The sequence below is a fragment of the Emys orbicularis genome, chromosome 5, assembly GCF_028017835.1.
Source record: "Emys orbicularis isolate rEmyOrb1 chromosome 5, rEmyOrb1.hap1, whole genome shotgun sequence".
Taxonomy (NCBI): Eukaryota; Metazoa; Chordata; order Testudines; family Emydidae; genus Emys; species Emys orbicularis.
Window position 1 is genome coordinate 48,290,947 of NC_088687.1, and position 72,089 is coordinate 48,363,035.

Consider the following 72,089-nt stretch of genomic DNA (forward strand, 5'->3'; position numbering starts at 1 on the left):
GGCTTACAATTTATGATTAAAACTCTACTATCTACACAATATACATAGACATAAAATGTAAAAACTTAAATATCTTAGAAACAGTAGCCAATCAGTTGTTTTAATTGTCATATTTGAATTCAGCACATCAAAATACATAATAAATAGCACATTTTATCTCTGAAGCAGACGACTTCTCAAAAATTGTAGACCAGTGCTATAAGTTTCTGTATGAATGGAAGAAAGTAGAATGTATACACGGCCTCCAAGAGAGAATATTCTGTCAAAAAAAGACTGATTATTATTTGTACTAAGGCCCCTTTATTTCCACCAATTTTATGGGCCCTTCACATTGTCAAAGCAGTGTAAGGGGGCCTTAGCATAAATAAGAATCAGGCCAAGGTCAAGAGGTAATGTGATATGAGGACTGGCTCATTGTTGGGATTCCTTTGAGATCTCTTCCACTCAGGTCCCCAAGAATGCAGTTGAACTCCAGTCTCATCACTCAGGTTCCTTTATTTGGCATACAGCAAAGCTATACTGAGTTGTTTAGACTCAATCATAGGGGGTGGATTAAGGGTGTACCACACATCCAAAGTTACACAGTAAATCTCCTCCTTTATATACACTTACACATTAAATTACACTTACTATACATTACATTACACATTTTGGGATTGGTCTGGTCATTTTGTAGGAACCAATCCCTGTACAGTATGCACAGTCCTTGCACAATTTACTCTTTACCTCATCCTATGTTTCAGGCCTATTTTGTCCATTGTTCTCTTGTCCATTATAAATGGTTTACAGGATGTTTCCCTTTATTTTTGCTAGTACGGACATTCTGCTTCCAGCCTGCTGATCCATTTACCTCCCTAATCCTGTCTCCCAAGAAATGAGGCCTCACCCATTTCCAATTACTCATGTTAAATCAGGCCTACTCTCATGTCAGGTTAATCTTCAGTGTTTTTCAGCTATTTATAAAATTGTTCAGATGTTTTTATTTTTTGCGCTTGGATAACAAACATAGTAAGTATTGAGTTCTGTGAGAGTGACTGGGAATAGGGAGGATGCTTGTTTTTATAAGCCATTCTCAATACAAAATAGACTGTTTAAGATAAGTAGAGTTCCTTTTCAGCTAAAGAGGCACCAGTTTCTGTAGGTCTTCATATTCCTCTGAGGTGAACCTGTTCTTTAACAATACAAGCCGTGCCGAGTCTTGTTAGCATAGACTCCCATGATAATATTTCTTTATCTTGATAAAGTGAAAGAATATGTAGCATAATAAGTCACTCAGCAACCAGGTTAACTTAATATTTTATTAAGACAGGGGCCATTAAACTGTAGCTGTAGTTAGATAAAACAAAATTCAATGTTAACTATATCAGGATTTCTCTGACACTATTCCCACATTACTTTACAAGTTCTCTTCCTAATACTTAAGAAATATTTCTCCCAAGTGTCACTATGATCTCCTTCTTATGTCTTGTGCAAGAATTGACCATGCCATGCACAATTCTGCTGAACTACAAGCAAAGAATTTATATACTGAGAAGCTTTAATCATCTACAACAGTTCAAATAATCCAATATTAAAACACATTTATGCATGAGCAACTAATAACTAATAATTGAAAGAAATTACATGCAACTCTCGAAACCATTTCTTAATTGTAACTCATTAAAATAAATTACGGTATATTATCTCAATTATAATGCTGAAAATAGAATTTAACAGCAGTTGTTCTGTCACTTTACCTTCCATTTTAGTTTTCATGGCAGATCTATTTTGAAAATAATTTGTCCTAATCAGATGTCGCTATGTATTACCAGCTATTTATTACACTTCCTTACAAGAATATGCTCGGAGAGGTGTTGGGTTAAGCATTAAAACTTTCACTCATTAAGGCTAATTGAATGATATGGGCCAAAGAATGGCAGAGAGTAGTTGCTGTAGCTAAACAACATATGAAACTATAGACAATTATAATTACAGAGCAATCCACCTTTATAGTTATACGATAGACTATGCTGTATCAATTCAGGGTTAGTATTAAAAAACGGATTGAAACTAAATACAATACAAATAGCAAATGTCTTAACTGTAATTTTCACATCTTGAGTTCCCTTTATTCAGTTCACATTGCTTTTGTCATTACACTTTAAACACCAGTATTAGGTACTGTGCTGAATTTTCTAAATACTAGGAATTGCATTAATACAGTATGTGGAAATTGTGCCTTGATCATGAAATCATCTGTTAAACATATAGGCACCGAACCCACAATATATTAATCAACTCTGATTGCTTTTAGTGGGAATTGAGGCCAAAAGAGGGACATCTAACCAAATCTAGATACTGAGCACCAGCTACTTCACTGAAGTTAAAGGTGCTGGCAAGTGCTTAGCACATCTCAGGATCTGGCTTATAAAATAGGACTAGTTATTTGCCTGAATTCATGGAATTAATCCACAATTAATTACGGTATAAAATAAGTCCTGGTGCTCTTGGAATTTCAGTTACAATACACCAGATAGTTTCCCTTTGTTACTATACTTCTACCTTTAAGTGCCAGTGCTCTAACCACAATATGAAAAACGACATGTTTATGTTAAATCTGAGATTAATATAGTTTATATTTCATTTATGGTGACTTTTTCTTTCCTTTCAAGAATGACTTTTAACTTGTTTCCTATCTTATTTCATTTCTCATTTTTATACCAGAGCCCCAAAAGATTAATATAAATAATACTATATTACAAATGTACATGTGACTGCCTATTTTTCAAGCTTGTTGTTTCTACCCCAGGTTTTGATGAGTCAGCGAAGTCCACTGTGAAATTTTTTTTTATTCTTACGATTAATTACAAATGTAGTGCTATTTTATATACATTATATGGATTTCTCATTACAGTGTCTCGACATAATCATTTGACATAGAAAATCATCAGAAGTCTTGCGGTTATGGAGAGGAAGAATCAGGAATAATTTATATTTGATAAGCACTTATCTGAGGCTTTAGGACTGCTGCAATTTCTATAAAATTGGGGTAATGGCTGTAGATAGAGCCTCATAGATAAACTCCATCTGTTGGGCTGCTCTAAGTTGGAGTTGAGTGAGGATTGCTGTACTTTGCTCTACTCTGCCATGCTCTCTCTTCTCCACCAGTCTAACTCCTCCCTAACACATTAGAGAATCTTGCCCATAGAGTATAAAGTATCCATGGTTAGGGGATAAGGGATGAAGTGCCTTTCTATGAGCATGCCAGCTTGAGTTTTTTAATCTTTCTGTGCACCCTCTCTTCATTTGTAAAATGGAGAAATACAATGTATATCTTTACAGGTTACTGTGGGACAAAATTAACTAACGTTTGCAAAGGTTTTTCAGATCCCCAAATGTAAGATAAACAGTGCTGTTTCAATCCATTTAAAGTGAATGGAAAGACTGCCAATGATTTCAGTGGCATTTGGATAAGGCCCATGAAACCTAAAAGTTACAAAGTAAATTCTATTCTTAGTGTCACTATTGTAAACTGGAATCTGTCTCTTGTATTGCTTCTGCTTTCTCTGGGGAAGTGCTGTACTACAAAACCTTAACAAGTATTTTTTGTAAGTTGAACTTTAGGGACTTTGTCTTTTGTGGTACAGTATCTCTATCTCTCTGCTTCTTTTATGGTTTCTCTGGGGGGTTACTACAAAAGGAAGAAAAAAACTTTATATCAGGGACTCTGTCATTTTTGTTATCTCTCTCCATTGTGCTATTTTATAGAATAACAATAAAAAGTAGATAAAAAAAGCCGGTGCCATTGGATGAACTCTCTCAATCTCTGTTTCACTTGTGTTTTCTTGAGAAGAAATGCCAAGGAGTTATTTACTTTAAAAGTTATTCAATTTTGTTTTAGTGACGTTCAGTAAAGATTGTTGGGACTGATAGTGGAAACCAGGGAAGAATATGGAGAAGTACTGGGAAGAAAGAGAAAGGAGGGCTAATGAAGATAAGAGTGGGGGGGAGTAAGAGATAGATGAGACTAATAGAAGTCTCTACTATTGTGTGTGTGTGTGTGTATATATATATGTATATATATAATTATGTGAAAAACTATCAAACCCTATGTTAAAAGAACATTACATTTGCAAAGTTGAGCACTCAAAAGTTAGGAAATTAAGATTGCTTGGGGAACCTCAATTCACCCTCCTTGTGTGTATGCATTACGATACAGTCTTTATTATATAATTGTATACTATTTTTTCTGCAAGACCACTACCTCATTTTGTGCGCAGGACAGGATGAAGCTCACTAACTGGCTACTTGTTCAATATTGTATTATCCCCTTCATTCAGTGTGTGATTCCAGGCTTTATTCACTGCATACTAGGGCTGGTCAGAAATGTTTCATATGAATGATTTTCCAATGAAAAATACCCTTTTCTTTGGGTATTTTCATGGCAAATTTTCCATTTTCCATGGCAAAAATTTATGTTTTACTGAAAAATTTCAGTTTTCCATTGGGAAAATTGAGATGATGTCTCCTATTCACTTGGAAGACTCTTGTGAAATTGAAAGTCAGACAGTATTATTAACTTCCTCAAAGCTTTTTTATGACACTCATAACTGTAGCTTCTGGGTGCTTCATAAACATCAATGAATTTATCTTCACAACATGTGTGAGGTAAGATAGTATTATCCCCATTGTATGGATGAGAATCTGAGACAGAATGATACAATTGTCAAGTATCCGCTAATTCTGGATGCCCATCTTGATATACCTAGCATTTTATAACACTTTCATGCATTTAGTGTGCAACTCCCATTGACTTCAGTTACACTTGTGAGTAATCAGCACTTCTGCAAATCAGGCCCCAGGTCTCTCAAATTGGATAGCCACAAAATGAGGAAACACATGGCTACCTGTGAAAAGTTTGATTTAAGTGACTTGCCCAGCATCCCATAGTTGTCAGAGGTAGGGATAAAATCTAATTTCCCAGGGAAGTATTCAACTACCTTATAACCAAGACATCACCTTTCTTTTCCTGCAGTCACCAGCCTGATTCACTCCACCCCTTCCAACTTTTGCAACAAATAAAGACAGAAGCCTTATTCACTACACAACCCTGATTGATTCCTTAAGCATCACAAATCCATTGCAATGAATGAGGCAGGGCTCCAGTGGAAAAAATAGAATGTGATCATGTAATTAAAGGCAGTGTCATGATGTATATGCACAACAGGCTAAATTATGTTTGCACGGGCAAGCTTAATTCTGGCATTTCCTAATATTTGAGTACTTGATTGTTTCTGTCTTAATGCTCTTTTAGTGTAATGTTTTTGCTTATAGTTCCTAATTAAACAAAACAAAAAACAAAACAAAACTGAAAAACTGAAATTCGACCAGGTGGAGCCATATTGATCTTCACCAGCAGGGTTGGAACCTTTAAATCCACAGTCCTCTGCTACTTGAGATAATGAGGTAAGCGGTAGCAGTAGTGGGCTGTTAATACTATCTTATTAAGACACATTTTGCCAGTTGGCTTCACAGCTATCTGCTGACAGTAGAGGAAACATAGGATTTAGGAATCGGGGGTTCAATTCCAGTTTTGGAAGGGGAGTGTTCTCTTTAGTGGTTACAGACTCTTCTTCCCCATTTCCCACAGTCTACCATTTTCTGCCTCTATCCCTAGCATGTCCCTCCCTCCCTTCTCCCCTCTGTCCTGGGCTCCTGTGCTTATATTCCCCAACAGCCTATCCCTTCCCCCCACCCATTCTCTCATTGCCTCCAGTCTGTATCCATAGTACAAGTGCATCAGCTCTTGGCCCTCCCCCTCCGACAACTTTCTTCTGACATAGGGAATGTAACAGGTGCATGAAGGGACATTTTGGAGGGTAGGTTGGAAACAGAGCATGGACATAAGTCTCCTCCTTACTTCTCTGTACCAGCTATCTGGTGAGAGCATCTGAAGGTCTGCCATTCTCCCTCCTGCAGTGCGTATGTATATAAGTGTTGTGGGTTGGGGATCAGGAAGTGCCCACTCACCAAACCAACCAGCACAGCTGTGCTGTAGGGGAAAGTAACCTATCCCAGGTACAGACTTACGCAGATTACTTATCCTCCCATCCTCCCAGTGAGCAGGACGGGACTCAGGAAGCAATCTATAGCTCAGTGTCCCAATCTGATTCCCAGTTTGTTCCTCGGCATTGCTCCTTATTCAGGAGATGTGGCAAAGCAACAGTTTATCTTATAATCCTTTTTGTCCTGATATCTAGTAGACATGCAGTTTGTCATATTCTATTGTAGATTATTTTTGCTTCTTGAAAATATCCATTCTTGAAATATTTTTGTTACTGTCTACAGGTATTGATTAAATGAAAATCATTGGCTAAATTAACACTTTCCTTGTTCCAAACATAGATGCTAGGACTTTCTAGGTCTACTGAACTGGAACGTAGTCTTGGTAGTTTCTATTGATCCAGCCCTATTCTCCAGGAGTGAGATCACTAGTGTTTTTATCTGGGACTTCATCTGATCTGATAATTATCATTGTGTTTTTAATCCACAATTGTGGTGTATGGTATGTCATGATCTTGAATGGTGTGGGTGGCTCATGAAATGGATTAGCCCACTTCAGAATTCTGGTACCCAGTCACATACTCTCACCCATGACTTATTTACACGCTCTGCTCAAACTGTCCTGTCCTTTTTAGCTGCTGTCATTCTAGGTTAGGATGGAGGCACAATGGTGGGGCTGAGTAGGGAAGCTCACAAAGCTGCTGCCTGTTCTGTGAATAAGAAAATGATTCCAGTCCTCAGTGCTGCTAACACAATACTTGTCATTCATTGAAATACACCATTTAAATAAATACAGGCTTTTAGCCCAGTAGACATTACCAAAATAAATAAATAGACTCACAGCCACAGGGAAAATAGAGCTCCTCTCTGCTCATGGTGTCACACCAATTGAGATGCTGGTGAAATCAGACTGCATGCATAGGTCCCCACTCTTCCCCCCTGCCACCAGAATAGGCCTCATAATAATAAAACCAAATGCACAAATCATTTTTCTTACCTCTAGGATTATTTTTAAATACAACATTATGTCAACAAGGTATCTTCTGGTTAAATATCATCAGGAAATAATAAGGAAAATATTAGTTTTTGCACATCCCTGCCTATAATGCTTGTCTCTCCCTTGAAACAGACAATCCTACACTCCCAGAGTTTATTGAAAGTTAAAGTGACTTTGTCCACTACATCCGGGCTATGTCTGACCTGAACAAATTTAATTTCAAAGAAAAGATTTGCATTGGTTCCTACAGAAATAAATCACAAACCTGGCTGTTCAGTGGTCTCTCATGTTGTGCCTTTCTTGGAATTAAAGAGGAGAAAGGGGGCAGGTCTCTTGCTGTTTGGTTCATCATTGTTACAGGAACTTCTGTTTTTTTTTTTAAACAACTGAAACATTGGTTAAGATAGAAAAGTTCCAATCCTGACTGGGTGGGATGGTTGTGGAGAGGGGGGCTCCTGTTCTCTCTCTCTCTCTGTCTCTTTACCTACCCTGATAGAAACTCGCCTTTTATCAATTTATTTATTTTTTTGGTTGATTATCCCGTGTGAGTGGGATGGAGAAAATAGAGTGAGTTCTACCAAGCAGACTTAAAAACAATGCAAAGAGTATCAGAGCAGGAGCACTATCAAACTCCCACTGAGGGATATGCGGTGCACTCCCTAATTCACAAGTGCTGTGTGAGGGTGCAGTTGCTCCCATATTGTTATTGTCTAAGAATTCAGTGCTCCGTGAGCCTGATGCAAAAAATCTTTCTATTGACTTCCATGATCTTTGGAGTAGGCTTCTTAATCTCAAATTCAGAGTCACCCTTTACTTAGGATGGATCTTGTCTTTATCCAGCATTGTTCATGAGGCTGAAGGACATCTGTGTCATTAGTTCCCTAAAACAGGGATTTGCAGACCAATCTACTATTTGTAGTGGGGTATGTAGTTAATTGCATTTCCATTTCTGCAAGGACAGCCTTTTCAGTCACAATGCATATCTGTGACTGGAGTGGATTGTTATTCTGTGTCATAGTTGATGACTGTGGTGCCATCTGGAGCTGGGAGTGAGTGTGACTTTACATGACTGAGATTAACCATTCTTTCTCCCTATTTAGGAATGGTGAAATTCTTGTTGACATAGTACAATGGCTTCTGCTCATCAGCTCCTATGTATTTTCCATAGGCCGAAGGGTGTATCTTGTGTTTGCCTTTTTCTGCAGTTTTCACTGCATTTGTCCCAGCATGCTTCTGTGTATAATAGTCTAAAAATCCTAGCCTATTCTCCATAATTGATGATTTGAAAAGACTGTTTCCAAGAACTCATTCTCTTTTTAAGCTCTTTTTTTTAAGAGGGAGAGAAGCAGGGAAGAGAAATTGTTAGTCTCAGAGGATAGGACAAGAAGCAATGGGCTTAAATTGCAGCAAGGGCAGTTTAGGTTGGACATTAGGAAAAAATTCCTGTCAGGGTGGTTAAACACTGGACTAAATTGCCTAGGGAGATTGTGGAATCTTCATCATTGGAGATTTTTAATAGTAGGTTGGACAAACACCTGTCAGGAATGCTCTAGATAATACTTAGTCCCGACTTGAGTGCAGGGGCTGAACTAGAAGACCTCTTGAGGTCCCTTCCAGTCCTTTGATTCTAAGCATTTAAAAATAAATACAAAATCCTTTCTAATTTTTTTAGATATAGGCTTTACTATGACTATGATCATTGCAGGGTCTGAGAACAAATCTTAATACTCAGCTGGTAGTAAATTTATCCTCGAAAAATTCCTATGAAAGAGGGGAGTATTGTTATCTGCATTTTACATATGGTGACCTGAGGCACAGAGAGATTCAGTAGCTTGTCCAAGGCATAGTGCAGACCCTGTACTAGCTCTTTTTTCCTCCAGTACAAAGTTATCTAAACTTCTCAGTTTCCAACAATAATAGTTTTTTCAACGAAGTTTTAAAGTGCAATTCTATTCTACAAAGTGTCTGTAAAAATGGCATTGTGGGGTTCTATCTTTATTTTGTCTCAGTGATTCCAGATCAAATCTGATCAGTTTATAGGTAAAGAAAAAAAAAATCTAACTAGCAGCCTTATAAATTCAACTTAGAACCAGAAAGTCAATCTGGGTTCTTTTCTAGGTCATACATGAACAATAAGAGCATCATAAATTAACAAGATTATATATGGTTCTGTCTACAGTAGAGACCTTACTGCGGCACAGCTGTGCCAATGCAGCTGAACTGCTATAAGATGTCTCGTGTAGCCGCTGTATGCCGACAGGAGCGAGCTCTCCTGTTGACACAATTAAACCACCCCCAACGAGCGGCAGTAGCTTTGTTGGCAGGAGAAGCTCGCCCACTGACATAGCACTGTGCAAACTACCACTTATGCTGGTGAAACGTATGTCGCTCAGAAGGGTGTTTGTTTCACACCGCTGAGCAACATATGTTTTGCCGACATAAGTGGTAGTATAGACATGGCCTCTGGCTTACATATGATCAAAAGACCATCTCACTCTCCCACAGCTGTGGTGCTAAAAAATATAAACTAGTAACACCTTTAGTCAAAATAAGCAGGTGTGACATAAAATACACAAAAAGTATAGATCTATTCAATGAGAAAGTGTCATTTTTACATAGTGCTTTTGAGAATGGAACTGTGCTTTAAAGCCTCCCAACCTCTAGAATATCAATGGGAGCAGCAGCAGTAGAAAACTTTTTTCTCAATTTACTCTCAGCAGTTAAGCTTTGAGGTTCCTTCAGTTTAGTTCACCCAGTTACTTCTATGAGGTCCTGTCAAGGCTGTATCCCCACTTTGAACTTTAGGGTACAAGTGTGGGGGCCTGCATGAGGACTTCTAAGCTTAACTACCAGCTTAGTTCTGGTCCGCTGCCACCATTCCCTTCCCTGGGAAGCTTTTAGAAACTTTTCACCAATTTCCTGGTGAATACAGATCCAAACTCCTTGGATCTTAAACAAGGAGAAATTGACCCTTCCCCCCTCCTTCCTTTCACCAACTCCTGGTGAATACAGATCCAAACCCCCTTGGATCTTAAAGCAAGGAGAATCAATCAGGTTCTTAAAAATAAGGCTTTTAATTAAAGTAAAAGGTAAAAATCATCTCTGTAAAATCAGTATGGAAAATAACTTTACAGGGTAATCAAACTTAAAGAGCTCAGAGGACCCCCCTCTGTCTTAGGTTCAAAATACAGCAAACAAAGATAAACACTCTAGTAAAAGGTACATTTACAAGTTGAGAAAACAAAGTAAAACTAAGACGCCTTGCCTGGCTTTTTACTTACAAGTTTGAAATATGAGAGACTTGTTTAGAAAGATGGGGAGAACCTGGATTGATGTCTGGTCCCTCTCAGTCCCAAGAGCAAACAACCCCTTAAAACAAAGAGCACACACAAAAGCCTTCCCCCCCCCCCAAGATTTGAAAGTATCTTGTCCCCTTATTGGCCCTTTGGGTCAGGTGTCAGCCAGGTTACCGGAGCTTCTTAACCCTTTACAGGTAAAAGGATTTTGGAGTCTCTGGCCAGGAGGGATTTTAGTACTGTACACAGGAGAGCTGTTACCCTTCCCTTTATAGTTATGACAGGTCCTAATGCACTAAACTACTATAATAATACTCAAACAAATTTATTGACTGGGTGCCTATACAAACTGACATCTAGATAGTACAGAGATAAGCACATTTCATGTCTAAGATATCGATTGATGCTCTAGGTGACAGATAAAAACAACATGCAGTGCCAGAACTTACAATTAAAATTCTGTCAGAAACTAAAATCAGTTTCACATGGGCAAAACATTTTCCCTAAGCTTCATTGGATTACTTCTAAAGTTTTCATGAAGTCTCTTTATGTCAGAAGATTCTTTGTAATACAAAGTATTGCTGGCTATGCGACCTTTTCTTCCACACAACAAGTGATGCCATTCTACTGACTGAGATCATGCGTAAAAACATCTCCACATGATCTCTGTAAAACGGAAGGTAGTATTTCCAAGGTATTTTTGTTTCAGTGATTTTCCATTAAGCTTTCATTTGACACCATGGTGGAATCTCTCTCTTCAGATCATTTGCTGGTGGTAGCAAATTGAAGACAAATCTGTTTACCTGAAATACAAATATTGCCAAATAAAAGAATGGCTATGTAATTATCAGTAAATTTTCAAAGGAAAATTGTGAACCACTCAAATTAATTTATTTGGCCTTATAAATCCAGAAAGAGAAATGAGATGGTTTATCTGTAGAATAGTGTCATCCAATAGATGGCAGTATAATCTTTATTATAAAACTCTTTTTCAGTAAATACAGAAACAATTCAGGTGAATTTCAGTTTCTGTCTGTCAGCTGCCTGAAAAAATGTGACTTTTTGTTTTAAAAAGTGGCATTATAGGAAAACATAGAAGAGTGAGTCATTTCCTAATGGGACTTTTGTCACTTCTACTTAATACAATCACAGTTTTGTTCCTTGGAACTGTTGTTATTCTCACTAATCAGGCTTAAAATGTACAGCTTGAACGGTTCCAAATGATCATTGATTTTTGACTATATAAGACTTTATTTCCGTTTATTGAACCAAAGAGTAGAAAGTGCACATCTCTACAGTTTAAAAAACTTAGAGTTAAAAATATACACTATTGAAGCTAATGTACAGCTATAAATAATTCATTTTCTGAGAAAAAGAAAAGACCATTACTTTTATAGGGAAAGCTGGTTCTAAATGTACCATTGTTGCCTTCATGTACTTTTATGAATGACGATAGACAGATCTGCAGATGAAATCTGAATCTCTGACAGAAGCTATTTTAAAAACAGAGAAGATAAATCTGCAATACTCTTTAACTCTTGACTTGAAGCAAAGAAGGCCACTAGAAATATGAACTATTAAAGATGCTAGATCAACTCCATATCTCAACAATTTTAAATCTCTGATAACAAAACTAGTGATTGGAGTATTTATTTTTAATACATTTTGGAAAATGAATATTATATGACTTGTCTTCGATTTCTGTAGTTAAGGAATTTTACTTTGTAAGCTGCACAAACTCTAATCTCCAGCCCTCCACACACCCCTCTAGCTCCAGATTCATCCTTACTAACTTTAGGGCTGGGAGAGAAAATATCAGTTCTCTCAAAATCAAAATGTTTACTTTGGGGAAAATTCATGTCAGGACAGGAGACTCTCTCAGTCTCCCCCCCCCCCACACACACCCTTTAAAAGAGAGGGGAGATGTCCCAACACCCGTTTCCTGACCTTCATTTGTGTTTGCAGATCATCTTCAATCTATACCCAGTGGTGGGGATTGTATAAACACCAAACCCATTTGGTTGGGGACCTCACTTTCCTATGTAAATTATTCAATTTTCCCCAACCCATTCTTATACTTAGGATAATGAAAAGGGGGTGCAGATGCAGGGACATAGAAAGGTGGGAGGAAGGGGAAGAAGACAGACATTATCAGAGGCCAGAAAAGACAGCAACATTCAAGAAGGCAATAACCAACAGGCTCTGAAATAGCCTCAGGCATAGCAGCAGCATTTGTGTTAGGAGGATATGGAGAAGAGAAATTTAACCCACTCAAACATAAAAGTTCCCCTTCTCCCCTGACCTCATGTTATGGAATGTGGGACAGCAGGCAGCACCAACATATTCAGAATAGGCCTGAGGTGCAGTCTAAGGTAGGGTTTCTCCACTATCATAAGGCACAGGTTACTCATTCTCTCCCTATAAGATGCATAACATGGCTTAAAAAAAAATCTTCTCCTACACCTACTTAACAAAGGGTTAAACTAGCTGTCCAGCATGAGAAATACCTGTACCACCATATCACCCCCCCCACCATCACATGCCTCCAGATCCATGTATATTTAATTTCTATTGTCACATCTTTACTTCTCCAGTGAACCAATTCTGATGCCATCAAACTCAGTCAACTCCCACAAAACCAAACAAGCTTGGCCTCCATCAATTTTTCCTTAGAATCATTAGGAAAATGTTTTTTTCCCATTGAAAATTCTGACAAAAATTAAATAATTTCCACAGAATTTTGTGTCTTTTGGATGAAATAGACAGATAGACAGATCTGCAGATGAAATCTGAATCTCTGACAGAAGCTATTTTAAAAACAGAGAAGATAAATCTGCAATACTCTTTAACTCTTGACTTGAAGCAAAGAAGGCCACTAGAAATATGAACTATTAAAGATGCTAGATCAACTCCATATCTCAACAATTTTAAATCTCTGATAACAAAACTAGTGATTGGAGTATTTATTTTTAATACATTTTGGAAAATGAATATTATATGACTTGTCTTCGATTTCTGTAGTTAAGGAATTTTACTTTGTAAGCTGCACAAACTCTAATCTCCAGCCCTCCACACACCCCTCTAGCTCCAGATTCATCCTTACTAACTTTAGGGCTGGGAGAGAAAATATCAGTTCTCTCAAAATCAAAATGTTTACTTTGGGGAAAATTCATGTCAGGACAGGAGACTCTCTCAGTCTCCCCCCCCCACACACACACCCTTTAAAAGAGAGGGGAGATGTCCCAACACCCGTTTCCTGACCTTCATTTGTGTTTGCAGATCATCTTCAATCTATACCCAGTGGTGGGGATTGTATAAACACCAAACCCATTTGGTTGGGGACCTCACTTTCCTATGTAAATTATTCAATTTTCCCCAACCCATTCTTATACTTAGGATAATGAAAAGGGGGTGCAGATGCAGGGACATAGAAAGGTGGGAGGAAGGGGAAGAAGACAGACATTATCAGAGGCCAGAAAAGACAGCAACATTCAAGAAGGCAATAACCAACAGGCTCTGAAATAGCCTCAGGCATAGCAGCAGCATTTGTGTTAGGAGGATATGGAGAAGAGAAATTTAACCCACTCAAACATAAAAGTTCCCCTTCTCCCCTGACCTCATGTTATGGAATGTGGGACAGCAGGCAGCACCAACATATTCAGAATAGGCCTGAGGTGCAGTCTAAGGTAGGGTTTCTCCACTATCATAAGGCACAGGTTACTCATTCTCTCCCTATAAGATGCATAACATGGCTTAAAAAAAAATCTTCTCCTACACCTACTTAACAAAGGGTTAAACTAGCTGTCCAGCATGAGAAATACCTGTACCACCATATCACCCCCCCCACCATCACATGCCTCCAGATCCATGTATATTTAATTTCTATTGTCACATCTTTACTTCTCCAGTGAACCAATTCTGATGCCATCAAACTCAGTCAACTCCCACAAAACCAAACAAGCTTGGCCTCCATCAATTTTTCCTTAGAATCATTAGGAAAATGTTTTTTTCCCATTGAAAATTCTGACAAAAATTAAATAATTTCCACAGAATTTTGTGTCTTTTGGATGAAATATATATATATATAAATTAATCCATAAACCAAAATAATTCAATGCAGAAGTGCCATCACAGTGCTTCCTGGGAATTGTAGTTGAGGTACATCAAGCGTTTCATCCAAAATATTTCACAGGTTAGGCATTTCTTTTGACCCCCCCACCAAAAAATCTAAATTTTCTATGGAAAACAGACACATTTTCAAAAAAAAATGTTTTGTCAATAACCAATTTTTCCATCAAAAACATTTGACAGAAAATTTTTGACCAGCTTTACAACAATTCTCCCTCACTTTAATGCAGGCTGACCTATCTTTTTAGTAGAATCATAGAATATCAGGGTTGGAAGGGACCTCAGGAGGTCATCTAGTCCAACCCCCTGCTCAAAGCAGGACCAATTCCCAACTAAATCATCCCAGCCAGAGCTTTGTCAAGCCGGGCCTTAAAAACCTCCAAGGAAGGAGACTCCACCACCTCCCTAGGTAACGCATTCCAGTGCTTCACCACCCTCCTAGTGAAATAGTGTTTCCTAATATCCAACCTAGACCTCCCCCACTGCAACTTGAGACCATTGCTCCTTGTTCTGTCATCTGCCACCACTGAGAACAGCCGAGCTCCATCCTCTTTGGAACCCCCCCTCAGGTAGTTGAAAGCAGCTATCAAATCCCCCCCTCATTCTTCTCTTCTGCAGACTAAACAATCCCAGTTCCCTCAGCCTCTCCTCATAAGTCATGTGCTCCAGACCCCTAATCATTTTTGTTGCCCTCCGCTGGACTCTTTCCAATTTTTCCACATCCTTCTTGTAGTGTGGGGCCCAAAACTGGACACAGTACTCCAGATGAGGCCTCACCAATGTCGAATAAAGAGGAACGATCACGTCCCTCGATCTGCTGGCAATGCCCCTACTTATACAGCCCAAAATGCCGTTAGCCTTCTTGGCAACAAGAGCACACTGTTGACTCATATCCAGCTTCTTGTCCACTGTGACCCCTAGGTCCTTTTCTGCAGAACTGCTACCTAGCCATTCGGTCCCTAGTCTGTAGCAGTGCATGGGATTCTTCCGTCCTAAGTGCAGGACTCTGCACTTGTCCTTGTTGAACCTCATCAGGTTTTTTTTGGCCCAATCCTCTAATTTGTCTAGGTCCCTCTGTATCCGATCCCTTCCCTCCAGCGTATCTACCACGCCTCCCAGTTTAGCGTCATCTGCAAACTTGCTGAGAGTGCAGTCCACACCATCCTCCAGATCATTAATAAAAATATTAAACAAAACCGGCCCCAGGACCGACCCTTGGGACACTCCGCTCGAAACCGGCTGCCAACTAGACATGGAGCCATTGATCACTACCCGTTGAGCCCGACGATCTAGCCAGCTTTCTATCCACCTTACAGTCCATTCATCCAGCCCATACTTCTTTAACTTGGCGGCAAGAATACTGTGGGAGACCGTATCAAAAGCTTTGCTAAAGTCAAGGAATAACACATCCACTGCTTTCCCCTCATCCACAGAGCCAGTTATCTCATCATAGAAGGCAATTAGGTTAGTCAGGCACGACTTCCCGTTGGTGAATCCATGCCCCCTGTTCCTGATCACTTTCCTCTCCTCTAAGTGTTTCATAATTGATTCCCTGAGGACCTGCTCCATGATTTTTCCAGGGACTGAGGTGAGGCTGACTGGCCCGTAGTTCCCCGGATCCTCCTTCTTCCCTTTTTTAAAGATGGGCACTACATTAGCCTTTTTCCAGTCATCCGGGACTTCCCCCGATCGCCATGAGTTTTCAAAAATAATGGCTAATGGCTCTGCAATCTCATCCGCCAACTACTTTAGCACCCTCGGATGCAGCGCATCCGGCCCCATGGACTTGTGCACGTCCAGTTTTTCTAAATAGTCCCGAACCACTTCTTTCTCCACAGAGGGCTGGTCACCTTCTCCCCCTACTGTGCTGCCCAGTCCAGCAGTCTGGGAGCTGACCTTGTTCGTGAAGACAGAGGCAAAAAAATCATTGAGTACATTAGCTTTTTCCACATCCTCGGTCACTAGGTTGCTTCCCTCATTCAGTAAGGGGCCCACACTTTCCTGGACTTTCTTCTTGTTGCTAACATACCTGAAGAAACCCTTCTTGTTACTCTTAACATCTCTTGCTAGCTGCAACTCCAAGTGTGATTTGGCCTTCCTGATTTCACTCCTGCATGCCTGAGCAATATTTTTATACTCCTCCCTGGTCATTTGTCCAATCTTCCACTTCTTGTAAGCTTCTTTTTTGCGTTTAAGATCAGCAAGGATTTCACTGTTTAGCCAAGCTGGTCGCCTGCCATATTTACTATTCTTTCTACACATCGGGATGGTTTGTTCCTGCAACCGCAATAAGGATTCTTTAAAATACAGCCAGCTCTCCTGGACCCCTTTGCCCTTCATGTTATTCTCGCAGGGGATCCTGCCCATCTGTTCCCTGAGGGAGTCAAAGTCTGCTTTTCTGAAGTCCAGGGTCCGTATTCTGCTGCTCTCCTTTCTTCCTTGTGTCAAGATCCTGAACTCGACCATCTCATGGTCACTGCCTCCCAGGTTCCCATCCACTTTTGCTTCCCCTACTAATTCTTCCCTGTTTGTGAGCAGCAGGTCAAGAAAAGCTCTGCCCCTAGTTGGTTCCTCCAGCACTTGCACCAGGAAATTGTCCCCTACACTTTCCAAAAACTTCCTGGATTGTCTGTGCACCGCTGTATTGCTCTCCCAGCAGATATCAGGATGATTAAAGTCTCCCATGAGAACCAGGGCCTGCGATCTAGCAACTTCTGCTAGTTGCCAGAAGAAAGCCTCGTCCACCTCATCTCCCTGGTCTGGTGGTCTGTGGCAGACTCCGACCATGACATCACCCTTGTTGCTCACACTTCTCAACTTTATCCAGAGACTCTCAGGTTTTTCTACAGTTTCATACTGGAGCTCTGAGCAGTCATACTCCTCTCTTACATACAATGCAACTCCCCCACCTTTTCTGCCCTGCCTGTCCTTCCTGAACAGTTTATATCCATCCAGGACAGTACTCCAGTCCTGTGAGTTATCCCACCAAGTCTCTGTTATTCCAATGACATCATAGTTCCCTGACTGTGCCAGGACTTCCAGTTCTCCCTGCTTGTTTCCCAGGCTTCTTGCATTTGTGTATAGGCACTTAAGATAACTCATCGATCGTCCCTCTTTCTCAGTATGAGACAGGAGTCCTCCCCTCTTGCGCTCTCCTGCTTGTGCTTCCTCCCAGGATCCCATTTCCCCACTTACCTCAGGGCTTTGGTCTCCTTCCCCCGGTGAACCTAGTTTAAAGCCCTCCTCACTAGGTTAGCCAGCCTGCTGGCGAAGATGCTCTTCCCTCTCTTCGTTAGGTGGAGCCCGTCTCTACCTAGCACTCCTCCTTCTTGGAACACCATCCCATGGTCGAAGAATCCAAAGCCTTCTCTCTGACACCACCTGCGTAGCCATTCGTTGACTTCCACAATTCGACGGTCTCTACCAAGGCCTTTTCCTTGCACAGGGAGGATGGACGAGAACACCACTTGCGCCTCAAACTCCTTTATCCTTCTTCCCAGAGTCAAGTAGTCCGCAGTGATCCACTCAAGGTCATTCTTGGCAGTATCATTGGTGCCCACGTGGAGAAGCAGGAAGGGGTAGCGATCCGAGGGCTTGATGAGTCTCAGCAGTCTCTCCATCACATCGTGTATCCTAGCTTCTGGCAAGCAGCAGACCTCTCGGTTTTCCCGGTCGGGGCGGCAGATAGATGACTCAGTCCCCCTGAGGAGGGAGTCCCCGACCACCACCACCCTCCTCCTCCTCCTCTTGGGAGTGGTGGTCGTGGAACCCCCATCCCTAGGACAGTGCATCTTTTGCCTGCCAATCGGTGGAGTCTCCTTCTGCTCCCTTCCCTCAGATGGGTCATCTAGTCCACTCTCCGCATTAGTACCTGTAGAGAGAACATGGAAACGATTGCTCACCTGTATCTCCATTGCTGGTACATGGACGCTCCTCTTTCTCCTTCTGGAGGTCACATGCTGCCAAACTTCTTCACCATCCTTCTGTCCAAGCTGCGCCTGCTCTGAATCTTCAGAACATTGTGTCCGTAGAAGCATCTCCTGACGTCTGTCCAGGAAATCTTCATTTTCCCTTATGCAACGCAGAGTCGATACTCGTTTCTCCAGACCTCGAACCTTCTCTTCTAATATGGAGACCAGCTTGCACTTTGTACAGACAAAGTCGCTTCTGTCCTGTGGAAGAAAGACAAACATGGCACAACCTGTGCAGGTTACAACAGCTGATCGCTCACCTTCCTTAAGAGCTTCCTCAACTGTTGCAGGAACTACTCAGAGAGACCTGCAGATGAAAGCCTCAGTGAGCTCTCCCCAGGCAAACTCCCTCTGTTAGCCTCTGCTGTTCGCCGCTCAGCTGGTTCGCTGCTGACTGCCCTTATATACCAGTCAGGCCCACTCACGGCCCACCTGGAACAAAGCACTCCCAATTCACACTTTTCAAACAAACAAACAAGCAAGCAATCAAGCACACGGTCAAACTGACAAACTGTCCCAGCAACAGACACTCAGATACTCACCAACACAGCCCCCCTAATGTAGCACTTAGCGTACCTCCTCTCGGACAGATCCCAGGTCCTGTTGACCTTATCTCTTCAAAATTTAGAATGCCTTTATGGGGTTGTTTTTTCACAGCTTATGTACAGCAAGATTTTAAAGAAGGTCAGCAGTCTGAGAGTTCCCTCCATCTGCTCCCATGTGTACTTCATGCAGGCTTGAAAATAAGCAGAGTGCGATTGACTAGGACCCCACGACCAGATTAAAACCAAGGTGCATAGTCTCAGGACATAGCCTATCCTTTATACTGGAATGTGGCAGAGCTGTTTTGCAATATGTCAATTACTGTCTTGAGTATATCATGCTTAAAGAACTAGTTATTTATGGGTTCAAGGTTAAGCAAGCAATTCTCAAAGTCAGTGAATGAAAGAAAACTTTAGTTTGAAATGTATATAAACTCGCCACCAGAAGAAGAAAAACATAATTTAAGCATATATTTTAAGATTTTTATGTCCTTCTCCCACTGAGATATCTTGACTTTCAACATTTGCACTTTGCAGTAAAACACAGAAAGCCCCATGCACCCATAATTATGGAGACTTGTTAATTACTGAAAACAGTGCATGATTCTGATACAATTAAAACCATGAAATACATTCTGCAGTACAGTTCTGATTTGAATTAGGGAAGCACTTTTCAAAGGGCGGTAATTAAGATGAAAATATAACTTCTTATTGACAAGCTAAATAACACATAAATCAAGCAATAGTTTGCTGACTTATCCAAATGATGTTTTCTATTGTCTTCTTCTTTAAAATGTTTTCTAAAGAATTTTACAAAATATAGTTCCACTTGATGATAATTAAACAACAATGGAATTAGCAAGAAATATCAGTATAATCAAGTAATATATCGTAGAAGTAAAAACTAAATGAAGTACATGAAAAATTGGCTGTAAGAATTAAAATGAATACAAAGAAACGCATACTATTATATACATTAGTTGCGTGGACCTTGAACTCACCTCACTCAAAAAGGTTACAGCAGAAATATAGATGAGCAATGAAAATTATTGGAGGCATAGAAAGACTTCTATGTGAAGAGAAGCTGCAACTACTATTTTGTTTCGAGAAGAAAGCAAAAAGTGGACAGAAGTATAATTTGCCCATGAAGTTGCCATGATTGCAAAGTGGGCATTTGTGTGTACCAGTGGCTAAATATAAACCTGATTGTTTGGAACACCAAGGGGTTGATTCAGCATCACCACTCTGGCCTCAGTTGTCATTGTGGCAGTGTTATAGGGGCATTGCAGGTGTTCAAAGGGCCTGGGGGAGAATTCCTCCAGCAGGAGAGCTGCATAGGGCCAGCAAAAATGGCCATCTGCTGTACTCGCTTGTAAGCTCTTGTACAGGGAAACTGCTGTGGGTTGAATCCTGGGTGGGAAGAGTGTGCTTGTACCACTGAGCATTATGGGAGATTCTGTGCTACCTCATGGCCCTGGGAGGTATGCGGGGTATAACTTACAGTGGAGGCCATTTCAGTCCTCCCTGAATCTGGAGGGCACAAAGATGAAGTAAAGCCAGTTTTGTCAGTCAGTCCCTGGACTGCACCTTCTGAGCTGAGTCTCTTAGGAAACACATTACAGAATGTAACCCTCAGTTTGTACTAACTACTTAGGAGTGTGTACTGCTTTGTATCTAGATTCGAAAATCAGGGTCTTCAAGTGGCTCATTTCTCTTCCCAATCTGTTTAGGGAATGGACAACTAACCATTTCCCCCCATCTCTTCAAGTGGGAGGGGCAGGAAGACAGGCCTGCCTGCTCAGAAGTTTTTAGTGAATTAGTGGGCTTCCTAACTCACTGTTTTGCAGCAATGGAATTTGAAAGTTTCCTATTCCTGATGATGTCACTGTGGGACTAAACCTTGAATTATCAAGTTAAGAGATTACTAGCCACTGTTTCATGAACAAGCAGGAGTTTCTCCAGCCCTGCACTGTAGAAAGATGTGGTGATCAGGAAATATGTGCCTCTGTAGCTATTGAGAACCAAGAATATGAAAATATTGGGCGTTCCAGTCGGAGAAGAGGCAGAAAACCCACTGGTATTCATGGCGAGCTATGTGGCATACTTTCTTCACTGAAGAGGAAAAGGTTGAATTTTATATTGAGGACTACCCCTATTACTTGTCTGTCATGGAAGGTTATCTGGGTAGTGGAAATTACTGTATGGTAGTCCAGAGGTTAGTGAGTACTGCACGTAGAGCTGAGCAAATAGTGGAGTTTCAGTTTGGGGGCAAAATTGAAAAATCTGAGGGGGGGAGGCACACAGAAAGTCTAATCTGAAAGGAAAACAATTTTTTTTTTCATTGAACCAAAAAACCCCCCTCATTTTAACCCTGTTTTTTCAGTTACTTTTGAATCAAAGAAAATGTTTCAGTTGACACAAAACATTTTTCCCCCCAGTTTGGCTGTTTGGGGTGTTTTTCACATATTATTTTTAAATAGGCCAAAGTTGAAATGCTGTTTTGAATCAAGTCAAAACAAAATGCTTAGAAATGAAACAGTTGAAACAGATGAAACAAAATGTTTCAACTCTTTCAATTCCCCCCCCCCCCACAATCAAAGCTATTCATTGAATTAAACCTGAATTTGGCAAACAGCTTTGGGCCCCGAAAAATGCATTTTTGGGGATAAAACAATTTATTGAAAAATTTTTGTCCAGCTCTAATTTCAAGTCTCTCCTGCCAGAAGCTATGCCTTATTTTTCAATAGAACAAGGTTTAGAGACATGTTAAGTCATTTGAATCAGTGCACCACACTCTCTAGCTTCTGCCTGTATATCAGAGCTAGAAAAGAAAGTAAACTGGCACATCAGACCCTTAGAGTGACTCCTGATGTATATCTGAAAAAGTCTGCAACTTTTTTTGAGGACCCTTTAACTGAGGCACAAAAAGTAGTAAAGTAGTAACTGCCTATCTCAAACTATGCCTCCTGAGAATTTTTTTCTTCCATTGAGTGTTTCATAAATTCACCCATGCTCATCTCTGTTCTTGGAATGTGATGCCATCCTCATTCACATTCTCATACTGAACTCCCTTTCCCAAACCCCTTAAGATGTCTCTACCTCCGATGATAATCTATTACAAACTGTAAAAAATCCAAGACAATCTGTACTAGGTTCTGACTGGCTAATTTAATCAAACCTTGTATTCCAGTTCAGAATGCACTGCTCTTCCCTGCACTTTAAAGTGTCTCAGACTTCAAGACAGCCACTGGTGTAACTGAGAGTGCCAGATTTGATGAGACCCTCAGGTAAGGTGTGAAGCTGGTATGGTATCAAGAAGAGAGAATTAATATTTATCAAAATATTTTCCCTCTCTCCTTACACCCAGCTCAAAAGATGTTTGGTTTAATGTGAGATTTCTGAACTGATTGGATCAGTCTTAGTATTCATTCTAAAATCCAGCTCACATTGCTCAAACTGGTGCAGGCATTTCTTTTCTTAACAAAATAAAAGAACATTATTTTTAGGTGCCTGAAGTGCTGGCTGGCTGACTCACAAACCAACCCATATAATCAACTTCAGAACTTAATAACATTGTTCAAGCGGATAGGGATACAGGCAGCAAGATTAAAAAGAAGCATATGCATGTAACAGCTCTCTTCAACTTTGCAATCAGACAGGTAATTATTATTTCACAGGATGCCACAGTCCAGCAATTATAAAATTTAAATATTAATTTTAGAAGTTGTAATTAGAGCAACCGGAATAGTTCTGTTCAAAATAGTCCCAAAAATAACGTAGCAGGCTGTTAATAGCAATTTACCTGGTTGAGGAACAGATAGGCATTTAATTGGTAATGGAAAATACAGTTTGTCTCTATTTTGCATTGTAAATGTAAAAATAATTCAGTCTTTTTGGGGAAATTGTTCCTGCTTCAGATTACTGGAATAACAGGCTATCAGCAGACTCAGGGAAAAATGAGGTTCAATCGGTGAACATAAACATGTGATTTACATTTATTTATACCTGAGCTGTGTCTACTTTATTTATAAATGCTATGTAAATACAGTGAGGTATATAAACATCATCAGTTTCCTGATGTATGTAAACAATATAATCTGTTTATTTTGCTTGTTAATGTAAGTCTGATTTTAACCCAAGGTTACCTTCATTCACCAAGGGGCAAATCCCACAGGTGTCTGCATGAAGTTCAAAGGCAGCAAAAGGTTCTGTGTGGTGGGTTGCACTCACTGGTCATCTGGTTGCAGTGCTGCCACTCCCTTCAGCTACCAACTCCCCCTGCAGGCTGTCACCTGCCTCTGTGGGTCTTCTGTGACAGCCCTCTGACCATGTCACATAGTCCAAAACCCCTTCCAGGGTATAAGAAATATAGAAACAGTTCCTTGTCCTTCAGGGCCAATTATAAACAAAAATTGCTTCTTACCCTTTCTGGGTTAAATTCCCTCTTCGGGATTGAATTAGCAGTGGTCCTCCATAGCTCTTGCTTCAGATTGTGACCAGTACTAAGCCCTGTCCCAGCCTGGTTCCTCTGGCTGTAGCCTAGTGAGCATCCCTTCTCACTCCTTTAGTTCCAGCTAGGAAAAGACTTGGTCCTTTTATTTCAACCTTCTGGCCCTTGATTGGCTGTTAGTCCCCACCCCTTCAGGCTGCTGAAAGACCAAATTTCACTAGTTTCCAAAACGGCTGCTCTTTTCTTTATAAGATAACTGTTTCCTGGGTTGGGGTGCAGCAGAGCAGTGGGGCCTCCATCCAGGAGTCACAAAGGCCTGGTACACGCTATTATATAGAATCTGGGTGTGGGTCTTATTCAGGGGTAATGGCTCTTCCTAGTTGGGAGAAAAAGTCTGCATTCCCATCTTGAGTTCCTAGTCAGTATTGTATCACGAAAGGATAAGGCTGTAACTCTAGGTACCACTGTATAATGCAAAGGTTGCATTGCCTCCATCGACTTCAAGGGAGAATGGTCTGTGAAAAACTCAAACAAAGTACCAAGCAGGTAATATTGCAGGGCCACTACTGTCTTCCATATGGCTAGGCACTCTCTCTGTGGTAGAGTACTTGGTCTCTCGTTGCTGGAGTTTCCTGCTTAAATAGAGTACTGGATGTTCTACTCCCTGGAGGTTTTGTGAAAGTATGGCCCCTAAGCCTACTTCGTGTGCATCTGTGTGTAAAACAAAGAATAATGAAAAGTCTGGATATAGAAGATGTCATCTATCTTTTGAAATGCCTTTTGAAACTCTGGAGTCCACCAGGCTGTTTTCGTCTCAAGTGTCTTCATGAGGTCCATGAATGAGGTAGCCAAATAGGATATGAAGTGACAGTTATAACTCACTAGGCCTAAAAGGACCCAAGTTTGCTTTTGGTCCCTGGAATTGGGGTTCTCCTCAGGGCCTCTCTTTCATCCTGAAGAGATTTTATTTTCCCATTTCCTACGAGATTTCCCAAATATTTGGTTTTCTGAATTCTAAATTGGTATTTCTTTGGATTTGCCATGAGCCCGGCTTCCCCTGGTGGCTGCAGTACAAAAGTTACCTGGATAAAATGTGATTGCCAATCTGGGTTTAAGATTACCTCATCATCAAGATAGATTGCTGCAACCTGTCAGTGGAGACGAAGTATGTCGTCCATGAGGTGCTGAAAGGTGCAAACTGAAGGGCATGGATGTAACCTGGAACAGCCCTAGAATGGTGGTGAATGCTGTCTTTTCTCTCAGATCTGGCATAAGAAGTATTTGCTAATACACTTTTGTCAAGTCTAGTGTTGTAATGTATTTAGCTTTCCCAAGTTGGTCCAGTAGCTTGTTGACTCAGGTCATGGGGTTGGCATCAAATCGTGAACCTGCATTCAGCCTTCAAAAATCAACATGAAATTGGGTCATGCCATCTGGCTTAGGCACCAGCATGATTGGAACGCACCAAGGACTTTTGGATTTCTCAATGACCCCATATTCTAATATTGCCTGATCTCTTGGTACACAGCCCCTTGGAGCTTCTCTGGAATCCATTCAGTTTTATATTCAAGCATTGCCCCTGAGTTTGTTTGATGTGATGGGCCAAGAGGTGAGTCCAGTCCAACTCTGAGGAAAACATAGTGCTAAAATACTCCAACAGTTTTCTGGCCTGCCATTGCAAATGTGTGTGGGGGGGAATTCTCTCTATAGGTTCATCCACAGGGCTTGTGGTAGACTGCACTTGAGGCCTCATGTCATCTGGTGGGTTCTCCATGGCTTCAATAGATTATATGATACATTTGTTTGTTTTGTTTTTGTTTTTTGTGGTCCACTTCCTCAGTCCGTTGTACAAACTCATAAGGGCCCTGCTGTCTGGCCTAAAGCTTACTCTCAATATTGGGCTGTAAAAGTAGGACCTAATCTCCCTGGAAAATCCTTTCCTGGGCCTCTCTATTATAATATCAGGCCTGAGTTTGTTGAGCCCATTCCAGGTTCTCTTGAGCAAGCTGTGACATGCAGACTAGGAGTTTGTGCATCTGCATAACATATTGTGGCACACTTTTGGGAGTGGCAAGGATGTTCTTCTCATGTTTAAGTAAATTGAGGCTTTCCCGGGGCTGCTGGCTATATAATAAATCTAAGGGAGAAAATCCAGTTGAAACTTATGGCACTTCTAGTACAGCAAACAGGTATGGCAGTAGTTGGTCCTGTTTCAGACGTCCATTTTTACTAACTTTTTAAAATATATCCTTTAAGGTTTGGTTAAAACTTTCTACTAAACTATTTGTAGATGGCATACCAAGATTTTAAGGGGGTTTAACCTTTAGGGCCCAAGTCTGGTGCAGTAAACAGGTCATAAAGTTTGTTCCTTGGTCTGTAAGGACCTCTGTGGATAAGCCCATATGAAAACAGAGCTGTAATAGTTCCCTCATTGATGTTTCAGCCATCATTGAGCACAGGGGGATTGCCTCTGGATACCATGTGGTGTAATTGACCACTGCCAGTATGTCCTGGTGTCCCCTCACACTTTTCTCCAAGGGGCCTAAGATACCAATACCTACCCATTTGAAGGGTGTATCTGCTAAAGGTAGGGGAACTACAGGTGCACGTGCTGACACCTTTGGTTCAACCAATCAGGACAGGAAACACAAAAGTTAGCTGTCTCCTTATAAATCCCCAGCTAAAAGAACTGAGGTAGTAACCAATCCAGAGTCTTCTCCCTGCCTAAGTGACCTAAAGAAGATATAGAATGTGCGAGGTGCTTGTTTTCTCACCATGCTTCCCTTGTAATTAGGAGCTGGTAGTGTAGTTCTCCCAATTTTGGATCCAGTGCAAACCGATAGAGCAAGTCATTCTTCAATTTGAAGTGGGGAAACTGAGCTGCTTGAGCTTCTTGAGTAACAACCCCATTAATTACCACTATCTTCATATATGATTCCCACAAGGTAGGATCTTCTTTCTGCCCATGTATCAGGTTGTAAGAACCTATCAATTGTTCCAGGTTGAGTTTGGGTGGATGGTTCTTTTGAGGTGGTTACATCTCTCCAGTAAGATTGGCTTGCAGCCAAGCCTTCCTATAATTCTGGAATTGTGCCAAAGACTTCCTAGAGTGGGTGGTCCCCTCACAGAGCTCAGATTTCACTATTGGGAAGATATTGCCCAGTTGTTTGGTTACATCCTCAGAAGAAAGCAGGTCCAGCCAAGTGGAGAGCAAGGGGGGAAAACGCTACCCATCTCTCCCAATCTTCAGAGTAGGTGTTTTACCACAATGACCTGGATTTTCCCTTCTCATTTGCCCACTTTTATTTGTATCCAAGCAGTGGGGTGTGAGTGCACATTCCTATGTACACAGACCACCTACATGGAGTGATCATAGTGGAGTGTTTTGGGGTTGATCAAAACCCCCCAGACTAGCATCTGGAAACATCCTGAACTGACCAAACTGGACACATTGCTTTCCTCAAGTTCAACTTGGACGACATAGGCCCTGTAGTTTTTGTTAATGCTAAGATCGGAGTTGCTACACAGCTTTGTAATCCTACAGTCTAGGAAGTTGCACTCCATAATCAGACACGAGTGGCTGATGTGTCCTGGTTTCCCACAGCAAAACATATAATGGGGTTATTAAGTGGCCCTGTCTGACTCAACTTCCTCAGTGCATCTGTTGTAATTGCTCCATTATAAGTGGGTTTCAGATTGCTTGATTGAGTCCAAAGAGGGTTCTTCACTTGTTTTTGCAGACCTCCCAGAACTCCAGGGCACCTTCCCCCTTGACTGGGCGAGACTATCCCAAGAGTCAGTCTGCAAGGTGTCCAGTTTGAGCCAGAGAATATTACTGGGCCATATTGCCACCAAATAGTCTTCAATAATCTGGACTGTGGTTGCCAGTGAATTAGGATTACACTGGCAAACCCACATTTGGATTGCCGCTGGCAATATATCTAAGAATTGTTCTAGCAGTACTGAGTCTATAATATCTGCCATAGCATGTGTAGCTATCGAGTAGCCCAGTCCAGAGGTCATGACTTGGGGGGAGAGGCTCTGACCACAATAGACAACAGAAGGCCTTTGGGGATACCCCCAAGTGGTCCACTATGGCAGATTTCATGGCATCATAGTCTCAAGCCATTTAATCATCCAGGGCTCAATATGCAGGCTGGGCTTCCCCAGAGAGGAAGGGTGCTAGGCAAGCAGTCCAGGTTTCTTTAGTCTATGCTTCAGTACCAATTCAATAGTGACCAAATAGGCCTTAGAATCATCACTGGGCCCCAGCTTGGCAGGTGACATACCAGGTCCCAGCATCAGAGTATTTGGGGAAGCTGGGACAGCCAGTCACTGGATCAGCGATTCCTAGAACTGTCCCTTCTGTTGTTGCTGCTGTTGTTCCAGTTGGAGCACCTCAAGGAGTACCATTTCTTGCTGTGCCATTGTCAGGGTTTCCTCCCCACTCTGAACTCTGGGGTACAGATGTGGGGACCCGCATGAAAGACCCCCTAAGCTTATTTCTACCAGCTTAGGTTAAAAACTTCCCCAAGGCACAAATCTTTTCCTTGTCCTTGGACAGTATTGCTGCCACCACCAAGTGATTTAGCAAAAATTAGCAATCCACTTGGATCCCTATCCCCCCAAAATATCCCCCCAAACCTCTTCACCTCCTTTCCTGGGGAGGCTTGAGAATAATATACCAACCAGTAGGTTAACAAAGTGAGCACAGACCAAACCCTTTGGTTTTTAGGACACTAAAAATCAATTAGGTTCTTAAAAGAAGAACTTTATTATAAAGAAAAATGTAAAAGAATCACATCTGCAAAATCAGGATGGATGGTAACTTTACAGGGTAATAAAAGATTTAAAACATAGAGGACTCCCCTCTGGACTCAACTTCACGGTTACAAAAAACAGGAATAAAACTATCTCTTAGCATAGGGAAAATTCACAAGCTAAAAGAAAAGATAATCTAACACATTTCCTTGCTTTACTTACAATTTTTGTAATCTTAGATGCTCATTTCCGGTATGTTTTTAGGAGATGTTTTTTCCTGCCTGGACCTTCTCTCCGTCCAGAGAGGGAACAACCAAAGAGAGCACAAACAAAACTTTCCTTCCCCAGATTTGAATGTATCTTCTTTCCCCATTGGTCCTTCTGGTCAGGTGCCAACTAGGTTAATTGAACTGATTAACCTCTTACAGGTAAAGCAATTCAGTACAGCTGCCCTGTGTATATTTATGACAGCCATCTACTGGGCTTCTTGTTGCCCCTCAACTAGTAACTACTGGATTTTGACTGAGTCCTGGAGCTTCTGGGCCAAAAATCTTAATAACTCCTCCATTGGTCCCTTGTAATAAGTGGGGGCTCATTTTAAAATACTACTACTGATACCAACTCTTGAGTGCCCCCATGTTGTCACAAGCAGCACCCACTGCAGGCTGTCAGCCAGCCTTTGTGGGTCTTCTGTTACTCAGTCTTCTGGCCAGGTCACACAGTCTAAAATCCTTTCCGGGGTATAACAAAGATAGAAACAGTTCCTTCTCCTTCAGGGCCAATTATAAACACAAATAGCTTCTTATCATTTCTCGGTTAAATTCCCTTGTGATAGGGTGTCTGCCCCACACTGGCAGAAAAGAGGTTAAAAGCAGCCCTAGGGAGGCTGCGCAGGAGGCAGCCAATCACAGAAGGGCTTATAGGAGCAGCCAATCAGAGCCAAGCTGGTCCATATAAGAAGGACTGCAGAACAGAACAGAGTTAGTCACTCCCTGGAGCTTTAAGAAGGGAGGAGGACTGGCTCCCTTGCAGGTAGAGGGCAGCAAGCACCCTGGACAGGGAAGTGCTGCAGGCAGAGAGCTAAAGGCAGCCCCTGGCAGGCTGCAGGGATCTATAGACTGAGGCCCTGATGCAAGGGCAAAGAGAGTGCTGGAGACACTGAAGGGAGTACTAGACTGTGGATGGTAGTTTGCCACTGAAGGAAGTGGCAGGACAGTGGACTGCAGGTCCCCCTGGAAGTCGGGGAACATAGAGTGTGGTACAGCCAGAGAGCAGTGTCACTGAAGAGGATGCCATGGTCCTGGGAGTGAAGTGGGTCCAGGTGAGACACCACCAGAGGAGTGTGCAGTGCTATTTCCCTGGACAGCCAGCTGGAGGTGCCACAGTGGTGAGTTGCACCCCATCACATCCCTCTTTGAAATTGAATTAGCAGGGCTCCTTCTTAACCCCTGCCACTCATTGTGACCATTACTAAACTCTGGGTTGGCCTGGTGCCTCTGGCTACAGCCTAGGAAGCATCCCTCTCTACTCCACTGGATCCAGATAGGAACTGAGTTGCTGACTGCAGGCAGCTCCTCGTATTTTGGCCCACTGGTTCTTGTTTGGCTGTTGTTAGTCTCCAGCCTTTCTGGCTGCTGGGGGACCAGTTCTCACCTAGTTTACAAAATGGCTACTCTTGTCTTTTACAGAGAATTGTTTCATGGGGTGCAGTGCAGCAGAGCATTGGCATTTTCAGTAGAACCCTAAGAAGGCCTGGTTCACCCCATCATATTCTGCTGCACTGGAGGGCCAAGCAGTGGATCTGTGGACAGCACACACAGTGAAAATTCCATACATTTGTATCTACTATTGAGGAGGCCTCTGGAGTTTACCACACACACAACACCACAAGTGGAGAAGGCATGGTTAGTGGTTTTACAAATGGTACAAATTCAGAAAGGCCATATCTACCTCCCCTCCCAAGTCTATTATTACTGTTAATTTATTTATTAGCAATTAGGGTCCATAACTGAAAAATGGGCCCAGTAATATTATGCTCTGTAGAAACCTGCCTTGGAGAGCTCATGATCTAAGTAGACGAAACAAAGAGTGGGAGAAAGAAGTATCATTTTCCTCATTTTTCAGAAGGGAAAACTAAGGAAGACAGGAATTAAGTAATTCATCCAATGTCACATAGAATAACTGTAGAACAAGCAATTAAACCCAGATCTTTTGAGGCTTAATTCAGGGCCTTAGCTACAAGAAAAAGCAGTGATTTCCAAATTTACAACCCTGTAGCTAGTTTTTGAAATATTTACATACTTGAAACACATGAATTTTTGTGACATACTTCACAATAGACCTAGTTCACACACCTATTTACATTTCATTGTTCCTGCTCTGATGGATACAGGAAAATTGTTTTTATAATGTTTTTTGTTTGGATATTTAATACAGATGTTTTCCATAATGCAGCGAGGATATTGGGAATTTTATATAGGTGGGGTTTGTGTCACACGCCCTACCCCCCACTAATGCAAGGACAAGCACATTTCACCTCCGTGCACCAACAGGAGCTGTTGAATACCCCTTGGAAAACACCGCTGGTGAGAGTAAGCAGTATCTGCATTACCACCTTCCCTCAGGAGGTCCACTGGGTGAGGACACCTTTTAATTTGCAGTTGGGACTTCTTAGGAGTCCCACTACTGGAAACTACCATGGGACTGTGATGTATCAATACATACGCGAGTTGCCCTGGCTATACTGTCACCCCAGCCAGAATTGTCCGAATTATTTTCTGAGGCTGAGCTAGGTATTTGAGGGCCTGTTTCCAGTGATAGTGATGAGTTGCCATAAATCCCCTTTAAAGGAATTTTGGTCTTCAGGGTTCTGTATTCTAAGTCATTCATGCTAGATCAAGATCCTGTTGCTGGAATTTTGTATATAATAGTATAGATATTTTGGTTTATAGGTAATTCAGTAAAATCATTAACAGAAAGAGTTACCTGTGAGCTCCATCTTGAATTTAAGATATGCTTTTTACAAATAACTATAAAACCTGTCTGTGTTTTGGAACTAAGTACTTATTCCTCCCCTACCTCTCCCCTCCCAACACAGAAAGGACTGGGATCCAAGAGCTAATCATTGAAAAATATTCATTCTCTAAAGCTGCATATGCTTCCAAGGATCAGCTTACACAATTCTCACTTATACTGAAAACTTTATTTAAGTGTTTAAAAAGTTCAGGAATGGAAATAGACTAAATATACCATCTTAAAAAAAGGGGAATATTCACCAAAAAAAAAAAATTCTCTAGCGGTGCTTGAATGTACCATCTGTGTCCATTGCTTTATACATTGATATACAAAATTGATATGCCATGTTATTTCTGGGTAGCTTCTCATTTGAATTTGCTTTATTTAGAATGGGTCCAAGCTAAAACTATAGATGTGAACCTCCCTAAACTATTGGAGGGATGGAGTGTTCAAATCCAGCTAGGGTTGTTCCCAACCAAACTTGTATCCAGATCTAAATGTTGCAGCTGCCCATCCCAGTATAACGGGTCTAAACACAACCTGGGATCTGAACACGATGGTCTATTAGATATTTAGGCTCATGTGCCAAAATTTCCCAATCAAGTTAATCTCTGTTTCTTTTCTTGTCAATGAGTATTTATTTTTATTTATTCTTATTTACGTATTTAAGTTTAAATAGCAATAAAAATGTCTGAACAAGAAGTTCTAGCAGTCTCAGCCATTAGTTACAATTGCAGAATGGCACCCAGACATATTAAGTAACCATATACAAACAGAGAGGCAAGGTGGGTGAGGTAATATCTTTTATTCTACGAACTTATGTTGGTGAGAGAGACAAACTTTTGAGCTTGCACTGAGCTCTTCTTCAGGTTGTAGTATAGTGGGAAAGGACCTGACAGTAGAGAGAAGAGCCAAATGAAGAGGAGAGATGTGCAAGAACTCATGAGTATGAAAATTACCATTTTGTGTATTTTATATTTCCAACACATAGAAAGATCAATCAATACAAGGAAAGGCGTGGGAGGTGGAATTTGTCACTTGTGCAGAGAACCAGTGCAAGGTGGAGGACACCACAGAGTGGCTGCTCTGGGATTGGCCAGCTGAGTGGACATGCCCATGTGTCTGCACAACCATTGAGTTCCACAGCTTGGTCTTTACACTGGTCTACAAAGAGCAGCATAGATCACTGACATTGATCCATGTTTATGTACCCCAGTGCCTCATGCAACTGGCATTGAAAATCTGCTCTTCCACATCTTAGGCTGAGCAGCAGTTACATGCAGCAGTTACATGCAGCAGTTTGACAGCCCTGCACTTTGGCCCTGGGTTGGAAGGTGTGGGAGGGAACAAAGGGAAGGGAGAGCAAATCTCACTTTCCCAGTTTCCCCACAGTTAATCTGTGCAGAGCCTGAATACTTGGGTTCTAGATGGTTGTGGTGAATTTCCCTGTGATGGGTTATATGCCCCATACTGGCAAATAAAGGATTAACAGGGAGTCTGACAGCCCTTCGCAACAGCCTGGATAAAGGTGCATGGGAGACATGAAGTTCCAGGAAGCAAAAGCTGGAGAGTGCTGCTCTATGACAGATGCCTGCAAGTAGGCAAAGGTAGGAAGCAACCCAGTGAACCACTGAGGGATTATAGGAAACAGACCGTAGCTGCTTGTCTCAAGGACCCTGGGCTGGAACTCAGAGGAGAGGGTGGGTCTGGGTTTCCCTACCACCACGTCACAAGAGGAATGGTGGATGCCTAGGGAAAGAGAAAAGATCTATTGAGCCCAGACTGGGGCTGAATCACTTACATTTGCCCATAGTAAAAATCAGCAAAAATACATAAATCTGAATAATTGCAAGTCACTGCTTACCATTCAATGAGAGGGGTAAATTACTTGGTAATGTACTGAAACTTCTTTCTTATAAAAATGTAATTCACTATTTCAATGACTGCTTTTTAAGATTTTTAGGTCACAGTCCCTTTGTCATAAAGTTACTTATAAATTATATCACATTTTTCTTTTATAGTGTGATGCCTCCATGAGAGAATCCTGACGGAGTTAGGAGAAAATCAAAATGTAGTAAATTTAATCAGAAATGACAGAATTAAGTGTGCTATGCAATTGTGCTGAAGATCTAGAGGTGGAGGAGTATAGAATGCACTGGAAATTAAGCATTTGCTGTGGCTGTCTAAATTTACTCCACTTTTTTGACAAGTGAGTTCCTTAGGGTACTTTATAAAAGAAGAAAATATGGCTATTCTATGTAGGTAAGGGTTTAGAGACTCCCCCCCCCCCTCAGGTAACTTGATATGGGAAAAAAAACCTAGTAAATAGTTTGGGGTAAGGAGCACAAATTATTCCAGGTAACTTGGTGCTATCCACTCAAAGCAATGATTGTGACACAGTGAGGGGCCTCAGATATATTGCTTAGGGCTATAATCCCTAACTGCCTTGGATCTGCTGTGCATTTTAGTGTTGTCTGTATCTGTAAAGCTCCGCAAATCTGTGGATATCCGCGGAGATCTGCGGACCATATTTGCAGCTCGGGTGCAGATACAAACTTTCAGGGGGGGTCTATGTATCTGGCACAGTTACTGTCAGCTTTTGCAGTACATTGAACCTGCTTCCAAGTGTGCTTGCCCTAACAATTCTGCTTTGTAAAGCATTTGCTGGAAAGACTATTCCATGTTATGGATATTCTTAACATCAGTACCACAGCAGTGAGGATGTTTATAGGTTAATAGATAACATTGTTTGAGGTTGTGTAGATCTTCTGGCTCTGCTCTTGTCAAATTCACTTGCTCTATTTATTTTAGGGCAAGTATCAGAGGGGTAGCCGTGTTAGTCTGAATCTGTAAAAAGCAACAGAGGGTCCTGTGGCACCTTTAAGACTAACAGAAGTATTGGGAGCATAAGCTCTCGTGGGTAAGAACCTCACTTCTTCAGATGCATCTGAAGAAGTGAGGTTCTTACCCACGAAAGCTTATGCTCCCAATACTTCTGTTAGTCTTAAAGGTGCCACAGGACCCTCTGTTATTTTAGGGCAGAATTTGAAAATATTTCTGCCTGCTAAGACGCGTGCACAAGTGCATAGGTTTGGGCTTTTACTATGCTTTCCCTCAACTTATTTGAATTTGTCTATTACAGAGATGTTGCAGGTATCTCTGAAAAGATTTAGATGGTGGAGATCATAAGTGAACTTTTGTCTTGTTGTGACTCTCCGCCCCTGCACTCATTAGCATTATGGTTTATATTGTAGGTTGTGAGGAGGAGGAGGAGAAAGGAGTTACAAACATTAGTTCACTTGTTTACCTCCTGCATTATTCACAGCTTTTCCCCCCCATGGTAAGAATACCCTTTTATGCCAGTACCACGTAGGTTAGAGTCAATTTACAAATATATAAATCATCTTTGAGTTGCTTGGATTTAACCCACATATTTTTAGCCTACATTAAAAAGGCCCACATTGATTTTTTTGAGACCTATGACACTTTATCACAGTGTTGTGTCATTAAGTATGTGATCCTTTCAGATATTTGTGAATTAGGGACACCACTTGTATATTGGTATCTTGTGAAACTAAATGGTTGTTCAATGTCCCCATTACACCTAGATAATATAGTGATACTAAAATGCCATATTGGGAGGCATATGTAAGCTCTCAGCCACTCAGTAATTAAGATCACATATAACTGTTTTCTGAAGGGAATGCTATTTAATTTATTTAATCTGCATACTGATATGTTAAAGCATGTTGTTTAGAATGCCTGTTAACATGGCTAAGTCTCCCCCCAACCCTCCTGGAATCTGATATCTTAGACAAGGTGGCATCATGATTTCCTAAAGGATTCCCTTCAAGCTAACCAATAATTCTGTCCTTTGCAGGACAGAACCAGATCCTGATGACCCTGGTGTATTGGCCCATTGACTATTTATTAAGATTGCAAAAAATGATGGCACCCTACAACCTTCTCAGCCCTGAATCAATCAGAAGCAATTATTGTTCATAATAATTCATAATGTTCCCTATGGGGGAATCAAAAAGGTTAAGACGTATACTTAACTCACTTAGGTGCTCTTTGTAAGTACCATACGTGCTTCCTGCATGTTCAGGCATCCAAATGCATTTGTAAATTTGACCCTTTCTCTCTTTGGGTCCAGTAACAGAGGATAAAAAGTTAGGAAATAATAAATGTCAGTTCTAAGTTGACAAATGGAGAATTGTGAAAAGTAAGCAACCATTTTATGACCTAAAAATAACGATTTTAAAGAACCTGCCAAAATAAGATTTTGAAAAGATGGAAAGCTGAAATTTCATAATTTTTCCTTCACCTACTAAATGTCATCTTTTTTTTTTTTAACGAAGCATAGTACATTATTAGAGAGACAAAGTAATAGTTCACACCTACACATCATGTTTCATCTGAGGAGCACACAACTCTTTGCAAGCATTAATTAATAAAACCCCACAATAACCTTTGGCGGCACAATAGGTAAGTGTTATAATGCTCATTTTGCAGATGGGAAAACAGAGAAAGAGAGGTTACATAAGTTGCCCGAGGTGACACCAAGAGTCGGCCGCAGAGATGACAATGAAAACCAGGAGTACTAATTACCAGTTTCTTCTTCTAATGACTATTCCATCTTTTACAGGTTTATTCTGATATTGTACTGAGATTATAAAATACTTGGTCAAAAAGCCTTTCATTATAAATTCATTGCTATAAAATTGAGAAACCATGAGAAAGAGCTAGACTCAGGAAGTGGATCTGTAACTAGTTAGAGATTGTTTCAAATGTATAGCATTGATTCTTTTTTTTTCTGCACTAGAAACCCATAAAAGTAAAATAACTAATATTAAATAAATTGGTGTTAAAAGCAGCATTAATTAAATTAAAGAGGCATTGCTCCTATTGAACAATTAACCAAAACATGCAAGCTTTATCTTATCAATAAATAAAATGGACCCAAAAAAGTATTGTAATCCTCATGAAGGCTGATGGAGGGAATAAGAATATATTGTCAAAACAGACACTTTTGCTGATCATTTTCCGAGAAAATATCTTCCAGTTAGGCTCTGAGACATCCAGTTGCCTCTAAGTTACAGATTTGATTTCCGGTCAGTTTCAAAGTTTTGTTGCAGATTGACTGTGACCTGTCAGTATGTTGTGTAGCTGTAGCCGTGTTGGTCCCAGAATATTAGAGAGACAAGGTGGATGAGGTAATATCTTTTATTGGACTGACTCTGTGTGACTCCAAAGCTTGTCTCTCTCATCAACGTTGAAGAAGACCTGTGTGGCTTGAAAGCTTGTCTCTCTCACAAACAGAAGTTGGTCCAATAAAAGATATTACCTCACCTGCCTTGTCTCTCTAGGGAGCTGACACAACAGTTATGGCTCCTTGATTCTCAACTCCCGCCTCAATGCAGGTTAGAGCTACCCTGAGGAAAGCTTTAACACCAGCTGTTTATGGCTCCATACAGCAGCCAAGATAGTTGGAACACCTCATATTCAAGATACTCTCTTCCCTTGCCTGTTTCCACCCCGACATGTTCCCTGCACAGGGGCTGTAGGAGGGAGAAGTAAGAGCTCCTATGGCAGCCATACATTTGCTGTGGACTCTTCCATGCCAGGAGAATCCGCAGTAGGGACTTGTGATGGCTTATTTATATAGTGTACACAATGTGCACTGTGGAACTTTTAGCATGTGGTAGAAGGCTCCATACAGCAAGTTAGTAGGCTAACGGGCTGTACATTCACACCAGGACTCACCACACACTAATTTACTGTATAGACAAGACCTGTGTGTGTTCACTCCTTTCTGACCTCCTGAGAGCCACAAATGGAGTGGAGATGGGCAGATAATCTGTCCTTGAGGATCATTACTGGATGGTCGCTGTTAATAGTGTGTGTTTGGTTTTTTTGTGACACGGACAAGGAAACCTGATGTTAATTAGGTCTCAGCATGGAGGCCAAGGAATGACTGGGCGCAGGGACTGAACTCCTGTTTCACCCTTGGCGGTAATCCTTTGGAAAAAAAGAAGTTTATTGGCGCAATGGCGGGGAAGCTTGTGTTCCTGCCACACTTTCTGTGCAGTAGCTGTAGAGAAATAGATTTCAATTTCCCAGGCTGTCAGACTGACAGCTTTTACAAACATTGAAAGGACCTCAACTTTTAATCTAGTCAATCTAAAAAATAATTAATTACTTGCTACTAGGTGCTCTCAGCCAAATTTTGTGCAGCTAGTCACATTTTCCTATTTTTTGAAAAAATGTTGTTGTTTTTCCTCTTCACAAGGACCCACACAAACAAAAGGGGAACAAACCAATTATTCAGGGGAAACAGTGGAAGTGTTGTTAAATGCACAAAGCAAACAACCATTTAAAAATGTAGAGACTATATTAATATCCTTTAACCAACACAGCTTCAACAACACTGCATATTTTTTCTTACTAATTTTGTATCATAAAAAATCAAAAGTATTTCTTGCAAAAATAGGTGTGGTTTTTTTGTTTTGTTTTTGTTTTTTGTTTTTTTAAGTTGACTGTGTCACTTTAAATTCTATTTTGAAAAATCTATTGAAGAGCATTTCTTGAAAAGAAAGAAAAGTTAGGACAGTAGATCTAGGAAGGAGGTAGATAAATGAGAATCCACCATTGACTGTATGAGTAAAGTTATTACCAATCATCAGTTTTATGTCTTTTGTAATGTATATGATATGGGGAATAACTCATTAAACTAAACTGAATCACCTTCTAAGGACACTTTGACAAAAGCTATCCATCTTCACAGGATAGTAATGTATGCAATACCATCAGAGAATTCTTAATCTGGGCTACAGAAAGTGTAGACAGAGAGACATCTAGACCTTCACTATCTCCTGCTGAAATGACACTTCTGAGCCATAGTAGGAGGGGGAAAAAACAATAAAAATCCATTAGGATGCTGAATGGGGGACAGATGACATTTAGCAGAGAAAACACTGGAGATCTTGTGCTAGGCAAATAGCAATATAGCCCATATCAGAGTCATATCCTCTGCTTTTGATTTTCCTCACCTTTGTTTGACTCTTAAATGCCTGCTCAGCAACGTCTCTTTTTATCTTACTTACACCAAACCTGGATAGGTTAAACCTCTATTTTATTTTTAGTTTGTTTGCTGCATAGTTTAACTTTAAATGTTTCATCTGGTTATCCTATACCTCGTTTTCAGTTTCAAATGATTTGTTATCATGCTTTCTCAATGTTCGACTAAGTGATATTAACCAGAAGTTCCAAAAGTCCTGTTTTATCTATCTTATGATTCTACAAACACTTTTTACTTAGTTTTAAGAGTCCCCTGAGTACAACAGGACTATTCTCAATAGTAAGTACTGTGCATAGTAGAAAATGTTTGCAAAATTGGAACTTTAGGATTTAAGCTCTTCAGACCAGGGAAATAGTAAAGTGCTATGTAAATCTATAGACTTATTATTATTATTAGATTTCAGAGACTGAGAATACAGTTGAAAGGTAAATATTTTTCCAGGATCTTGCAAAAAGCATTCTGCCATTATCTATTTCTCACACACATTATATTTTCATAATCTTTACTTTCTTCTCTAGAACTGAATATTTGACAAATGCTGGTTAACCCTCAAGTCTTTTCCCTACTTAATGCATTGATTTATTTTTCTATTAGCTAATAATTCCATTCTTTATGCTTTGTTCACAAAGTCTTTAAGTGCACTGAACTCCGACCCAGTCCTCAAACCAAATAATGTAATATATTAACTCCTTCCATATCTAATTGTACATTTCATCATTCTTTTACTCGCCTAATTTGTTTTAATTTGCAAATTTTGAAACACTGTTTTTAGTATCATCTGAGTCATTAATATAAATAATGAAAATAAGGGAACTTGCCTAATTAACTTCTTTATAGTCTCAAAAAGTACCACTTATTTTCTATCTGATGTGTTTGGCCAAGTTTCTGCACTTATGAAGTATGGGTCACACTCTCGCCTTTCTACTCAAGGCTAGAGTCTTAGCTCGTATAAAGTCAGCTCTATTGGTTTCAATAGAGCTGTGTCAGTATAGACTAGCTGAGAACCTGGCCCATAGCATCCACCTTATAATTTGTCTACACTGACATAAAAGTCCTTAAACATGTGTTACCCATTTAGCTTCCAGAGATGATTGAACAGTAAATAAACAGTGTTGTTGTAGGTGTGTTGGTCCCAGGATATTAGAGAGACAAGGTGGGTGAGGTAATATCTTTTATTGGACAAACTTCTGTTGGTGAAAGTCAAACTTTTGAGTTTACACGGAGCTCTTCTTTGGGTCTGGGAAATGTACTCAGCGTGGCATAGCTAAATACAAGGTGGAAAAGATTGTTTAGAATAAGTATTCAACACATTTCAAGGCAATAAACAAAAATACAACAATTTTTACAAATGCAAGTGTCAAGTTTGGTTTGTTGTCATCTGGGGGCTCATACTAGTAACTAGTCATTTATTCGTGTGCCTTCTGACACCTATTGGCTATTAATACCAGTGTTCACAAGACTCAAAAGCCTAATATATTTTAGGAAGCTTAATTTAGCTAAATGTACCTATTGGACACATTTTATTTATTAACTATTTTGTTTTGAAAAGGTTGTTCACTAATAAGCGAATGGTAACAGTAGCCACCCTTAACCCATGAGAAGTAGTAAATTGTTGAAACAAACAATCCACACACAATCCTCAGACTGAAAATTCTTTGTCTAAACTACTCGGGAAATACAAATAAAGTCAATGAGGATCTGTTCAGGAACAATTTGCAAACCAAAAATGGAACTAAGTTTATAACAAATATTATTGTGACAAATGAAAGGGGGTAGCTTCCTTTTATGGAAAGTTGTTCTCTACTTGCTTTACCTATAAAGGGTTAAAAAGTCTGACTGCATGCATAGGTAAAAAGAAGTGAGTAGGCACCTGACCAAAAGAGCCAATGGGAGGGCTAGAACTTTTTTAAATGGGGGGGGGGGGGGGGACTTTCCCTTTTTCTGTCTCTTCTCCAGAGAGAGAAGACGCAGAGAGCATGAATAGGGCTGAACTATGCTGTAGGAAGCTTTAAGCCAGGTATGAAAAACCATCAAATTGTACCTAGGAATTGCTTATCTGACACCCCAGATATGTAAGTAAATCAGGGAATGTCTAGGAAGATGCAATTAGGTTATATCTTTTATTTCTTATTGGCTTGTGGACTCCTTTGTGCTAACCCCCAAATGCTTTTGTTTTACTTGTAATTTTAAGCTGACCCGCAAGAGAGCTATCTTGATGCTTAATTTTTGTATTTGGTTTTTTTACGATCTAGAAAAAAAATATATATGGAACTTGGGCTTCTTTCTTTTTGTTTTTAATAAAATTTACCTTTTTTTAAGAACAGGATTGGCTTTTTTGTGTCCTATGAGGTTTGTGCATATGTTGTTTAATTAGCTAGTGGCAACAGCTGATTTCCTTTGTTTTCCTTTCTTAGCTCTTCCCCAGAGGGGGCATAAAAAGGCTTGAGGGTGCCCCACAGGAAGGAATTCCCAAGTGTGTCTTTCTGGGTTTTCAAAAGGGTTTTTTTGCATTTGGGTGATGGCAACATCTACCCATCCAAGGTCAGAGAGAAGCAGAAACCTTGGGAGTTTAATACAAGCCTAGAGTTGCCAGTATTAATTTTTAGAATCCTTGCGGACCCCCACCTTCTGCACGCGAAGTGCCAGAGTGGAGAATCAGCCTTGACAATTATTCATACAAAGCCGACTGATAGCTCCATTAGCATTCTGTCCTGAAATTATGTAGAACATTCTATGTCAAAGTTTGCTCTTCTAATCCTATCCTCATTTGACTTTTCAAAGTAGTTTAACTTCTGTTGTATAGGAATTAAACAACCTGGTCTATAATTTTGTCATTTAGCCTTAGGCCTTTTCTCATTTAATGGATATTTTTTGGCTCCTTGAATTATAGCAACATTCATGGAATAGTTCCATGATACCACTGTGTAAAACACAAAGGTCCTGAGAATCGCTTGTTTAATTATAGGGGCAGTCATTGGGACTCATATTTTTGCACCATGGGATTGTAAAGCCATGCCGAAGATAGCTCTGTTGGTGTATGAGCAAAACTCATTTATTTTACTATTTCTCCTAGAATGCTTAAGTATAATTTGTATATTGCTTGTGCCTTAATCCGTTTGAATGCTCCTAATCCTTAAATAAAAATATATAACATATTTGCAACATTTGTATTTTGATTGGAAAATTGTTTAGTAGTAGTTTTTTTTTTCTCTCTCTCTCTTGTGTCTATATCTATACAAAAATTCTTCAGTGAGATCCAACTTTTTCCTAGGCAATTTGTAAACTGTATTCATACCCTTAACTCCACTGCACTTGTTGAGATGGCTTATGCTATTTGATCAATTTTCATTGTGGTTCTTTCTAATTATTTTCTACTTGTTGTAGTTTTGGGATAATTCACTCATTCCTTCTGCTTTCCGGATTCTTATTGTTTTGAACATTGGTACATACTCACATTTATGTGAGCATACACTTTACATTTTAAAGGGAAAATTGTAGATTTTTGACCCATAACTATTCTTTAATAACATATTTGTATTGTAGCATCTAGAAACCCCGGTCATGGATCAAGGCTCCACTGTGCTAGATGCTTTGCCTCTCACTTTTCCAAATCAAATTTGCTGGGCACCTGAGGGCTGGAGTCAATTTTCAGAATCATTTGTTTACTACGTATGGGTTAAATTGTGCAAATTGCACAAAATCCAAAGTAGGAGGCAGAACTGCCCCACTCCTGGGGGGGAGCTCAGGGAGGAATTCCTCCCCATTGCTTGGGGGTTCAGTGTCCACTGCTTCATCCCTTCAGAGGGAGAAACACTCCCCCCACCCCCATGTAAGTCAGTCCCAGTTGGCAAGCCATTGTGCAGTGGGTGGGCTATGTTTTACCCTTTCTGTACCCATGCTTGCACATTTTGGGGTGGATTACATCCTGTTTACACTCTCTCTCTCTCTCTCTCTCTCTCTCTCTCTCTCTCTAACAGAGCCAATAGGAGAGAGAGAGAATTTGAATACCCATTTTATGTCTGCAGTTAATATAATTACAAGTAATCAGGAAAATGTGCATGCACAAGGTCTGTAGAGCTGTGGCCCCAGTTTATGAAATCTGGCCCTAAAAGACAGATGATCACATTTTATTTTAATCACCACCTGACTAAATGAAGGAAAATGTCTACAAGAAAAAGTAGAGGTGATGTATGGTAACAAGGGTAAGGCTTGCTCATTGTGGGTAAAAATAGTGAGTACTGTGATGTCTAACTGGATTGAGAGACTTGTTGCAATAGACAATTTAACAGTCTTACTCTCAACTCAGTTGTTACACAATGCAGATCAAATTTAAAATTCACAAAATTATTAATGGCTAATCAAGGGCCACTGAGTACTGACAACCTCCTAGATGGTTACAAATTGTTCCAGTGTCACTGCCTTCCTCTCTGCTCCAATGCTTTGAAATGAATCAGTAGTCAGTTTTAATTTGTTCAGTTTAATCAAATTCCACCTGAATAAATATGAGTTGTAGAGTTGAAGGAGACATGGAAAAATTCCTGGAAAATGTACAGTTAAGATCTAACCCGATGGTATAGGGGTTTAGATTTTTAGGTGCTCTTCTATCACCGTATAAATACTTATATGACAGATTAGACAGACTTGGAAGTAAAATTAGATCACCAAAACAAAATTCCCTGGGGGAAAATAGGTTTTCCTATGGCGTAACAATTTGATGGCAGGCCTAATGCAATCAGAAGTTCATTTTACTTTCAAAGGATAGTCATGGTTTAACAGCTTGTTTGTTTTTTCTTTGTGGTGCAACCAGTGGGGGGCCATTAGGTTTATATGTGTCCCATTATCTCCTGGTGTTGGAGAGCAAGCAAACACCTCCTCGCCCCCCCCCCCCCCCGCTTCCCAGCTATCAAGTATTGGCAGCTTCTGTCCCCCAGGGCTGAGCCCAGCTTCCCCAGTTGGGTCAGTGGCCCTGTTGCAGAGCCACTCACTCAAATTTGGCCCGGTTGTGTCTCCATCCTGATGGGGGGTGGCACCCTGGATTGAATGGTGTTGTGACTCCATGCACCAAGATGCAACACCTGAAGTGGAGAGCCACTGCTGAGTGAGTGTGGGGCAGGATCAATCAGCAGCTTATCACCCATGACCCATCATCACCCCTTGGTTGCAAAACCTGGCTCTGCTGCTCTTTTGTCTGATCCTATCACATTAAGCTCATTACATTAAACTACACAAGTAGCAGTTAAATTAGATAGTGTGTTTTCTGCTCAGCTGTCTGTTTTTGGCAGATTGCTATTTGTGAATGTTGTATTTGATCTGTGATTGGGAGACTTTAGAACCTTAAAATCTACAGGCCAGATTACTGCCCCCTCCCATCCCTGCTCAGGCAGTGCTAAATGGCCAGAAAGCTGCCTAAACAAAGCTAAGCCCCAGCATAAAACTTTGTTTCTCTTTAATTGTCCCCAGGCATGTAATACTCTAATATGAAGAGGATTAAAAATGTGAGTAGCTTCCTAATATTTAGCCTTACAAAAACTTTTTTGTGTGTTTGATATAACTGGCTTCCCTAGGATTGTCTCTGCTTACTGGCCAGTTTTACACCTACATATAGACCACATTGTACCATTATTTGGTGGGTTTATATTTGGGAGAAAAGTCCACTAGTGTTTAGACTGGAAATACCAAAATCCAATACCGAATCTCTCCTACAGGCTAGGGCCCAGAAAGTTTCTGCAAAATTATGCTCTCTTGACTGAAGAATGCATACTACCGAAGCACACTCGCCAAATAAATCCCTCCCACACATGCAGTGGAACAGCACTTTTACACTGCGTCAAGGACCCACTGCCTACAGAGGTTGGGAGCAGAATTTGTCCCTATGTGTACATAAGAGGAATTTAATTGTTCAACCTTTGTGCTTGTACTTCATATTTTTGTTGTTCTTCATCAGTTGCATAAGTTTTTATTCTCTCATGTGACTATACCACACATCAGTCTGAGTTATATAATTCACTTAATTGTTTGAGCATTTCCTTGCAGAGACATTTTCATTGACTCTCTTTCCTCTCTACATGTACACAAGGTAATGTTCCTTGTTGTTTTATTTCATTTAATAAGTTCTATGCCCTTTGCTCACTTTATTGATCTGTTAGTCCGTGGAATAGTCTTCCTGGAAGTGGTGGAAAGCCCTTTGCTTAAAACATTGAAAACAAAATTGGACAAAGCCTTGGCAGGAGGATAGACTAATGCCCTAACAGGTGTCTTCCATTTCCAACTTCTATTCTATAATTTCTAAAACCTGCAAAGCTTAGGTGGGAAATGAGTAAGCGAGTGTTTACTTTTTTAGCACATGTGATTGCTGGAAAGGAGTTCCCAGGCTCCCATGGATCATTAACATTATTGAATCTCTTTAAAAAAAACATTTGTTGAAACATTTAAAAGATCCTTTATTTTGCTGGTGCTGTGCTCTAAATCTATTGCCATACAATGATTGCCTGTAAAACAATTGTACTTGTATGTATGCAGTGTGTCTAAAGTGTTCACCTGTTGTCCTTGAGACCTTCATAGAATTGAGATGCAGCATTTCATGAGGCTGTCCCATTGAATAAACTTTTAAATAAGTAATATCCAGTGTGGCAAGTACCAGAATAACCTGAAATTCCCACTTGACTGCAATTAACTTACTCTTACTCCTGAATCAGCAGTTTTGCATTAGCCTTGAAATATATAACAATTCTGTTTCCAACTCTACATTTCATTTTCGTCTCCCTTTGGGGCATCTGCTGAGGCAGGAAAATGACCCTTGCGATAATGCCTTTGAGATTTAGAACACTGAAGTAATCTCATTATCAGATTACATCCCCTCTTGGAAATCATGCATTGCTCAGCATATCGTAGTAGAGCAGGGATATGTAATGTGCAGCCCAAGGGTCAAATGCAGCCTGCTGAGTTATATATTGTGGGCTCCAACTGCCCTTTTCCTGTAACTGAACGGTGAGGACAAAGCAGATGAACTGCAGGTTGGTATTGCTAATGAACTCAAATAACAAATTCATTTTCATTGACATAATGTGCAAAGATACAAGTACAAACAAGTATGGTTGTGTGTTAACAGTCAACTTTATGTACAATTATATGCAAATGAGAAGTCTCTTGGCAAATTACCAGTAGAACTCTCATGTCTGTAAAGGTTGATGATCCCTCTAGTGTATAGTGCAGAAAACTAGTGTGCTGAGCTAGTTTCTGGTTTGTAATCTGAATTCTTAACTATTTTTTGGTAAAGAACAAAGGAAGGGGACCAACATAGACACCATCCAGCCAACTTCTATTCAAAACTATTACCAGTCCACAGGGCACTTGGTTGTTGGTTCAGTATTTCACCTTACAAATTCTAGATACCTGAAATCTTGGATATAAGAAACCCTGGCCAGCTGTAGTTCCTGCAGTGTATCTGAGACTAAATCAGTCCCTGTGAGAGATCAGAAAATAAAATTTCAGAGTATAATTTTCAGCCTAAAAAGATATTTAATTTTACAGTACATAAGTTGTTGTAAACTCAATCTATAGTTATTTTGGTTGTGCAAAATTAAGTATATAGTTGTTATACAATGAGGTTTGATTAAAGTTTGATGGCAGGTTAACCATCAATGTATATTTTTCTGTAAAGTTCTAATAACACAACCGTTAACAATAAATGACATTACAATGTCTACGGGGCTTACTTCATAATTTATTTTGTTGGTAATGCAGATTTGGCTCCAAGTTACTCCTGTCACTTCAGCTTCTCCAAGCTATGTTTTTCTAAACATCATTCATAATATGGTGGTGAACCTTTGCTTAGTTTAAATTAAGACGATAATTTTGAGATACAGCTGTATAAAGAATAAAACTTTCAAGCTTTCCTCATACCCACTTTGGCAAAAGATCAGCACAGCTTCAGCCACACTTTATTTCAAAGATCTCTTTTACAATGGCAATAAAGAACTTAAAATCATAGATGAGGGTTGGCTACATCAAGTACACAAGAACATTCTTTTTATAAGGAAAGAAGAAGGCACACATTGAAACTGTTAGAGCATTTATATTTCACTTTTTTCAACAAGGTACAAAGTTCTCCAGATGTCATTTTTGTGCACTCCTCTGATACAAGCATTACTCAATGAGAATGAGGATTTTCAAAGTAAATTTAGCACTCCTTTAAGGCATGCTAAAATGAGTACTAGAGTTCTATCTTTTTATACCAAATTGGCACAGTGATAGAGCAGTCTTCTACACCAACTGTAGCACCAATATACCTCAACCCTGACCTGAAAGAACCACTTCTAAACATCAGTGGCACATTTTGAAGTAAACCTAGACCAGTAAGGGATTCCAACACCACCTGCCGTGAAACTTTGGGGGCCTTTGTGCTGTGCAGTTATGATTCAAGTCCCTGACACCAGTAGCCTGCCTATAAGCATATGGTCTTACCCTGGCTCTCATCTGCCTAGTTACCTTGTAGGGTGTCAACAGTTCTTACAATCTTGGGTCTCCCCAAATATGTCCTCCCTGAGTTCTTAATTACCAGACAGACTATTCCTGTTTGGGTCATCACCCACAAAGGCGTGAAAGTAACTATAGATATTAAAGTGAGGAAAATGTCGTCCTTTTCTGGAGTTTTCTTTTTAGTTCCAAGCTGTTCCAATTTGCTTTGATGGTTCCCCATTTTCTCCTTGGCTAGACAAGGGCTAGGTACTTGAAGCCAGTCTTGTCTGGTTGGGGAGGTAGTCCCTCCTTGCCTGATTACTTCACTGCTTTGTTGACGAAATGATGAAGTTACAATTACAATTTTCTACATATATACATACGTTCATAACTTTATACATATCATAATGACTAAGTTCAGTGCATTTCAAGCTTTCATAAAAGATCTTTATATACTCTTCAGTAAAATAATATAGTATGTAAACAGTTGGCTTAACTGCTTTTTTGGGAGGAGAGGGGGGAAGTTAACCTAGTCTCCCTTTGAGGTATCTGGAGTCTGATTGTCATTGTGATACAGTCGTACACTCTGAGTCCACATAGCCTTTATCAATAATCAATATTGCCAACCTCAAGGGTTCTCAAGATATGAATGGCTAAAAATGCATTTAATTTTTTTTAGTATAGGCTGTCCTGGTTTTGAGCCTTCAGGTTTCACCCCATGCTTGCCCTGAAAGGATTAATGGAGATTGAGATGGGGCTAATTAACCTGACAGCCACATATGAGGGGAATCAGGTGGCAAAGTAATGTCCTGACTGAAGGAGGGAGCCTTGCTCAGGAGGAAGGAGCTGGGCTGTACTTATAAAGACAGGAAATTGGCAGCAGATGGGGGACTGTGAAAGTCTGTAGTCATTGCCTAGGAGAAGTGTTTGGAGGTTGCAGAGAGAGGTAGCCTAAAGTTATTCACTAGTAGGAGAGAGTTAAAATGCTAGCAAACCTAGAACAGGAGTGCCAGATAGTAAGGAAAGGGCCCAGGAAAAGGTGGTAAGATCTAAAAGGAACAGACCTTGACTGCTGACTGGAGGGTCCCTGAGCTAGAATCCAGACTAGAGAGTGGGCCTAGAATCCCCTGCCAGCTGCTGAGGAAGAGGTAGTCTTCTCACTCACCATCCCATGATGCCAAAGATTGCTGAAGAAAGACTTTGGAAACCTAAAAGGGGAAAATGCTGGAGGTCTGAGTCATGAAGAGGCAGTAGCAGCTCATGGAGGAAGAGAGGGGCTGCAGACCTAGGGAAAGAGGTGGAAAGATGGTGTGCAACTGTGGGAAGAGGTGTTGACCTCACAAAGCTAATCCCCAGTACGACCAGGAGAAGGTGCCATCCTAGCGGTGAGTTAAGCACCCCTTCACAGGTCCACATTTTTCACCTTTTATTTCCAAACATGAGGGCTAGAAACTTTTTTTTTTTTTTAAAGAGGAAAGCTGAGGTTCTCATGTAATTGCTTGACTCTTGGAGCAGTAGTGTTAGAGTAGCCCTTTATGTACCCACTATCTACCCCGTTCTTGTGGTGTCATATCTACAAACAGGCATAAGCTGTTTCCATTTAATCATGTTTAAAATTAATCTTCACTTTCAGAATATACCACAAATATATGGCAGGAGGAGACTTCCATGCAGCTTTCTTTCCTATCCCAGGCTCTTCCTCTAAACTCCCTGGGACTTCCTCTTCCTCCCAGATATAGTCACTCAGTTACTGAGCCCATTGTCTTATTAGCCTGACAATTGCCACCCAAGTGTCAGTAATCACCAGCAGAGACTGTTTAATAGACTTAAATTAAGCCTGCAGTCTTCCTCATGCTGCAGGAACCTCAGTGACTAAGGGTGCTATAGAGATTGCCCTGTCACATGGGGCTTTAAGGAAAATATCAAATATAACAAGAATATATAGAGACTTTCACTAACGATGGTGTTGGTGTTTTTGTACTGTGGATATGTAGGTACAAATCCTGGGGTGTACTAAGACCCTCTTGCACTGCAGTGGTAGCACAATGGGAATTTAAGGCTATTTTAAAAGAGCAGCTGGCAAGTCCCTTTGTAGAGGAATCCATGGCTGGTGTAGAATGGTACTATCTATGTATCCAATGAAGTGAAGGATGTTATGTACAACTGAACTAGAATATGGTTAACTTTAGACTACTAGGTAGAAATCTCAGGCCCAGGGCCTCAGTTTTAGCTTTCACTGAAGTGTTTCATGTTCCACATGCAGGAGCTGAGAAGCATGTAAATTGGACAGACATTGTTAATAAAATGGTATCTGTATCTTACCAAGGGAAGGGTGAAAATTACAACTGAACTAGAACAGGAACTGGATAGGAACACACAGGTAAACTGGGTAAAATTAATAGGGATAATAATAGGAAAATAAAAACAGGTACCTAGTCAATCATAAGAGTTATAAATGCCTGTATGCAAATGCAAGAAGTTAAAAGCAAAAATAGGTGACTGGATGGAGACCTTGATAGACTAGGCATTACAGAAAGGTAGTAGAATGCCCCCCTCCAAAAAAAGTGGGATACTGTAATATCATCCAATTTAAATAATACAAACTGCACAGGAAAAGCAGAAAGTCACCAGGCCCAGATGTCCTACATCAAGAGTTCTGAAGGAGCTTAAATATGAAGGAGCTGCATGGCTAACAAATATGCAGTGTCTAGTTAAAAATAGCTACTGTCATGAAGGATTGGAAGGTAGATAATGTACCAATATTTTAAAGAGGCCTTAGGAGTGATGTAGGGAATTCTAAACCAGCAAATCTTACATCTGTATATGGTAAATTGGTTGAAACAATAATTAAAAGGAGAAAAAAAAGTGGAATATCATACGTTAGAGTCTAGCAGCACAATTTCTCTACAGAAAATAGTATCTAACCTCTTAACATTTTGATATTTCAATTAAGTAGTGGATAAGTCAACGAATGGCTACGCAGGTGGTGTCGGAGAGAAGGCTTTGGATTCTTCGACCATGGGATGGTGTTCTAAGAAGGAGGAATGCTAGGCAGAGACGGGCTCCACCTAACGAAGAGAGGGAAGAGCATCTTCGCCAGCAGGCTGGCTAACCTAGTGAGGAGGGCTTTAAACTAGGTTCACCGGGGGAAGGAGACCAAAGCCCTGAGGTAAGTGGGGAAATGGGATCCTGGGAGGAAGCAAGAGCAGGAGAGCACAAGAGGGGAGGACTCCTGTCTCATGCTGAGAAAGAGGGATGATCGATGAGTTATCTTAAGTGCTTATACACAAATGCAAGAAGCCTGGGAAACAAGCAGGGAGAACTGGAAGTCCTGGCACAGTCAGGGAACTATGATGCGATTGGAATAACAGAGACTTGGTGGGATAACTCACATGACTGGAGTACTGTCATGGATGGATATAAACTGTTCAGGAAGGACAGGCAGGGCAGAAAAGGTGGGGGAGTTGCATTGTATGTAAGAGAGGAGTATGACTGCTCAGAGCTCCGGTATGAAACTGCAGAAAAACCTGAGTGTCTCTGGATAAAGTTGAGAAGTGTGAGCAACAAGGGTGATGTCGTGGTAGGAGTCTGCTATAGACCACCAGACCGGGGGGATGAGGTGGACGAGGCTTTCTTCCAGCAACTAACAGAAGTTGCTAGATTGCAGGCCCTGGTTCTCATGGGAGACTTTAATCATCCTGATATCTGCTGGGAGAGCAATACAGCAGTGCACAGAAAATCCAGGAAGTTTTTGGAAAGTGTAGGGGACAATTTCCTGGTGCAAGTGCTGGAGGAACCAACTAGGGCCAGAGCTTTTCTTGACCTGCTGCTCACAAACAGGGAAGAATTAGTAGGGGAAGCAAAAGTGGATGGGAACCTGGGAGTCAGTGACCATGAGATGGTCGAGTTCAGGATCCTGACACAAGGAAGAAAGGAGAGCAGCAGAATACGGACCCTGGACTTCAGAAAAGCAGACTTTGACTCCCTCAGGAAACAGATGGGCAGGATCCCCTGGGAGAATAACATGAAGGGCAAAGGGGTCCAGGAGAGCTGGCTGTATTTTAAAGAATCCTTATTGAGGTTGCAGGAACAAATCATCCCGAAATGTAGAAAGAATAGTAAATATGGCAGGCGACCAGCTTGGCTTAACAGTGAAATACTTGCTGACCTTAAACGCAAAAAAGAAGCTTACAAGAAGTGGAAGATTGGACAAATGACCAGGGAGGAGTATAAAAATATCGCTCAGGCATGCAAGAGTGAAATCAGGAAGGCCAAATCGCACTTGGAGTTGCAGCTAGCAAGAGATGTTAAGAGTAACAAGAAGGGTTTCTTCAGGTATGTTAGCAACAAGAAGAAAGTCAAGGAAAGTGTGGGCCCCTTACTGAATGAGGGAGGCAACCTAGTGACAGAGGATGTGGAAAAAGCTAATGTACTCAATGCTTTTTTTGCCTCTGTCTTCACAAACAAGGTCAGCTCCCAGACTGCTGGACTGGGCAGCACAGTATGGGGAGGAGGTGACCAGCCCTCCATGGAGAAAGAAGTGATTCGGGACTATTTAGAAAAACTGGATGAGCACAAATCCATGAGGCCAGATGCGCTGCATCTGAGGGTGCTAAAGGAGTTGGAGGATGTGATTGCGGAGCCATTGGCCATCATCTTTGAAAACTCATGGCGATCGGGGGAGGTCCCGGATGACTGGAAAAAATCTAATGTAGTGCCCATCTTTAAAAAAGGGAAGAAGGAGGATCCGGGGAACTACAGGCCAGTCAGCCTCACCTCAGTCCCTGGAAAAATCATGGAGCAGGTCCTCAAGGAATCAATTATGAAACACTTAGAGGAGAGGAAAGTGATCAGGAACAGTCAGCATGGATTCACCAAGGGGAAGTCGTGCCTGACTAACCTAATTGCCTTCTATGATGAGATAACTGGCTCTGTGGATGAGGGGAAAGCAGTGGATGTGTTATTCCTTGACTCATAGACTCATAGACTCATAGACTTTAAGGTCAGAAGGGACCAATATGGTCATCTAAGCTTTTGATACGGTCTCCCACAGTATTCTTGCCGCCAAGTTAAAGAAGTATGGGCTGGATGAATGGACTGTAAGGTGGATAGAAAGCTGGCTAGATCGTCAGGCTCAACGGGTAGTGATCAATGGCTCCATGTCTAGTTGGCAGCCGGTTTCAAGCGGAGTGCCCCAAGGGTCGGTCCTGGGGCCAGTTTTGTTTAATATCTTTATTAATGATCTGGAGAATGGTGTGGACTGCACTCTCAGCAAGTGTGCAGATGACACTAAACTGGGAGGCGTGGTAGATACGCTGGAGGGTAGGGATGAGATACAGAGGGACCTAGACAAATTAGAGGATTGGGCCAAAAAAAACCTGATGAGGTTCAACAAGGACAAGTGCAGAGTCCTGCACTTAGGACGGAAGAATCCCATGCACTGCTACAGACTAGGGACCGAATGGCTAGGTAGCAGTTCTGCAGAAAAGGACCTAGGGGTCACAGTGGACGAGAAGCTGGATATGTGTTAACAGTGTGCTCTTGTTGCCAAGAAGGCTAATGGCATTTTGGGCTGTATAAGTAGGGGCATTGCCAGCAGATTGAGGAACGTGATCGTTCCCCTTTATGCGACATTGGTGAGGCCTCATCTGGAGTACTGTGTCCAGTTTTGGGCCCCACACTACAAGAAGGATGTGGAAATATTGGAAAGAGTCCAGCGGAGGGCAACAAAAATGATTAGGGGTCTGGAGCACATGACTTATGAGGAGAGGCTGAGGGAACTGGGATTGTTTAGTCTCCAGAAGAGAAGAATGAGGGGGGATTTGATAGCTGCTTTCAACTACCTGAGGGGGGGGGGGGTTCCAAAGGGGATGGAGCTCGGCTGTTCTCAGTGGTGGCAGATGACAGAACAAGGAGCAAAGGTCTCAAGTTGCAGTGGGGGAGGTCTAGGTTGGATATTAGGAAACACTATTTCACTAGGAGGGTGGTGAAGCGCTGGAATGCTTTACCTAGGGAGGTGGTGGAATCTCCTTCCTTGGAGGTTTTTAAGGCCCGGCTTGACAAAGCCCTGGCTGGGATGATTTAGTTGGGAATTGGTCCTGCTTTGAGCAGGGGGTTGGACTAGATGACCTCCTGAGGTCCCTTCCAACCCTGATATTCTATGATTCTAAAGGAGAACTTGTTTACATAATTTAGACTTCCAAAAGGCCTTTGACAAGTTCCTGTGCAAGAGGCTACTAAAGAAGCTAAATAATCATGGGGTGAGAGGAAAAGTATTGTCATGGATCTGAAACTGACTAGAAGACTGAAAACATTGTTCCCCTGTAGCATCTTGTACTGGCCACCATCTGGGAAACAAAACTGGACTAGATGGAACTCAGGTCTGATCCAGTTTGACAATTCCTATATTGCTAAGTTCCTAGATCCAGGGAAGTGTGTCTCACCACTTTCAGTCACTCTTAAGTCACTATTAACGAGTCAGTCTTCAAACCAGTGGTGTAGAGTTGAATGGGGCTATATCCTATGCCTGTTTGTGGATCCCTCCAATGGCCCAAGACAGAGGCTTTTACAAATAGCTAAGCATTTTTTTTCTTCTAAATTACAAATAGAATTCTGTTGTGGTTTTTAAAACCACAGTCCATGGTGGAGGGGTACAGAATACCTACCTATCATCACCAAATTCTCAAAGCCATTCTAGTTGCCTCCGCATTGAGGGTCTGATATGGATGCATTTTTTTGCTATGTCCCTTAGGGGAAAGAGTAGCAATTTGTAAATCAAAGAATAAAAGACAGCTGCACATTTGACAAAATAGCACATTTTCACTTTTCTATTCTATTGAGGATTTTTTTTTGCCTTTGTCTTACAAAGAGCTTAATTAGCTATCAGAACTGTAGTACCTAACACATGCTTCCATGCATAAAATGGCTACAAGTAGCCGTGAGGATATAGATCAGGGCTGGGCAAACTATGGCCTGGGGGCCGCATCCGGCCCTTCAGACATTTTAATCTGGTCCTCTAGCTCCTGCTGGGAAGCAAGTCTGGGGCTTGCCCCGCTCCAAGCGTTCTGTGGCTCCACGCGGCTCCCGGAAGCAGCGGCATGTCCCCCCTCCATCTCCTATGTGTAGAGGCAGCCAGTGGGCTCCGCATGCTGCCCCTGCCCCAGCACTGCCCCCACAGCTCCCATTGGCTGGGAATCATGGACAGTGGGGGCTGCAGGGGTGGCGCCTGCAGATGGGGCCACATGCTGAGCCACCTGGCTGCGCCTCCGCATAGGAGCTGGAGGGGGGACATGCCGCTGCTTCTGGGAGCTGCCTGGACCCCACCCCTCCTGCACTCCAACCCCCTGCCCGAGCCCTGATCCTTCTCCTACCCTCCAAACTCCTTGGTCCCAGCCTGGAGCACCCTCCTGCACCCCCAACCCTTCATCCCCAGCCCCACCCCAGAACCCGTACCCCCAACCAGAGCCCTCACCCCCCACACACACACTCCAACCTCCTGTCCCAGTCCGGATCCCCCTTCCACACCCTGAACTCCTTATTTCTGGCCCCACCCCAAAGCCCGCACCCGCAGTTTGAGCCCTCACCCCCTCCCATACCCCAACCCCCAATTTCGTGAGCATTCATGGCCCGCCATACAATTTCCATACCCAGATGTGGCCCTCGGGCCAAAATGTTTGCCCATCCCTGATATAGATTGTTTTCCCATTTGAGGAAAAGGGAATGTTCTTATAGACTTATCATTTTGCTGCCATTTGTTTAAAAAGGGGAAAAATTGAAAGACTGGCTGTTGAATGTGAATATTTTTAAAACTGTAGAAGCTTTGAAACTAGTGAGTGTTTGAAAAATGACACCCATGATAACATACATTACCAATCCATCTGTTCTGTGAAAGTTTATTGGTTCACTGAGGTGATTTTTAGAAAATGTTATTTGTAAAACTGTCACTTTCCCTTGCCACTTCTTACCTCAAAATAGGCAGAAGCACTGGAGCCCTGATAAAAAGATTGACTTGTATGTCTAAACTCTTAATTGAATTGTAAAACAGCTTTCCTAGTCACAATGTGTTATGTGATTTTAAATAAGGATGTTTAATGCTCCAGAATTTCAAAAGTCAAGCTAAGAGACATTCATATACATACATGCATGAAGTTGAACTTCACCTTTTTATTGGGTTCCATAACACCACACATCTGAGTCTCTCTCCACTACAACAACCCAGAATGCATCATTCACACACACATCTGAGTCCCTCTCCACTACAACCCAGAATGCATCATTCTGAGATATCACAGATACCAGCAAGCTCCTTTGTACTCTGAATCCACATAGATTCAAGTGTTTTAAGTTGTTGCTGTATTGTTTGAACTTTGGGTTAATCTCATTTGTGATGTCCTATTTAACTGACTCTACTGTGGGGCAGGGGAAGGGGTGTGCTCAGAACCTGGCAGAATTGGGTCTTTTGTAGGGATCATTAGATAACTGGTGCTATGTGGTAAGCCATGTTCCCTTTTTGAAATTTCAGTAGTGCTAACAATATGCACACATTGTATAGAGCAAAGAACTACTGGAGAAGGGTGTGAGAGACAGTCACCGAAGATGATGCATGCTTTCCTAATGTATCTGATATTAACCTGATCATATTGCCACAATCCCAATGCAGAAACACAAGCATTGTGAAAGTGAGGTGTGTATCAATTTGCCCATGATCTCTAATGTAATTAGATAATACTTATGGGACTATACATTTCAAGAATAAATACACATTACAATTCTTGAGTGTGAGGATTAGGGCAATATGATTTTTTCAGCTTTCGTCCAGGAGAAAAATACCTTATTGCTTGCTTTAAGTAATATTAGCCAGAAAAATCCTCTAGTGCACCTAGAAGAGAGGCTGAGTGACCGCAAACAAATATTTGAATGTGGAAAAACTGTATTGGCTTTAATTAAGTAATGGCATTTTTTTGTTGAAAGCCTTAAATATTTAATTACTGGCCGAAAGCAATGGGTAAGGCATGAGTTATTTACTGAGTCACTGTGAAATGCAATATTTTATTATAAATATTTTATATAGTAACACCACAAGGACCTTACTGGAAACAACTGTATTTTGCAGTACTACTAGTGTTTCCAGTGGTGGTTTAGAGCCTGATCCAAATTCCAAGGAAGTCAGTGGAAATACTCCTACTTACACTCATGAGGATTGAATCAGGTCTTTAATGAGGGCACTTTCACATGCAGTAGTTAAAGTGAAATATTGTCTGGTGACTTGTGTTGGCTCAAGAAATAGTTTCTATCATTGAATCAACACGGGGAAGTACTGAGTGTGTACTACTTACTGAGGATTTAAGAAGTCAAAAAGGCTTTACAAGTTATTGCTTTTCCCAATGGGCCATATACAAAAGTGGTCTTGGCAAAACTCTCATTAACAGCATTGGCAATTTCATGCATGGCTGGGTGGTAGGGTAGAATATAGCACATTACTTCTGAGAATCAGATGCATTCAGCATGATTGGGCCCATTATAACTTGTTGATCCCATTGTACTTTATTCAGGTTTCTATATACAGATTCCATGTGTGATGTTGAACATGTCTGGACATGTGTCCAACTGGCACTGTTACAATTCAAGGTGCTGTTGATTTAAAGCATAAGACCGGTCCCAACCATACTGAGACATACTGATATACCACTGGATGAGGATAAATAGCTCAAAAGTGTATGCAAAGTTGACATCTGAAAGAGCTAAATGGATCATAAAAAAACAACAACCTTCCAGCACTTTATTCTTATCTTTCAAAGGAAAAATAGAAATGGAGACTGCAAATAAAGTGCTTGAGCTAGCCCTCTTTAGCATGTGGTGACAAGCCCATTTCCTCTCTCTACCTCTTACATGGGAGCTGTTGGTTGATATTCAGGGTATTTAGTTCTTTTTAAAAAAAAAATTAGATAGTAACAGTCCTTTCTCTGCAAAGATTACAATGTGTCTAGACAGCAAGTAGCACAATAGGGTACTGATCTCATTGGGGGCGGCGGGGGGGCTTGAGGCACTACTCTTATAAAAATAATAGTCATATGTTATGTTGATTATTTTGTCAGATATCAGCATGTGTCCAGATTTGTTGTTTTGGGGGCATTTTCTAAATAAAATAGAATGAATCATCAGAACACTTCCTCAGTCTAAGTGTAAGCGGGGAATGGTCCTGCTGTTGTGGAGAACTTTCCTGGCTTCTGTACTACCCCAGTGAGGTGGGCTGGCAAAAAGATGAGTCCTCACTCCCACTTCCTTTACCCAGAGGCCTCCCTGCCCTTGAGGACTCCCCTTACACTCTCCTGTCTGGCAGAGTCCTTGTAACCCCAACAAGGCTGGGCCCAGGGCTCCTGGGGGGTTCGACCCCCAACCCTGCTGCAGTCACCTAGGACAGGTGTAGGATGTCCCCACTCCAGGGTACTCTCTCTGCACTGGGCACTACCCTGACCCACTCATCATTACATACAATTTAAAGCAAATGCAAGTTATTTAATAAACAATTAATTAAAAAAAGAATAAGGAAAAATGGGAAAGTTAAAGGAAAACACATCACCCCGCTCTGTGGCGGGGAACATTACAAACAGTGTCTCTGGAATGTCAGGGCAGTTCACAGTCTGTTCCTTGTAGGTCCCAGGCATCCTTCTCAGGCCCTGGCTGTGCTGCAGGGATGCTGCGGGTTGGACACTTGCTCTGGTGGTGGCCACACACCTCCGGGCTTTGGGTGGTGGGATCCTTCTTCCCAGCGTCAGCCCCCCCTCGGGTTAAGATCCCCCTCCCACTGTGGCCTGCAAGGATCCTTGGCTGGGGGTGTCTTTCTGCGCTGGGCCCTTTGCCCAGGGTCCCCCCTTGGTTGGCCCCAGTTGCTCACCACACCTGGCTCTGGCTCCAGCCCCAGCTCCACTCTGCCTCAGCTAGGGTGACCAGACAGCAAGTGTGAAAAATCAGGACAGGGGGTGGGGGGTAATAGGAGCCTATATAAGAAAAAGACTCAAAAATCAGGACTGTCATAGAATATCAGGGTTGGAAGGGACCTCGGGAGAATCATCTAGTCTAACCCCCTGCTCAAAGCAGGGCCAATCCCCAATTAAATCATCCAACAGATTTTTGCCTCATGTCTCTAAATGGCCCCCCAAGGATTGAACTCACAACACTGGGTTTAGCAGGCCAATGCTCAAACCACTGAGCTATCCCTCCCCGCTATAAAATTGGGACATCTGGTCACTCTAGCCTCAGCACTGATGCTGCTGCTCTGCCTCCAGCCCCCTGACTGCTTCTCTGGTCCCTCTGGCTCTGTGGCTGCAGCCCTGCTCCCAGCACAAGATCTGCTCTCCCTGGGCTGTGTCTCTGGCTTTGGGGCTGCAGCTCTGCTCCCAGCACAGGATCTGCTCTCTCTGGGCTGTGTCTCTGGCTCTGTGGCTGCAGCTCTGCTCCCTAACTCAGCTTGGGGCCCTGCTCTCTCCTTAGCTTGGCCCCACTCTGTCTGACCCAGGCAATTCCAGCTCACACAGAGCATTGGCCTCTCCCCATTGTTCCTGGGTACTGTCAGTCTCAGGGTCCTGATTTCCCATTGACTCTTCCCCTTTCTTTTGGTACTGGGAGCTAGCCAACCAAAACACCCCCACTGAGCCTTAGTAAGGGGACAACAGTCCCCTTACATAAGCAAAGAAACTGAGGATTGAATGGGTGTGGAGAGTGAAATCTAGTCAAGTAATCCCTTCAGGTCAGGGTTGTGGAATACTGGTGGAATACTTACCTATGCTGTACTGTCTGTGAGGTTATATAGAACAATTTAGTCTCCACAGCTTCATCTGGGACTTTACACAGCACTAAATTCAATAAAATAATTAAGGGAAGGACTTTCAGGAGTACAAGAGTGAGGCAAGGAACCGATTTAAATGTGAACATAAACCTTGTGGGTACAGAAATGGGATAGTCACCTAGATTTGTTGCACTTCGTCAAGGTTTTGTAACAAGTGCCAGCAAATGAAGCCTATTTTACCATAGATAAACAATCTTATTTCCACTATAAGTGTTTTTTCACATAACTAAAATAAAAATACTTTAAAACAGCACAAGGAGTTATTTTTTCCCTTTTCATATTAAACAAATATGAGCCCAACCCAAGATCCCCATCAAAATGCCACCAAAATTTGGATCCCAAACTTCGTCATTTTATACCTTAGGCCAAACTCTAATATTAACAGGTTAAAAAGTGGTGGTGTAGTTATAACACACAAAACAAGAAAGCAGTTCAGATAAATGAGAATGGATTATACAAACTACATATCCACCAATAATAAATCCATCTACTTACTCTGCCTCGGTAATATTAGAGTCTCAGATTCCTCTTATGCAATATGGAAGTGCTATCTCCAGTTTACAGATATGGAACTGAGGCAGAGTGACTTGCCCCAGGTTACACAGGTTACACAAGGGTAACCTGAGGATGAGAGTAGTGGAGAAGTTCATAGTCAATTTCCAGGCCAGGGTTGATATCAAGGATCCAAGTCAGGAGGCAAGGTCCAAATCAAGCCAAGGTTTAAAGCCAGGTGTTCAAGAGTAGGAATAGTTATGGCAGCTACAGGAGATCTATACTGTTGCCTGGACAATTCCTGGAAATACCGATATAGGGTAGGGGGTCAACCAAGAGCAACGAGGCTGCTGCTTTTCAGACCCCTTGAGGCGGGACTTCACATGGTCTCTGTCTGTAGTAGACTGTGGGTAATGGACCGCAAGCTAGTTACATCTCCCACTGGGTGGCAGTGTGGAGCAGTGTTCCCTCTAATTTTTCCCACCCATGTGCAGAATGAATTTTGTTATAGGCACCAATGTGGAGGTGATGTGTGACACATCCCTGCCTATTGTCCACAAACCGATAGTCACGCCAACCAAGTGAATCAAGTATTAGAACTATACTTGTGCTGATTCACGAATTTCCACCAGGATAACCGGTTGAGCCTCCTACTCCAAGCAGAGTTTGTGTTCAACAATGCCAATCATGTCTCTGCTGGGCAGAGGCAGTTCTATGCAAACTGTGGCTTCCATCACCACCATATTGGTGCACATAACAAAATTTATCTGGCAGGGTGTGGGAGGGGGCTCAGGGTTGAGGTGCAGGGGGTGAGGGCTCTGGATGGTGGTGCAGGCTCTGGGGTGGGGCTAGGGATGAGGGGATTGAGGTGCGGGAGGGTGCTCAGCGCTGGGGTGGAGGATTGGGGTGCAGGGGGTGTGGGCTCTGGGGTGGGGCTGGGGATGTGGGCTCTGGGGTGCAGGAGGGGGGTCAGGGCTAGGCCAGAGGGTTGGGGTGTGTGGAGGTGAGGGCTCTGGCTGTAGGGGTACAGGCTCTGGGGTAGGGTTAGGGAGGAGGGGTTTGGGGTGCAGGCTGCCCTGGGGCTAGGGAAGGGAGGGGCTCTCTCTCCCCGCAGCAGCACCTGGTCTGAGGGGGAGGGAATCGTTTTCCTTGCCCTTGGCAGCTCCAGTGGGCCTGGGCTGGGCTGGGCTGGGCCGGGGGACCTGCGTGGCCCTGAATAGCCTGCTGCGTGGCCACACAGCTTACAGCGAACCTAGGTGTGGAGATGTTTGCCTGACAACTCTGTAGGGCCAGGTCTGAGATCTGCTGGGTCTTAAGTTACCTGTCCTCCAGTGGCCTAGGTTTGTTTGGATGGGCCATGTAGAAGGCTACCTCAAGGTCAGGGGAATGGACTTGAGATGCAGGCTCCCAGGATTGCTTTTCTGAGCCATAGCCCTCACAGTCTGAGTTACCTGAGGGAGCTGCATTTGATTTTTGAGTCCAGTATCTTGTTGTGTCCTTGGATCCACACCAGAGGAGACAGTGGTTGGGCCTGCTCAGTGAAGGGGCTGTTGACGTAGGGTGTTAGGAAGGATACCTGGAAGACTGGGTGTATTTTGAGAGATCTTGGTAAATGACATTTAATGGTCACTGGGTTGATTAACTAGCTGATGGAATATGGCCCAAGGTATTGGTGATCCAGTTTATGATATGTCTGGTTGGTGTGGTGATGTTGGGCTGAGTGCCACACATTGTGCCCGATGGTGAATGTCAGACCTTGCTGGCACTGGTGGTAAGTAATTACTGGCTTGTAATTTTCCTTGGCCTTGTCCAGATGTGCCTTAAGCTCTTGTTGTATCTGGCATAACCAGTTGTCATTGTCAGGATTGGATAAGGTGACAGGTATAGTCAGATGGAAATTGATGGAAGCCACAGTTTGCATAGAACAGCCTCTGCCCAGCAGAGAGATGATTGGCATTGTTGAACACAAACTCTGCTTGGGGTAGGAGGCTCAACCGGTTATCCTGGTGGAAATTCGTGAATCGGCACAAGTATTGTTCTAATTCTGTACTTGATTCACATGCTTGGCGTGACTATCGGTTTGTGGACAATATGCAGGGATGTGTAAGCACGGATCCCGAGCAATCATAGTGTTGTGGGATTGGTTTGAAACCCTAACTGCAGACCCATCTGGGGGGTTGTGACTTGCCCTGGATGAAGTGAGTTACCAGGAGCTGGACCATTTCTTCTGTGGTGGGCAGGCACACAATGAGGACTAAGTGGGCTATTTTTGTCAGTTGGTTGACCATTGTGATTACAGTGTGCCTGTTAGACATGGGGAGATCAACTAAAAAGTCCAGGTTATGGCTGCCTGGACAGGGTCTCAGAAGGCAGTAGGGTGCTAAGAGGTTTCAAACGCAGTTTCTCTGTGCAGGCATATGTCTCATAGGAATCAAAATATGAGTGGATCATCATGCATATTCAGGGTCACCAAAAGGAGCAGGCAGCCAAAGGAGGGGTCTTGAGGCAACCAAGATGTTGCTTAACAGCAAGTTGTGACAAAGTTGTAGTACTCTAACTGATGAGATCCTGGTTAAACATACAAGCAGTCCTTGACATACAGCAAGCTATCCTGGACCTGGTTTTGCCCCTGGGTTGCTGCCTCAAATTCCTTGGGAGGGGGCTTCTTCCCTGCTATTGCATGGATCAATGACATGAGGTCTTAGGAAATTGCAGTATCCAGGTAGTTCTGGACCGTAAGAATGGATGGGGACTCAGTGTGGATGGGCTCTTGGCTGGCAAGAATGTTCCCCTTTTTGGAACAAGGTGTGATTGGTGCCTAGAATGGGCCACACTGAGAATGCCACACTCAGGGCAGACTGCAAGAAACAGGGCAGACAATCCCCCCAAACTGGTGGTCTATTCTATAATTAGTCACCAAGCCAGTAACAAAAGATCTTCTATAGTACCACACTGGTTAACAAAAAACCAAACACAGTCCCCTTAGCACCCTACTGTCTTCTGAGACCCATCCAGGCAACCATTACCCTGGATTTTTTAGTCGATCTCCCTGTGTCTAATGGGCACACTGTAGTACTCACAATGGTCAACCAACTGACATTACAGCCCTTGGCTCCTACCTAGGGTCCAATATAGTAAGAGGCTACTCTGAACCCAGTTCACCATTTGTGATGTTCTACTAATCCCAGAGGATCAGACACCTACCCCAGGTCAATATGTATCTCAGATCTTACCCAAATATCATGCTGTCAGGCAATCTTTAGTAAACTACATAAAGATTTATTAATACAAGAAAAGAGTTATTGACTGGTTAAAATTATAAATGCCCGCAAGGTCCTTTTATCAGATTTGTAGCAGTGATGGATGAGTCTGCTGGCTTTCAAAGGTCTCTCTGAAATCATCACAAAAAGTTACAATCCAAATACAGCTTGTCTAGCCTAAGCTTTAAGGAGGCAGTTTCTTCTTCTTTAATTTCACTGATTTCAATGACAGTCTCTCTTGTAGCTCATTTTCCAAGTGAGCCATTTGGGATTTTACATCACATTTGTCTTTAGAGGGGCCACAAATATCTTTTGAGATTGAATCCAGTTGGTCTCTGAGGAATTATGTCAGTGCTGTGATATCCTGGGTTAGGTTCTGCTGTGGCCTTGCAGTCTCCTGCTTCAGTTGCTTAGGTGATTCAGGTTTAGGTGATTGCTTAGGTGATTCAGGTCTTTTGGTGCCTTTTATTCTTTTTTCATTGGAATCTATATTCAACACTTAAAATTAATCCCCTGCATAAACTTAAAACTTTTATGACAAAACTTATTGATAGTTTTCTAGGAAAGTATTAATAGAGATGAATTGTTATGTGGAGATGAGGAGGTCTGGGAGTAGGCAGCCATCTTCCTCATAGGTACCACGTGACCCCATTTGAAAGCTTTTTATATTGCATTAGGACCTTAATGTAAGATTCAATGAGCATTTGTGACAGTTAAAGTTCATATGAAACGTGTGGCTAAATAAAAACCACATAGAAGACTTTTGTAGAGTAACGCATTATTTTATTAAAATACAATCCTGACCCCTATTGATCTCAGATTTTTTTAAAAATATATTTTAAAAATGAATCAGTGATTATTATGACCTATGGAATAGACTAATGTAGGTAAAAAAAATAATATATGGAGATATACCTATCTCATAGAACTGGAAGGGACCTTGCAAGGTCATCAAGTCCAGTCCTCTGCCTTTGATAGCAGGACCAAGTATTGTCCCTGACAGACTTGTGGTTTTTTTAGCTTTTTCATTGAACTCACAACCCTGGGTTTAGCAGGCCAATGCTCAAACCACTGAGCTATCCCTCCCCCTATACTTCCACAGCCTTGTGGGATTGGAACATGGTACAGAGCTATTACACTCCAACTTTCTTTGCAGTGCACACCAGTTCTAGCCTATTCTGTATAGATTATTATCACCATAGTATCTGAGTGCCTTCCATTAATGCATTAATAAGATGACTAACATCTGTCACATGTGGTTTAGTCTCTCATCCTCTTCCCAAGGGGAAGAGTTGAGTGTTTAATTTGGTATGGTTTCTTTGTTTTGTGTGTGTTTTTTATGTACATGTTGCTCTGAATTTATTAGAGAAGGCAAGACTGGAAAAGTACGTCTTGCATTTGGAGTGGAAAGTGGGGAGTTTTGAGACTGTTCTTAGTTCCTGGGAGAATTAATTCTACAGCCTTGGGCACGGCCCCAAGAAAGCTCTGTCTCTCACAAAGATGAGCTTCTCCCTTATTGTAAAGAATACAATTGTGCCAGAGGAGCACAGATTATAAGGCTAGAAGGGACCACTGTGGTGATCTAGTCTGATCTCTTATATAACACAGTCCATAGGACTTACCAGTTGAATTACTGTTTGAACTAGAGTATATATTTAAGAAAAACATCCAATCTTGATTTTTAAAATGATTTGTGATGGAGAATTCACTACAACCCTTGGTAATTTGGTTCAGTGATCAATGATGGTCTTCATCTCAGAGCTTTAGGCAATCTTAGGTATTCTGGGCCCTGCCATTGTGGATGCCTTGAAGATAATCATATAGACCTTGAATTTTACTACTTGTCCTATGGGAAGCTATGTAGAGAGTGGGAGACAGGTCTGGTAGCCCATATTAGTGATGAGATACTCTGCAGTGTTCTGTACTACTTGGGGTTTCCTACGGATTGATAGTTTCATGCCCATGTAGATTGCATTGCTGTAGTCCCAACAAGATGTGACAAAGGCACATCAAGCCAAGTCATTGTCTTCCAGGATGGGATGGAGTCTTTAACTTTTCATCCCATTTTGGGAGGGAGGGTGGGTGAAATCTCAAACTCTTGTGGGATGGGAAAACCATTCCTTGCCTAGCTGGTCAGAAATTGTGATGGGGTGGGGATGGTCATTCCTAGTGGTGAGAGGCACGGAAGTCAGTGCAAGTGGTTGGAGTCAGGGTCAGGGCCAGAGCTAGAATCGGGTTGGAGTGAGGCTGGTGTGGGACTAGCAACAGGGCTGGAGCAAGAGAAAGCCTGGAGCAGTGTAAGGCTTAGGGAGTCTACTGCCATTATCAGGTTAGGAGAGAATTCCAAGCCCTGGAATGACATTGAGTGGACTGAGCTTCTGTTCCTCCTGTGAAGCTTATACCTGCCCTGAGAGTCACCAGACCAGTTCCTGGCTTGTGGATTTTCTGGAGCCTAGCATAGGAGTGACTCATCAGATGAATTTGCAGATTTGATCCCAGAGTAGAATTTTACTGTTTATATTAGTAGGCATACATTTTTGCTGCAAGCAAGACTATACTTTACCATGGACAAAGTCAGGAACGTTCATGGAGAAATGTCAGCATTTTCAGTCGGATGGCACTCAAAATGGCTTTTCTTCTCTTGTAGAGAGTACCTTTAATGTAATGAAAAATGGCAAAAGATTTGAAGCAAAAATTATTCAATTAAAAAAAAAATCCGCCTCCCCCCAGTATTACTTTCTGTGAGAATTATTTGCACAATCCTAGTGACAGGTTGGTTTCCTAGGTCCATTTCCTGGTGGATGAATATCCACACCACAAACACCATCATCACAACTGGCTCTACCTCGCTCCCTTGCTTGAGAGAGATTAAGGAATAGACTTGGTAAGTGCACTCCCCTTCTGTTCCAACAGGCAGTCAATATTTATCATTCCTGAAGCACAATCACCAGGCAATATTTGGAAACTTCCATTGCTGCTGCCTGTGTTTACTTGTCCTCAAGAACTGCACATATAAAATCCAGCTGTCTGAGAGAGTGGGAATAAAATAAAGACAAATAGAACAATCACATTTTCAGAACTGTTGCTACTGTTATAATGAGACAACTGGGGCATTGAGGTCTGTTCTGTTTCTCTTTGGTCGAAGTATTTGAAGTATACAGCAAACAGCACTTTTCAGAGATCTACACAGCATGCTACAGCCAGTATTTTGTTTACACTCTGCAATGGGTAATGGTTTTTCATTTCACACACAACTTAAAAACTGCAGCAGTTCCAAAAAGCACATACCCTTATCTTCATTTGCCACCTCGGTTGTATTGGGCTATTTTTTCTATGAAAAAATTAGACTTGATTAGTTATGATAAATATTGAAAAGGATAGTTTAAATTGTTGGCATAGCATCTCTTTTGCCTCTCTTGACTGATCATTATTTTTTCCTCGTGCACTGTGTGAGAACTATGTAGTGACGGGAGCAGCATGCATTACAATATGCCTGAAACTATATGCCTGATCCAGCAGGCCTTACTCTGGCAAACCTCCTCTGGACATGAATGTAAGTTTTATTGAGGTAAGAAAGATCTGAGAGTCATGTCCTATTAATGATGGGACTGGTAGCACTGTCTATTATTAAGGTTGCCCAAGACCTATCATAATAAGGCCTTTTTCAGTTGCTTATAACTTTGCCAAACTTTAACTGTTTGGGCTGAAATTTCCTGTGCTGGTTGTTTTTCTCAGGCTAAATTGTTCTGGAAAATTTCAACCAAAATGGTTTAGCCATTTTTGAGAATTCGCTTTTTGCCATCCCCATGAAAAATTGCCCAAATCTGGCTAAAATGTAAGCCTTTGAAAAAAATCACAGTTCACATAATCTCAGGAGAGATTTACATTTTAGCAGCTAAATTCCCAGAAAATTCTATCTACACTGAGCATGCTGTATCTCAGAACTGAGCAGTACTTTCCCTGCAATTGCAGCTGTAGCCTGCTGCAGGTCATTCCAGGTCCAGGCCCTTGACATGAGATCTGGGAGACTGTTTCCTGTGCACTCAGTGGCCCCCTCTTGGGCCCAGGGACCTTGGAGGAGGAAGCTGCCTGATTCAAATGCAAAGGGAACAAGAGCCTGACTGGCATGGTGGTGCAGAGGGAGTTGATTGGGATAAGAGCCCAGTGGGGTAGAAACAGGGACTTGGAGGCTGGCAGGAAGGAGGAGAAATTGGGGTTGGAGGAAGACTTACTGACTTAGGGTTGCCAACCCTCCCGCTTTGGCCAGGAGTCTCCCGGAATCAGGCTGTATTTCCCAGAGGCTACTGAAGCCAATCCCAGATATTTTAAGCTGCTAAAAGTCCAGCAGCACAGTGGGGCTAAAGCAGGCATCCTACCTGCCTGGCTCCACACCACTCCTGGAAGTGGTGACATGTCCGGCAGTGGCTCCTAGGTGGAGGCATGGCCAAGGGGTCTCTGTGTGCTGCCCGCTCCCTGAGTGCCAACTCCACAGCTCCCATTGACTGGGAATGGGGAACTGTGGCCAGTGAGAGCTGTGGGGGTAGTGCTTGCAGGCAGGGGCAGCGCGCAGAGCTGCCTGGCCATCTGTGAGCCTAGGAGCTGCAGCCGGACATGCTGCCGCTTCCGGGAGCCACCTGAGGTAAGTGCTGCCTGGCCAGAGCCTGCACCCTGAGCCCCCCTCCTGCAGCCCAACCCTCTGCCCCAGCCCCCTCCTGCACCCAAACACCCTCCTAGAGCATGCATCCTGAACCCCCCCTGCACCCCAACCCCCAGCCCTGAGCCCCCCTGCATCCCAACCCCCTGCCCCAGCTCTGAGCCCCCTCCCGCACTCCGACCCCAGAGCCCACACCCCATCCTGCACCCCAACCCGCTGCCCCAGCCCGGTGAAAGTGAGTGAGGGTGGGGGAGAGCAACCGACAGAGGGAGAGGGGCCTTGGAGAAGGGGTGGGGCAAAGGTGATTGGGTTTGTGTGATTAGACAGTTGGCAACCCTATTCTGACTGTCCTTGCAAAGAGACTGGGCCTGGGAGCCAAGGGCAAAGACTGGGATTGGAGGAGAGGGAAAGGAGACTGAGACTGGGAGCTAGGGAGGGAAATGGGAGTGGGGACTGGGAGCCAGCAGGTTCGGGGGGGGAAAGTGAGATCAGATGAAGAGCTCGGCAAGGAGACTGACTGAGAAGCAGTGAGGAGATGAAGGATAATAGGGAGAAGTGGAACTGGTTTAGCAAAGAGACTAAAGAGTATTGAGATTGTTGAGGACTCTGGAGATGGAGACTGTGACTATGACCCAATGGGGACCAGGAATGTGGGCAGGGGGGTTGGAATTCAAATAGTGTTTGGTAAATAAGGCATAGGGCCGCACATTCAACAACAAAGATAAAACAAAATACTGAATAGCCAGCCGCTCATTAAGTGAACACCAGCCATCTTGTGCATTGAATAACAGTGTAAATAGTCTGTAATCATGTAATTCCAGACTGGATCAAAAAGCATAGGAACAAGAGGGCTGAAATAAGGTTGCACGTTGTTAATGTTCTTTTAATGGCGTTTTGTGTGTAATTAAAACTTAATTTTACAATAGGAAATTATTTAGGATCTTTCTGTAATTTGTATAGAGAAGTGTATTTCTAAAGTATAGTATATCAAATATTTCAGCAGTGGTAAGGAAATGACAGTGGGCCAAATTTGAGCCTGGTGTAAATACAATGAAGATTTGTCTATGAATCTTTATATAGTGGTGTGCTATTTACCTGTTTGATTTTATTTCCTGTGTACGGTACAATTTAATTACTAAGAGCCTCCTGTCTGCACATGACAGCTGCCTTTTGATTAAGCAGAGTGATACTGACTGCAACAGGAGAGAGAGACACTGAGCTGTCTACTGAACAATTTACTTTTGGTTTGTTGTTCTCTCAACCTAAAAGGCCATTCTGACTGAAACTATATGGTTGCTCTTTCTGTATGAAAACTGTGACCTTTATGAAGACTTTTTTTGATATTTTAGAGGCATAAGTAAACAACTTTATGGTACAATTAATAATTCAAAACTAACCAAATTAAGGATATCCCCAGTAGGATGGTAAATCACTGTTTAGAAATTCTATAAATAATTCAGAAAAAGGAGCAGGCAAACATTTCACTTACTTCAAGGACCTATAGAATAAATTGTTTAGTTCATTAAATATTAGCTTCATCTGTAAAATTTTTGAAGTGAATTGCTATAATCTTAAAGAAAACACTTTTTTTTTTCTTCAGGTTACAATTTCCTTCTTATATCTTTCAGAACCAAATGTTGAAGAATGATTTGCATTCTTGTGCTGTTTTAACATAAATATTTCCCCTTATGAAACCTAATACAAATATTTTTTATTCTTATAAATAACAGATTTGTCAAAGTAAAGTATAAGTGGCCTTTGGGAAAGCCATTCCAAGTAATGAGTTTGTTTTTTCAATAGACTTTCAATGAATACTTCAATCTTATCTGTTCAATATGTAACCTCATATTTTTATCAGCCTCCAATCACAATTAAATTATGAATGCATTCCAGAATTTCTATATGTAATATAAATTGCACTGTGTGAAGGGACTTATTCTTTTAAAAAATAGCTTTAAACTGAAAACTGGGCATTCAGTACAATAACTGGAATCAAATATTAATAGAAAGATTGGCTACTCAATTGTATGGTGTGTACTAAGCTCTCCAGGTGCATGCCAATTAGGCATGACAACTAGTAATTGATAGTCACTTAACAGTGATGTTGTTTATGCGTTTTAAAGCTCTAGACTGTCTAGGATCTAAGTACTTGAGAGCTTGCCTCTTTCACTGAGCTATCATATTACTTAAAAGGACCATGTCCGGTCAAATATGGTCCCACATTTAGGTTATAGACAAATTTCTAATGGACTTAGATTATGTAAACACCTTATTTTTATGTGTTTATTTTTAAAATTCCAATCTTTTCTACTTTCCTGAGTGTATGTTTGCCATGCAATCCCCTTCTATATGTCTGGCTTCTCCCCCTTTCACTTAGTTTTCAACCTCTATGGAATGGGCTACATCTGGGAGCATGGCTGGCTCCCTACAGCTGGGAGCATGACTGACAAATTCATAATCTCCAGTTGCTGTGATTCCCTGGAACCAAGTTGTTGTTGGTGGGAAAGAATAAAAGGCTTATTGATTGCTAGTTGCATTTCCAGAACACCACACTAATGACATTGAGATTATTTCCATACTTCCTCCCTCCCTTCAGAGGAGTGCAAGGGCTACATCTGTATTTGGACAGATTTTGGGCTTAGTAATATTAATACTCTTATGACCCTTGCTCCAAGGGACACTGGTTATAGCACTGATCATAGTATCTGGAATTGGGAAAGAATTTGTTATATCATGACAAATTATTCTGGCTGATTTGGATTTTTCATCATCCCTGCCACTCTTTTGGAAGCAGCTATTAGGAGAATGACTGTCATGCTTATGGCTAGTTTGTGAGGATACATGTTTGTGTTTTGTTCATATACTAAGAATCTGATGGTTTAAGATGAGTTGCCTACAGGCCAGGAGTCCTAGTTCATTTGTGTTTGGCCGCAACTGTACTTTTTCCAAACACCTGTTTGGAGTGAATCCATTTGCCTGGAGCACGAAGTGATGATGTCACATCCACTGCAGTGTTGAACATGAAAGTGAAATTTACAAGAAGTAAACTATATGTAAAAAATGACACTTATTGGTCTACTGAAATACCCAATCTGAGAAAAATGCAACAAACAAAACAAATCTCATTTCAAGAATACTTTCATTTTTAAAATGATCTGAGGTGTTCTTTGTGACATAGATAAGGAAATCTGACTTATAGGAATATTTTTAACCTTATAGTGTACTATAACACTGAGTTGGCTGCTCATGGTATCAGTTCCAGTAATTTCACTGTCCAGAACTCAGAATGATTATTTCTTTGTATTACAATAGTCTTTCTTTCTTCCTCCTCCTGAGTATCTGATTGTAGCCCCATCAGATACTATCTTGCCACTTCCTGCCCATCTTGTGTTACTGATGCCAAATATATTCAAATTATATTTCTTTCATTTCTCATGTAACCTGTGCCAGCTTCCCCATACTACATGAAACATGTACATTCCAGGTGCCTGCTCTTTTTACATATTTGGTTGTTGGGCTTCAGTGTCTCAAGATCTCAGCTTCCTTTCACTGAGATGAGTCAGACGTACATTTTTGAGCTCCATCTGCACCTGCTGTCCTCAAGTTTTGGTTTACTGCAACAGAACTGTTTCTGTTACTTGAGTGGCTCTCAAACCCCAATCAGAACCCTTCTCTTTTATCCTGGCTTGGGACGGGGACTGTTGGTAACAGTGGCAGAGTTACTGCTGGTAGCAGTAGAAGAATTAAGAGTTAAGTTAAAGAAGGCAGCTCAGATGGTTGGGACATGTCTCCTGTCTTCCATATGGTATACATGGTAAGCAAACATTGAATTGGGCACTTGAGGAGGAAAAAAAGAGTGAGGAAGGCCAAGGAAGAACTGGCAGAAGACATGTTGTATGCACTGACATCATCTGGGAAAGAAGTACCATAAGCTACCATAATCAGTGGAGGAACTGGATTGCCTGATGTGAGTGGCACAGGGGGAACTAAGGCATAAGGTAAATAAGGATTACACAAAGGTTAATGGGCAGATGTAGCCTCCTATTTAAATGGATGCACTATACTAAACTCTAGTGTAATTGTGTTAAATCAGATATCTTCTTGGACATGATTTTAAGGTAGAGTCGGGGGGGGTGGGGGGGGGGAGAGGAAGCACCAATCACCCGCAGCATCACCCTCTACCTCAACACTTCCATGATAGCTGAGCCTTTTTTCTCCCCTCCCCAGGATTAAAAAAAAAAAAAAGCTCCCCTGCAGGAAAATTTCATTAAAGGATAGTAGTGAAGTCACATAGCTGTTGAGGCCATATCGTCTCCCTTATCACAGTCACTTCTCACTAAACATTTTCTGAGGCAAGAGGAGAAGTGCAAACTGGGTGGGCTGCAGTGATGTCAGAGGCTTGTGAAAGTTCCTGTGTTGGCTGCCCCTTCGCCCATTCTAGTGCATGCCAAGGCCCTGGCCCCCTGTAGCAGAAAGAGGAAACTGGAGCTCTTGCTCCACATAGTACTTTCCAGTTTTTGCTGCGGGCCTAGTGCCCAGCATAGCTCCCAAGTTCAGGGAGTTGTGGTTGAGGGTTATCTCTGGCTGGAAATTCACTCCCTCTGGAGGTTATAAAGGTGTGGCACACAGGAGTGTTTCCACTCCAGTCCTCTTAAGGTACTTATATGACCCTTAGTGTTGTATGTGAGTACCTCTAACATAGTTATCCTCACAACATACCTGTGAGGAAGGAAAGTGCTGCTGTTCCCATTTTACACATGGGGGCGGGGATTTGGGCACAGAAAGGCTACGTTTCTTGCCCAAGATCACACAGAAAGCTGAAAGTAAAGCAAGAAATTGATCCCAGGTCTCTTCCTACCACCCTGACCACTGGGACCATCCTTCCTCTAATGAGGGATGAGTGGTGAGAGACTAATGTTTATTTCCTGTCCCCAGTCACCTAACATGGGTAAGGTTCACAAAAGGTTAATTCTTCGGTCATATAACAGAGGTCAATAGCCGCTGATCCCAGGGGCTACTCTACCAAAGGCCATATGTTGTGAACTTTAGAGCACAATGCAAGTCATATTTACTTTCTAAAGGCTCTAATTAAATTTCA